The sequence below is a fragment of the Nomascus leucogenys genome, chromosome 18 (genome assembly GCF_006542625.1).
Source record: "Nomascus leucogenys isolate Asia chromosome 18, Asia_NLE_v1, whole genome shotgun sequence".
Classification (NCBI taxonomy): domain Eukaryota; kingdom Metazoa; phylum Chordata; class Mammalia; order Primates; family Hylobatidae; genus Nomascus; species Nomascus leucogenys.
This window is the reverse complement of record NC_044398.1, coordinates 28,275,410-28,347,224: the sequence shown is the minus strand read 5'-3', so window position 1 is coordinate 28,347,224 and position 71,815 is coordinate 28,275,410. Positions and strand designations below refer to the sequence as shown.

At 48.2% G+C, this 71,815-nt stretch overlaps 2 long non-coding RNA genes across 2 annotated transcripts; both read right to left on the bottom strand.

The window, feature by feature from the left end:
• Positions 1 to 34,657: 34,657 nt before the first annotated feature.
• LOC101176378 lies at positions 34,658 to 47,810 on the bottom strand. Its single transcript, XR_179745.2, has 3 exons — positions 47,666 to 47,810; positions 35,382 to 35,477; positions 34,658 to 35,281 (listed from the first exon to the last, which is right to left on the bottom strand). It is a non-coding gene; the product is annotated as an uncharacterized LOC101176378 (long non-coding RNA).
• A 14,719-nt stretch (positions 47,811 to 62,529) lies between these two features.
• On the bottom strand, positions 62,530 to 66,556 carry LOC115830423. The gene is made up of 2 exons (XR_004026719.1): positions 66,111 to 66,556; positions 62,530 to 64,903 (listed from the first exon to the last, which is right to left on the bottom strand). It is a non-coding gene; the product is annotated as an uncharacterized LOC115830423 (long non-coding RNA).
• Positions 66,557 to 71,815: the final 5,259 nt, after the last annotated feature.

The window sequence follows — 71,815 nt, the reverse complement described above, 5'->3', positions numbered from 1 at the left end:
TGTTCACTAAACACTATGCATTAAAATCTCCTTGCTTCCTCTCTCATCAGGCTAGTCTAGCACTCACCACAACCAAGTAGTGGCTGCGGGTGCAGGCACCCAAAGGTACAGAAGGGTTTGGATAAGTCCCCAGAAATGAGGACAACCTGCATCACTTCCTCAGCTGTCACTCTGCTGACTCCATCCTTCTTGTGTCTATAGTAACAACTTTGGGGAGGAAGCAGCTGACAAAATCCAGTTCTCCCTGTTGTAGAGATGGAAACTGGTACAGGGTGTGGCAAAGTGTAGCAATGACAAGGTAACAGTAAAGAGCCAGGGCCCTTGGGTATCCTCTCTTGGCCCTGAAGCCATTATGTCATACTAGGGCCTAATCATAATAGCCTGGGTTCAAGACAGACAGACAGGATTTGAGGCAAAAGGAGGTTTCTCTTGAGGAGAGAAACCAGTTCCTCTGAGAATTTGAATCTGTAAGAAATCTGGACTGCTAGGTGTCTGCAGAACTTCTTTAGCAGAATTCACTTCCCTGCTCCCCTGAAGGGTCAAGCTACCCAGGGTTGCCTTGATCTTGACCCTCTCCGAACAATCCCATCCACTCTTATGAATTCAATTACCATTGAAATACCCTCGGCTCACAGATCTATCTCTTCAGGCCCACATATTCAACTGCCTGTTGAATATTGCGACTTGGATTGCCCACAGAGTCCTCCAAGTCAACATGATTCAAGCTCAGGACTTTCATCTAAATCAGTACCAATCATCAATTCAATTAGCAGCATCATCAAGTCACCCAAGCCAAGTCTTTCCCCATCTCCCAGTTTGATTTCCATAACCAGCTCTCCCTAATCTCTTGGCTTCCAGGCTTGGTTTCTCCAACCAATGAGTCCTATCACTGCCAGAGGGAGCTTCCTAAATGCACACTTGTCATGACACTCACTTGACAGAAATATTCTGCTAGCTCCCTAGCCCCCATAGAATAACACCCCAACTCTTTGGTCTGGTGTTCAAGGCCTTCCCTGTGATGGTCCCTACCAACATCTTCAACACCATCACTTCTCACCTCATTCCCTGGCCACACCAGACTGCCTGGGATGCCCAAAGCTGGCTGGCACCTTCATGCCATTAGCCTGCGACACCCCTCCCATGCCTCTATCACCCCTGCCCCTCAGTCTGGGCTAGGTGCTCCTCCTATGGGCTGTCATAGTACTCTGTTCTTACCATCCGTCTTTATAATAATCTCTAACATGCCTGTTCTACCCCACAGAACTGGGAGCCCCATGAAGGCTGGGACATACCACCAGACTAATCTCTGTGTCCCCAGTCCATTAGGAGTAGACACCAACAAGTGATTGTTAAACATGAGCTGCCCCCAGTGCTGTGAATTTCATGGCAAAGAGTGTGTGTATTCAATCCATAATAACAGCTCAATACTTTTGCACTTACTGTGAACCAAATAGTTTGATTAGCTCATTTAATCCTTACTACAACTTCAAGAGATATTATTATTATTACTCTGATTTATAGATAGCAAATTGAGACCTAGAGATATTAAATAACTTGCCCAGATCATTCAGCCAGCATGTGGTAAAATCAGGATTCAAAAGCAGGTGGTCCATGCCCCTAACCATTAGACATATAGCCTCTCTAGTATATATTCTTCACAGTAAAGTCAGCCCCCCATCACAACAGGGTGAGAGCCAGGGTGGGAAACTCTTCCTCTTTAATCACCCTCTCAACAAGTATACCTTATTCCACAAATATTTTAGGGAAGTGCTTGTCTACTTAAATAAGCTTTCTTGCTGCAAGACTTATCAGAGCCTTTAATATGCCAGTGTGCATATTAAGAGAAAAAAGATAAGTAGCATTTCCCAAACTTATTGGATTACAGCGCATTTTATTTTCTCAGGCATCTGCTAGGAGTAGCAAACCATGGAACACACTTTGGCAAATGTTGACTCCTGGGTCCCATGCCTCAGGAGGCCCAGCAGCCCTTCTTGTGTGAGATAAACTAAATTCTTTCCAGTGAATTTCCTTCCCTGCTGAAGTTAACTCAAGTCAGTTTCCATTACTTACAACAATAGAACCTTGACTGAGTCATGCCCTCACTTCTCAGAAAGGCCAAACCTCTGGAGTGCGCTGGGATTACATTCAGGATAGAAGGTGAGGGAAGTGTCTAGGGAGGCACCAGCCTGTCAGATATGGTCATGGCAGGCTTCATCTGAGACCCACCACAGAGGGGTCATCCCCAGAAAAGCACACTAAAGTGCTCATAGCTCTTTTTTGTTTTTAATTTTCCTTCCTGGTAAGAAATTTGCCATTTTTACATAAGAACTGTGACTTGTGTTTTCAGATTCCTGTGGCTGAGGTCATGTCCTTTGGACAATTCTATCCTATTTCTGGCCATTGCCAACAGTTCCCCTCCCTCTGGGAAGTTGAGGGAGGGGGTCACATGTTCCTCTCCCCCACCGGCCAACTCACCTCAACTCTGACGCATACACACACGAATGCCCTACTTCTGCTTAATTTCCCTCCAAGCATGTTCTTTAGATGAATGAGAGATTTGAGGGCAGGGATTCTGCCCTCCCACAACCAGTGAATATTCTGTGTGGGTCTGATGGAAAGCCAGAAGCTCTGGCCATCAGAGCATCCCCTCTCCAGGTACTCAGATAGCTGAAGTTCTGTTCTGGAGGCTGGCACAGCCTACTTCGAATGCAAGTTGAGCTGGGTTGGATGCTGCCAAGGTGACTTCTCAGAAGTTCATCTAGGAAAATAGAATTGTGCTAGATTTCTCCAACCCTCCTCTTTCAATCTGTCCTGACTGCCTGAGCCATGCTGCTTGGCCACTGAACAGAATACCACAGAATGGGTGATTTATAAGAAAGAAAGAAAGAAAGAAAGAAAGAAAGAAAGAAAGAAAGAAAGAAAGAAAGAAAGAAAGAAAGAAAGAAAGAAAGAAAGAAAGAAAGAGAGAGAGAAAGAAAGAAAGGAAAGAAAGAGAGAGAAAGAAGAAAGAAAGGAAAGAAAGAGAAAAAGAGAAGAAAGAGAGAGAGAGAGAAAGAAAGAAAAGAAAAGAAAGAGAGAGAGAGGAAGGAAGGGAGGGAGGGAGAGAGGAAGGAAGGAAGGGAGGGAGGGAGGGAGGGAGGAAGGGAGGAAGAAAGGAAGGAAGGAAGAAATCCAACAGGATTAGGATCCAGAGCATTGAGATGAGAATAGATTTGGGCAGGAGGGGGCATCCCTTTTCATTGGAAAAGCTCTAGCTGGCCACCTCTTGACTTTGATGGTGAATCATTGATGCTCTAATGAGTTTGAGTTGACACAGATTTGTGATACTAACAGTGGAATTCCAGGAATCATCAGTTAGGACACTTCATGGCACTTCCAGAAACATACTTCTTAGGCAACCAAGCACTTCTAGACACATGTTTTTGTTTTTGTTTTTGTTTTTGTTTTGAGACGGAGTCTTGCTCTGTCGTCCAGGCTGGAGTGCAGTGGCATGATCTCGGCTCACTGCAAGCTCCGCCTCCCAGGTTCATGCCATTCTCTTGCCTCAGCCTCCTGAGTAGCTGGGACTACCGGCACCCGCCACCACGCCCGGCTAATTTTTTGAATTTTTTAGTAGAGGCGGGGTTTCACCGTGTTAGCCAGGATGGTTTGGATCTCCTGACCTCCTGATCTGCCCGCCTCTGCCTCCCAAAGTGCTAGGATTACAGGCGTGAGCCACCGCGCCCAGCCAAAAAGCTTACTTTCTTGATGATCCCTATGGTAGCCAGGCTTCAAAGATGCCCCCTGCTGCCAATGAACCATGCCTCCTGGTATTCAGACCCTTTATAGCCCCCACCAACACTGACTTTGGCCTGGCCATATGTAACTAAGAGAATGCAATAGAAGTAACTCTGCATGACTTCCAAGACTAGGTCATAAGAACCTTGGACTTTGCACTCGGGCTCCTGGGACCCAGGGACCCTCAGTATGCTGTCAAGAAGCTCGAGCCAGCCAGGTGGAGAACTCACATGGAAAATGAGTGATGCTGGCCAGACCCCAGCTGTTCCAGCCATCCCAGCCCAGGTGCCAGACATGAAGAAGCCATCTTACATGCAGAGAAAAATTGAGGCTCTCACACAGCGCCAGCCACCCCCTGTGTCAAAGGCATCCCAATGGAGGCCTGTACATTGTAGAGCAGAGACAAAGTGTCCCTGCTGTGCCCTGTCAGAATTCCAGACACAAAGAATTGCAAGCATAATAAAACAGTGGCAGTTTTATGCTTCTAAGTTTTGAGGTGATTTGTTACACAGCAACGGATAACCAGACAGTCCCCTCTGACTCCTGTACCTTGCAGGGATTCTTCTTTACTAGCTTGCTATCACTAGCCAAACATGCACACTTTGACTCTTTTTTTTTTTTTTGAGACAGAGTGTTGCTCTGTCTCCCAGGCTGGAGTGCAGTGGCCTGATTTCAGTTCACTACAACCTCCACCTCCCGGGTTCAAGCGATTCTCCTGCCTCAGCCTCCTGAGTAGCTGGGACTACAGGCATCCACCACCACTCCTGGCTAATTTTTGTATTTTTTTTTAGTAGAGATGGGGTTTCACCATATTGGCCAGGCTGGTCTTGAACTCCTGACTTTGTGATCTGTCCACCTCGGCCTGCTGGGATTACAGGCGTGAGCCACCGCCCCTAGCCTGCCTCTTTTAAATAGTAATAATTATTAAAAATAATAATTATAAATAATTTAAAATAATAATTATTTAAAATAATTAGGAGGAGGCGAGGAAGGGAAAGAAGATGGGGACAAAGAAGGAGGAGAGGGGAAAGGAGGAAAAGGAGGAGGAAAAAGAAAAGAAGGAAAAAATCAGAAGGAAAAGGAGCAAGAGAAGAGAAGGAGAAAGGGAAGGAGGAAAAGGAGAAGAAAGAGGAGGCAGAGGAGGAGAAGAAGGAAGAGAGGGAGTAGAAGGAGGAAAAGGAGGAGGAGAAGAAGAAGAAAGAGACACCCACAAGCTGCCCTGTCTCGCATCAGCTTCCACCTTCTCATCTTCCTTTCATGACCAAGCTTTCTGAAAGTGTTTACTATATCCAATTCTGCACATTTCATTCTCTCCTAAACATTGCATTTGGGCTTACACAGTCACATACTCAATTGAATTGCACGCACTCTCACCGAGGTCACCATGCACCTGGTGAACACATTGACTGCACGTCTCCAAGTCCTCATCTAAATTCTTAATGTCTTTGCAGCATTCAGGCCAGGATCCTACTGCCTTCTTGGGATATTCTCCTTGGTGGGCTCCTCCAGTGCAGCTCTCTTCTGCTTTCTCTCTGAGACTCCAACTGCACAGGCTTAGTCTCTGTCATGGGCTCCCTATCTTCTGCTCACCCTCTTTGTTATTTTTGTGGGGAAGCCCTATAGAGGTAGTGTATTCTCGATTTCCAGAGGTATAAAAATGTGTATAACAAGAAGTTTCCCTTCTCATCCCTGCCTCCCAATGGTAAGTTTCCTCTCCCCAGAGACAACCAATGTTACCAGTTTCTTATATATTCCTCCACAGACATATTAAGTAGAAGTGTGCATGTATGCACACATATATCTACAAATTCTTCCACACACACACCTTTACTTTTTCACAAGAATGGCAGTATTCTATGCACACTGAAGTATGTCTTGCTTTCTTCACAACAACCTATCTTGAAAATCTTTCCGTATCTGTACATCACAGGAATACTCGTATATGCATGCACCTGATTTATCTTAACATCTCTCTTTTGATGCCTATTCGGGCTGCTTTCAGTGTTTGCCATTACAAACAATGTAACAATTCATCTTACATGCATCATTTTTCATATATGGGAATCTCTCCATAGCATACATTCTTACAAGTGGAATCGTGGGGTCAGAAGCATTTGTAATGTCCGTAGATATTCCAGATATCCCCTCATTGAGATGTACCCCCAAATTTTCACTTTCATCAGCAATGCGTGTCTGTTTTCCCATCCACACAGTGTGTTATCCACTGTTTCGATCTTAAGCAGACTGAGAGATGAAAATGATGTCTCAGTGAACTTTTAATTATATTTCTCTTATTATGAGTAAAGAGGCATATTCTCCTAGGTTTTGATAACTCTTTATATCTTGTCCATCTATCTTTTGTGTTATTGATCTGTTTTATAGTGATTTGTGGACACTTTTTATGTTATGAGGAAATATGCTTTTTGTCAGTGATATAAGTTACAAATCTTCTCAAAGTCTTTTAGCTTTGTGTATGTTGGGGTTTTGCCATGCAGAAGTTTCATTTTAAAAGTTAAAATTGGCCAGGTGCAGTGGTTCACGCCTGTAATCCCAGCACTTTGGGAGGCTGAGGCAGGCAGATCACAAGGTAAGGAGATTGAGACAATCCTGGCTAACATGGTGAAGCCCCCGTCTCTACTAAAAATACAAAAAATTAGCCGGGCATGGTGGCAGGCACCTGTAGTCCCAGCTACTCAGGAGGCTGAGACAGGAGAATAGCATGAACCCGGGAGGCGGAGCTTGCAGTGAGCCGAGATTGCGCCACTGCACTCCAGCCTGGGCGACAGGACAAGACTCCATCTCAAAAAAAAAAAAAAAAAAAAAAAAAAGTTAAAATTATCAGTCTTTTCTTTATGGCTTCTGGGTCATGTGTCATACTTAGAAAGTTCTTCCTATTCTAAGAGTTTTAAAATTCTCACATTTCTGGTACATTTATTACATTATCATTTTGTTACAGTTACATTTTTGTTTCATATGGAGTTTATTCTAGTATAAAGTATGAGATATGGATCCAACACTTTTTTCTAGATGGTTCTCCAGTTGCTTCAACTCCATTTATTGAATAATGCATATGTGTAATTTCTGGAATTTGATTTTGTTTTGCTGTGTTGTCTAGTACCACATTGTTTTATATAATATAGTTTTATAGTATGGTTTAACATCTGATAGGGCAAGGTAGCCCCCACTCCTTACTATTCTTCTTTCAGATATCTGCTAGTTATTCCTCTTGTCAAAAACTGTGAAGGGTCTAAGAGGGTTTTTACTCTGCCTGCAAACCAACAAGTTAGCCTGTCCTGTTTTTGTGCTGGCAGAAGACACGAGACTTCTGAGTCAGAGACAAAGGACTTTATTATTCGTGGCAAGAGCTGTAGCCAGAGTGTCAGCATTTGTGATGGGTACACAAGCCCCAAGTGCCACAGTATGACAGGTGATACCTGCACAAGCAGTGACTTGTGTTACAGGAGAAAAACCTTCAGTTTAGAGAGCCTAAATCTTTTATAATGGGCAGTAAGCTTGCCTGATTTTTGCCCTGGAAGGAGACATTATCTTTGTTATACTGGACAGTAAACAAATTGCCCTTTGCTCCAGAGGAAAACACTATCTCTATCTTCCAAACATGTTCACTAGTCCGTCTTTACAAAGATAGTCTGGAACAGAGGTAGTCATTACTTCTGCTCGTGCAGAAACATGAGAGGCCCACAGAGGCCTCTCAACACTTATTTATTTTTCCATATGAATGTTATAATCAGTTTGTCTAAACAACAACAACAAAGGCTTCATTTTTATTGAAAACCTTATTAAATTCTAAATTATCTGAGGGAGAATGGACAATTTTATGATGTTAGTTTTCCATCCAAGAGCATTATTCAAATGCTTTTTTGTCCCTTGGAAGCATTTTAATGCTTTCTCCAGTTAGATTTTGCACATTTCTTGTTATGTTGATTCCCAGGTTTTTTATCTTTTTTGTTGCTGTTATAAATGTGTTCTATTCCCATTTTATCTTCTAACAGGTTGTCATTAATTCTTGCTCTTTAAATGAATGGTTTCCCTCCAGAGTCCCTCCTCTCCCTTATTCTCTTCTTATTTCTAAGATTTTCCCGGATGATCTCATTCTTTCCCAAAACTTCAATGAGCATCTGTCAGCTGATGCCTCCCATACTGTCATCTCCAGCCCTGGGCTCTCTCAGGAGCTCCTGGTGCCTATGCCCTGGACGTCCCGCAGGCTCTTAACATCCTGCCAGCTTTGAAATTAAACTCCTCAGCCTTCCCGTTAGACCAGCTCCTCCTCCTCCTGAACTCCAGCCTCGGTCTACAGTGCCACCACTCACCCAGGTGCCTCCCAGAAAAAGGGAGAGGCCTTCCTTCACCCTCTTTTCCAATCACTTATCAAGTTCTGTCTATACTTCCTCCTCAGTTTCTCTTTAATCTGTGCCCTGACTCCATCCTCACCGCCAAGGGCTGATCTCCACATCATTGACTGAGAAGTCCCCTAGGTGACTACCCAGTCTTACATCTCCTCTCTGGAATTTCTTCCTAGCTTGCTGCAGGAGTGGCTCACGGTTAGAATTATGCCATTCTCCAAAGGCTTTAGGATCAAACAAGCTAGCATGGAATCCCGGGCTGGCTATCGGCGACCTGGTCTCATTCCCCAACACCTTGAACTTCAAGTCTTCCATTCCTACGCTATCCTGCACCTGCACTTCTGTACATCCCTATGCCTTAGCACCGACCTTCACCTGGACTATCTCAACCCGCCACTGCCCTCTCTACCTGGCTCCCTCCTATACCTCCCTAATGATGCAACTCAGGTGTCAACAACTCCAAAAGACTTCCCAACACTCTCATCTGGGTGAGATGGCTTTCATTCATTCATTCATTCATTCATCCGTTTACTTCAGTAGGCATTTAATTGATTTTCCATTTGTCAAGCTGTTAGCTAGGTACCAGGGATACCAAGATGAACTGAACACAAGTCATTGACCTCTAGGGACTCACTATCTAAGTATTTGTTATTTAAAATATAGTCCTGAACCAGCAGCATTCGCATCACCAGGGAGCTTGTTAAAAATACAGAGACACCAGCCCAGACCAGCTGAATCTGCATTTGGAAAAGATCCCCAAGTGGTTCATGTGCATGATAAAGCTTGAGAAGCATTGGTCTGGGTGGTATGTAAACAGAGAAATGCGACAAATGAGGTAAGTGCAAAATCAAGGCAATATATGCAGGGTGCTCTAAGCAGAACATGAGAGAGAGGTAACAAACTGAATATAAAGGGAGGCTGGAGGGTCTGGATAGGTGAGTTCAGGACAGAAAGCAGAGTTGGAATTGTGGGGAAGGGGATTTCCAGGCAGAGAGTACAGCTTGGGCAAAGGCCTGGAGGGGAGAAATTGTGTATGATAGGTGGGAGCGAAGGGTCCACTGGCTGCTAAATGTGAGGTCTGGCAGACACAGGACGGTGAGAGAAAAAACACACATCCAGCTTTACTTTCTAAAATTTCACCCTAGACCCATGGCTATCCTTTCAGTCGCCCACAGTGATTGCCAGGTCGTGAAGCTTGGATGTGCACGTTAAGAGTGGAGTGACACCATGTGCATTTCAAAGGCAGCAATGAGACTGGATTTAAGTTCGAGGAGCCTGCAGCCTGGGAACCTGGCTAGGGGCCACAAGTGTGCGGACCAGAGGTGACACCAAACCAAACCAGAGCAGAGGCACCCTGGGTGAGAGGAGAGCGCAGACTCCAGAGATATTGGGGAGGTCAAATTGACAGGACTGAATGTGTGGAAGATGCAAAGAGAGGAGTAGGAGTAATTCTCAGCATCCTGTCGTGGGTTGGTGAAAATACAAACCAACCAAGGTGGGAGCAGTGGAAGGAAGAACCAGCTAAAGTTAAAAAGCACTGGTATTGACTGAGCACCAGATCTGTGTTGGGCACCAATTCTTTGCTTTGCATAAATTTCCTCAATTAATCCTCACTGGGCAATCCTCAAAGCAGGTACTATTATGGTTCTCAGTTTGCAGAGGAGGACACTGAAGGCACAGAGGGCAATTACTTGTCCAGGGTCACACAGGGAGGGAGTAGGAGAGCTGGGATCTGAGCTTGGGCTATACCCACTTTGGACAACCCACCTGAGGTCACCCCACTTCACAGACTGGCTTTGGACATGATGAGAGTCAAGGCCATACCAGATTTCCAGTGGAGAAGAATAAGTGAGACAGACGCTCAGGCGAGCCATCAGGCAGGGTGTCAGCCCTCAGAGGTAGCCAGAGCCCTTGAGTGGATGAGATGATGCAGGAGTAAGGGGCGCCAGGACTGGTGGGCAGCGGGTGGCACTAACGTCCACATAGCTCCCCACTGCCTCTTGGGCTGCCACTCGCTAGTTTAGCCAGAGCCTGACATCATGCAGACACCCAGAAACTTCAGGAACTGGCCTCTCCCTCTGTGAACCAGGTGTCCCCACCAGGCCAGAGGCTGAGAGGAACAATATCAGAGAGGGGAGACAGATGTGCCAGAGCCAGGCAGGAGCCAGCTTCTGGGGCACCTTGAAGTAGAGGAACCCTGCTCCCCCTCCCACACTTCAGCTACAGTGATTGCAACCCCATCTGCACTTTCCAACTAGGTGGTAATATCATTACTCCCAAGCCGCCATCTTCTCAACTATAAGATGGAAGCACTAGCGCTCTGCTCTCGGAGCTGTCAGCAGAACCACGTGGTCCTTGCGTGAAGAGCGTACTTTGCAGACTGCAGAGGGATTCCGTATGGCTGGCAGCACCCCCCAACATCATACAATGGAGAGGGTCTCCTTGCTGTGGACATCAGGGCTAAAGCCAGTTAGCCCGGCTCCAAAGTCAGGGCTAGGGCTGAGGCTCCACGTGGGAACTCCTGGCTAGGGAAGAAGGAACCAGCATGAGGAGGGGGCCGTTGGGTGGAGGTAGGGGAACTTTAATCACAGACTGAGGGAGACCCTGCAGCTCGGCCCCAGCTCATTGTGGTAAGCTGGGAGTATACCTCAATTTTCCCGGGCTTCTGATTTTGCAAAAGAAGCCAGAAATCCAGATCTATAGGTGAAATCTCCAGGTTTTTTATGTAGTTTCTCAAACGCAACTAATTTATAAGTAGTGTAAACACTGGGGAAGAGGGGTACCTAGTCTACACTAGATCCTGTCTCAGATCTAAATTAGGCGTTTTTTCCCTCCCTCAACCTTTGGCAAGGACAAGGGCATCACTTGCTGTGCCTATGAGTGTATATATAGACGTGCCCATGGGTGTTCCTACATTTGAGTGTGTAAGCAGCGCAAGGCTGCGCGAGTCCACACGTGATGCCTGTACCTATGTGAACACACGCAAAGACATTTTGGAGGTAAGTCTGTGGGCGAGCACGGCCCCCCCACGTATGCGTCTGTGAACACGCATGAACGAGCACAGGTGTACAATGCATGACAACACGTGTGACCGTGGGTTCGTGCACCTGCGAGTTAATGCACGTGCATATAGTCTCCGGTATGGGCCCGTGTTTGCAGCCGCTAGTGAGGCCGGCCGGGGGCAGGGAGGCATGGCTGTTCCCTGCACTGCCCCTGGCGGGGAGCCGCGGCCTCGCGGGCTGGCTGCCAAGGCAGCGCGCAGGAGTACGCGCATGCGCGCTGGTGGGGCGGGGCGGCCCGGCCGGCTGGAGGTGGGCGGCCTCGGCCCTTCGGAAACCAGGGCATCGATCCTGCCCGCCCCGCGCCCCCGCACTGGCCCACAGAGCGGAGGGAAGGGGAGGGGAGAAGAGCGGGAAGGAGGCGCCGCGGCAGCTGCGCCCCGGGCGCTGCGGGAGGGAGGAGCGCGGCGCGGAGCCGCGGCCATTAGTCACCAGATGTCACCTTCTGCTGCCAAGGCGGCGCCTGGCGCAGACAATGGCCGCGCGGGCCGAGGGGCGGGCCGTGCCGACCCCAAAGCGGCGTCTCTGCTGACACCTACAGCCCCGCTCCACGTTACGCCGCCCCTCTAGGCCCCTTTGCCCAGGGCCGTTCCCGCCGCCGCGCCTGGCCAGCACCCACTTCCCCACGTCCCTTCCCCCAAGTCCGCGTAACGCCTCATCTCTCAGGGCACAGCGCAGGTGTCACCGCCTGCATTTCCTGGCTGTCCTCCCTGCCCCTCCTCCCATTCTCATCGCCCCTTCTTCCAACTCGGATACCCAAGAGGGGCACCCCTGCTTCCCCAGACTGGGCTGTATGAGGTCCGCAGGGACCGTGCTTTCTTCTTGTGCACCTGGCATTATGCCTGACACTCAAGGCTGGTGCCTGGGGTGGCACTGGTGCCTTCCAATTTGCAGGGGAATCATGTTAGATGTTGAAGTTCATTGCTACCCACACATAGCTGCACTTGACCCCATGCTGAGATAAAAGCCCTTCACCCTAGAAATCTAACAAAGATCACTGAGCTTTTCCCTGGGTACAGATATCCCCCCAAAATATAAGTGGGAAAATGAGTCGACCTCCCTGTGTAGCAGTGCCCTAAGTGTGACAGACTTTTTACAGCTCATTTTTAAAATGTCCCCCACCACAGTGCTTTGAGTCCACAGCCACAGCTCGCATGCAGCATTGGGACCACCAAATGTGGAGGATGAAGATGTGCAGGACCGGGAGTTCCTCCTTGGACATCAGGACCCTAAGCTAGGAGTCATCAACTTTTTCTCTAAAAGGCCAGGAAGTAAATATGTTAGGCTTTGCCCAGCCATGTATGTTTCTGCCACATAATCTTTGAGTTTTGTTTTTACAACCCTTTAAAAATGTAAAAATCATTCTCAGCTCAGGGACCATGCAAAGGCAGGCAGAGGGCAGTATTTGGCCCTAGTTTGCCTCACCTGTCCTAGACCCGCAGAACACCAGTAGCCAGAGAGGCAAGATCAAACAGAAGCACACTAGGGTCAAGATCAGTGTCAGAGAAACCTGAGCTGGAATCCTAGGTTACCCTGGGCAGCCGGTGATGCTCAGTAAATCATGCCACCGCGCAAGCTTAGGGGTAAATGGGAACATCATTAGAACCTACCTTGTAGGTTTGCTGGAGGAAGAAGAATTTCGAGCACAGTGCCTGGGTGGGTGCTCACTAACTGTTTTTGTCCCTCTGTCACTCAGTGTGTATGTGTCTGTGCACACACACATACACACACGCCTCTGGCAAGAAGAGGCTGACCCATGATCTCTGGAGACACTGCCACAAGATAAGGAAGTCTTCCAAGCCAGACAGATTGAAGCTGAAATCTTGGCTCTGCCCTTGCCTGGCTGTGTGACCTCCAGCAAAATACTGAACCTTCCTGAGCCTCAGTTTCCCCTTTTAAAGCCAATAGAATATCAGTACCAACTTAGTCGCAGCATGCCCATGGTGACTTATCGAAGTTACCTGTGAAGGCACTGAACACAGTGCTTGACGTGTGAGAAGATGGGCAGATGGGGTGGCTCACTGTGGCTGTCGTGGTGTTAGCCTCCGTGGTGGGAAGGCAGGCTCCTCCAGGAGACGGACTGCTCATTCTGGCACTCCCGAAGGGCTCCAATGTCAAGAATGCAGGGCTCAGCCTGTGCTCCAGAGCGTAGCGTCCTTCTCAATGTGGCCTTGAGGCCTTCCTTTTCAATGCTGGTGGCCTGTCGTTGTTCTCTCTGCCTCCCCAGCCCTCAGTCCTCTCAGAAGAGCACTGCCCGGTTCGTGGAGAGACAGGCACTCCCGAAATCCCCAAGAAACCCAGCCTCCCGTCTGTTTGGTTTTGTTTGTTTGTTTCCTTTTTAAAATAATGTTTATTTTTAAAATTTGTCTCCAAAAGGCATGCGTAGTGTTAGAAACAATCTGGAAACGAATAGGAATTTTTAAAATTACCCTTTATCCTACCATCACTGAAAAACAGTGTGACCATTTCATGCGGCTTTTTCCTATGTATAGCACACATTATGTACGTAGGTCCACATTTTTGTAAAAAAAAAAAAAAAATGGGAACATATGCTGTATTCTGCAATTTTTTTTCCACACAATACAGCTTGAACATCTCATATCCTTGTCTCCTACATTATTGTTTTTGATGCCTGTATAATATTCTATCATAAAGAGAGCCAAACTATTTTATAAATCAACCATCTATCATCAGAAGCAACACAGATATTTTAAATGGCAATGAGTCAAGAGGATTTCCAAGACTCATGAGCACATCTGTGAGGGAGGATATTCAACCCAGAATGCGAAAATGGGAAGGGGTCTGTATGCAGAGAGAATTTTCTTCACTTTCTCCTTGAGGGTCTCAGGTTCTCCACCAGCAAAGGGCCATATTGCTCTCCTGGACGCTCCAGGAATGCCCCTGCAGCTCAGCTGCTCCCTGGGAGAGGCTTGTTAGCCATAAACATGAAGTCAGCATGGCAGGGAGAAGAGAGCCAGGTCTCCTGACTCGGGGACCAGTGGCCACCCTGTAGTGCCATGCCACACAGCCTCAGTGCCTTGCCCCACTGCCATGTGAAATATGGTGCTCAGGTGAACCATCTCCCTCCAACACAGCAAGAGGAGCCCAGTTGTGAATCCTGGGGAAACAGAAAGAAAGTGAAGGGTGAGGCCAGCTGGACTTCCTGGGTCAAGTGGGAACTTGGAGAACTTTTCTGGCTAGCTAGAGGATTGTAAATGCACCAATCAGTGCTCTGTGTCTAGCTAAAGGATTATAAACGCACCAATCAGCACTCTGTAGCTAGGATTGTAAAACGCACCAATCAGCCCTCTGTGTCTAGCTAGAGGATTGTAAATGGAGCAATCAGCACTCCGTAAAATGGACCAATCAGCACTCTGGAAAATGGACCAATCAGCAGGATGTGGGTGGGGACAAATAAGGAAATAAAAGCTGACCACCCCAGCCAGCAGTGGCAACTTGCTCGGGTCCCCTTCCAGGCTGTGGAAGCTTTGTTTTTTCACTCTTAACAATAACTCTTGTTGCTGTTCACTTTTTGGGTCCGTGCCACCTTTAAGAGCTGTAACACTCACCGCGAAGGTCTGCGGCTTCATTCTTGAAGTCAGGGAGACCAAGAACTCACCATAAGGAACCAACTCAGACACCAGAGAGAGACAGAGAAAGGAGGGAGGGAGGGAAAGAGAGAAAGAAAGGAAAGAAAAACTCTGTGCAGTCAACAACCCTACAGCTGCCAGTGCAGCACAAGAGGAAGTGTGACAGGAAGACCAAGGCTGGGAGTAATCTGAGGTCTCTCTGCTGGTCTGAGCTCTCCTACCATGAGGCTTCAAGATAGAATTTCTAGTTGCATAACCTTGGGTAAGCCATTTCTCCTCTCAGAGCCTCCATTTCTGTAAAAGTAACAAAGAGGTGAAATAGCTACCCACAATCCCTGCTCACATTGTAAGGCTGTGTACACAGCAAAGACTTCTTAAAGGTTCCTCACTGACCTGCCTCCACTTCCATGCTGGGCCCTGACAGTCAGATGCCAGGTATCTACTGGGTGCCTACTATGTACTGGGTGCCTAGGGTACAGAAAGGAGGAAAACAAATGGAATGCCTGCCCTCGCAGCACTCAAAATTAATAAGCAAACAAAGCATTTCCAGTAAATAAATGATTGTTAAGTGTGTGATATGGTATGAAGAAGTATTGCATACCCTGAGAGTACCAATCACCTCTTGTGGTGGGAGACTCGATGTGTCACCCAGAGGCTGGAGTGCAATGGCACGATCTAGGCTCACTGCAACCTCTGCCTCCCGGGTTCAAGTGATTCTCCTGCCTCAGCATCCTGAGCAGCTGGGATTACAGGCATGTGCCACCACGCCTGGCTAATTTTTGTATTTTTAGTAGAGATGGGGTTTCACCATGTTGGCCAGGCTGGTCTCAAACTCCTGACCTCAGGTGATCCACCCACCTCAGCCTCCCAAAGTGCTGGGATTACAGGTGCAAGCCATCGCGCCTGGCCAGAAGCAGTCATTTCTATGAGAGAGAAGGATTCGTAGGAATAATATACAGAAGAAAAGTCTAGGAAATGGTGCTGCAGGCAGAAGAAGTGGCCCTAAGGTGGAAAAGGACATGGCCTGAGCCAATGGTGACCACAGACCAGTGGGGATGGAGTGTCAAGAGTGGGGGCAAATGGCTAAAGATGGGGCTGGAGGGGGCAGGGCCTTGCCAGCCATGGAGCTGTCTTGCAAGAGTGTATCAGGCAGGTATGTTTGAGGAACAACAAAGAGGCCACCAATGAGCAAAGGTGAGGTAAAAGGGCACAGGTCAGACACAGTCTGAAGCTAGATTATTCTCAGCTTCATAGGCCACCGTGAGCGTTTGGGCTTTTGAGTAAAATGGGAGCCATCGAGGGTGGGGAGAGTTGAGGGGAGGAATGGCACAGTCTGAGAAGTTTTAAAAAGGACACTCTGGAAGTTCCTCTTCCAGTGGAGTAGAGTGATCTCCTAACAGATATACCCTTCCACAAATAATATTTATAAATTCTGGATATAATACAGAAAACAATTGCTGGAAGGCTCTGAAATAATCAAAATGATCAAATGACCAAAATGACCAAAAGCAGGCAGATTTTGGAAGGATGTTGAAACTTGTAAGAAGGGACCAGTATGTGGTAAGTTTTCCACTTTGATGACTTTACGCAAAGGGCAGGCTGCAGCTGTGGCCTTGTTCAGGGCTGCTAAAAGTCCAGTAGAAAATGCTGTTTATATGGCCTGAAGAACCAGGGGACAGAACCTAGAGCGACCAGAGCCCCTGGAAAGGAAGGGGGATTTTCTGGAAAGGAAAGTGCCAGAAAAGGCTCAAATTCTGTTAGTAAATTCTGATCAAGTATCTGGGTCACTTCTGAATCACAAATGCATACAGAAGATTCAAGACAACTTGCAACTAAGGCTTAAAGAACTGAGCTGTGATTTGAGGTGCAGCCCGCTAAAGGCAAAACAGTTAGTAGTTTGAATCTAACCAAGTGAAATGCCTGCTAATACAAAGACATCAGCAGTCTTTGCAGGAATATGACAAACTCCAGAATCTCTACAACATAGCGTTTCCAATGTCCAGGATAAAACCCAAAATCAACACACAAGAAATTAGGAAAATATAATCCATCCTCAAGGGAAAAGATAGTCGATGGAGATCAACTCTCAGATGACCTAGAATTTGAAGCTATCAAGACAAGTACCACAGTTATTATAACTGTGCTAAACAAGGCAAAAGAAAATACATTCATAATGAATGAAGAGATAGGAAGCCTCTAAAGAGAAATAAAAATATAGAAAGAACCAAGTGGAAATTCCAGTACTAAAAACTACAATACCTAGAATAGTTTAAACAATTACTGTATAGGCCTAAAACAGAATGAAGATGGCCGGGCATGGTTGCTCACGCCTTTAATCCCATCACTTCGGGCGGCCGAGGCAGGCAGATCACTGAGGTCAGGAGTTCGAGACCAGCCTGGCCAACAGGGTGAAACCCGTCTCTACTAAAAATACAAAAAATTACCTGGACATGGTGGCACACAGCTGTAATCTCAGCTACTCGGGAGGCTGAGGCAGGAGGGCTTGACTCCAGGAGGCAGGGAGCTGAGATCATGCCACTGTACTCCAGCCTGGGTGACAGAGCAAGACTCTGTCTCAAAAATAAATAAATAAATAAATAAATAAATAAATAAATAAATAAATAGCTGTGAGCTTAAGTTGATCAACAGAAGCCATTTAACCTAAAAAAAAAAAAAAAAAAAAAAAAAAGGAAGGAAGGGGAAGGGGGGATATAAAAAAATGAACAGTGTCTAAGAGGCCTGTGGGATAACGTCAAAGATCTAATATATGCATAATTGGAGTGCCAGAAGGAAGGAGAGGAATAAGACAGCATAATCTTTTTTCTTAAGAAATAATGGCAAAACGGCATGGTGGCACAAACCCACCTGCTCAAGAGGCTGAGGCTAGAGGATCGCTTCAGCATGGAAGTTCAAGACCAGCAGCCTTCTCAGAAAAAAAAAAAAAGAGAGAGAGAGAAAGAGAAAAAGAAAAAGAAAGACATAGTGGCAAAAAAACACCACCACCCACTTTCCAAATTGGTGCAAAACCAATTTACATACACTCATTCAAACTGCTAAAAATAAAAGATAAAAAGAAAACCTTGAAAGCAGCCAGAGAAAAAAAGACACATTACAAAGATGAGCAAAGATTCACAGACTTCTTACCAGAAACTATGGAGGCCTGAAGCAGAACAGTCATGGGACCTCAGATGGAAAATATTTTTCAAAGATAAAATATAACAATATAACGATAAAAAAGAGTAAAAATTTTTAAATGATACAACAACTATTTCCATAGCATTTACATTGTATTAGGTATTATAAGTAATCTAGAGATGTTTTAAAGTGTATGAGAAAATGTGCAGAAGTTATATGCAAATACTATGCCATTTTACGTAAAAGACTTGAGCATCCACGGATTTTGGCATCCATGGGGAGGTCCTGAACCCAATTCCCCATGAGTACAGAAGGAGCATTGTAACATCATTTAAAGGGCAAAGAAAAAAAAACTGTAACCCAGATTTCTAAATCTAGTGAAAATATTAGTTAATAAGGAAGGCAAAATATATTTTCATTTAAAAGAAAATGTATGGAATCTGTCACCAGAAGACCTGAACTATAAGAATACTAAAAGAAGTTCTTCAGAATGAAGCAAAATAAAATCAAAGAGGCACTGGATCCTCAAGAAAAATAAAAAATAAAAAACATCAGAAATGGTAAAATATTGCTAAATATATAAAATTATAAGTTAATTTTCCTCTTAATTTCCTTAATATGCAGATAACTAAAGCAAAAATGATAACATTGTCTTGTAGGGTTTATAATGTATATAGATGTAATGCATATGAAAACTATAGCATACAATGGGGATGGCAAATATTTGTAAGAGGTTTGTATTTTACATAAAGTGATAAAGTATTAACTCTAAACTGATGGTGAAAAGTTAAGGACATATGTATAATCTCTAGAACTGCAAAAAAAAAAAACCACTTTAAAAAATGCAAAGTAATATAGCTAAAAGGACAAATAGTTTCGTGAAAAGTGGAATTCCAAAACAATCCCCCTGGCTTCTGTGCAAAGGGTGATAGCAGGCAGACTAATAAGGGTGTTACTGAAATAATCCAGGTGGATGATGTTGCTGGCTTGGACTAGAAGGGAGCCGTGGAGACAGTGAGAGGCAATCAGATTCTGGATGGATTCTGAAGGTAGAACGCAGAGGATTCACTCATAGATTGGGTTTGTGGTGTCAGAGAAAGAGTCAAGGATGACCCTAAGCCCTGTGATCCTATAAGCTATAGTGACAGAGCTGCGTTTACTGAGACTACAAAGAAGACTTTTCTCCTCCCTTTCCCTCCCCACTTCTCTGTGGCTTCTGAGACCTGCAGCAGCTCCATGTTTGGGAAGCGAGCTGGGCTGGAGGCTCAGTGAGGAAAGAGAGGGGGACAGAGTCATATGCCACCCAGCCTAGCCCTCAAGTTGGAGCAGGGATGACAGAGCATGTGTGCCTCTCGGCAAGGTTCACGTCAGATCAAAACATCATCCTTATGGCTTCTTCCAGCTTCCAGAGCTCCATCTCCAAGAGTCCCTTCCCAATGAGAAGTAATTGAGAAATAATTGCTAATATTTCACAGAGATGGCAGAAGCCTCAGCCCCAGCCTCTGGAAACAAATTAGAGATGTGGTCGAGGTTTAGAAACGGAGAGCGGCCCTGCTTCTCATTAGCAATTGCAAATAAGATTACAGAAAAAATGTTTCTGCCATGAGGATGGCGTCTGTCTGGAAAAAATTAAACCAGTTGCAGGGTAATTTAGTGACCCCGGACCAGGATTCAGATTCTGGGTTGGGGGTAGGGCTCTAGGACTGACTTGCCCCAAATCAAAGAGCAGATCTGCGGCAACCTGTCTGAGCCTCAGTTTCCATGCCTCTTAGATGGGAAGAGGCTGTAGGACTCAAATCTGGAGCTGGACAATGACTTATGGGTGTAAGCCACTTTGGGCAGCCAGACAGCCTGGGCCCCACGAGCACAGGTAGCTCAGACTCACAGACATGCGAAGACAGCAGGGAGCACTGGCTTAGAGGTCTTTGCCTTCCCTGGCCTGGCCTAAAGCCCCTATATCCTAGCTCCATCCTGAGTAAGAATGGCTGACACTTATCGAATGACAGCACTGTTCGGAATTCTTCACAACAACCCCATGAGGTAGGTACTATTAATATCCCCACTTTTTAGAGAAAGAAAGTAAACTACACAAAGGCAAATTAACTTGGCCAAGGCCAGACAGCAAGCAAGCTGCAGAGCCAGGAGAGTGAACTCAGTCTAATTTTAAAACCTGTGCTCCTAACCGCCAGCCCATCTGGCCCTTTGAGGCTTGTGGGGCTTCCTAGCTCTGCCCCCTGACTTCGAGACTGCAGAAGTTTTGGCAGTTTGTCCACGAAAGGTCCCAGGCTCCGAAGGCCCCATAGACTTTGGTGTGAGTTCTGATTCTACCACTTACATCTACACAACTCTGAGCCCGTGTTTGCTTGTGTGTATTTTTAAAATTAATTATAGATTTGTCACAGACTTGCTCTAAGGAAGAAAGAAGACCTAGGTATAAGAAATCAGGCTGGACACAGTGGCTTGTGCCTATAATCTCAGCACTTTGGGAGGCCGAGGTGGGCAGATCACTTGAGATCAGGAGTTCAAGACCAGCCTGGCCAACATGGCAAAACCCCATCACTACTAAAAATACAAAAATTAGCCAATTGTGATGGCACATGCCTGTAATCCCGGCTACTCGGGAGGCTGAGGCAGGAGAATCACTTGAACCCAGGAGGCAGAGGCTGCAGTGAGTCGAGATTGTGCCACTGAACTGCAGCCTGCATGACAGAGTGAGATTCTGTCTCAAAAAAAGAAAAGGAAGGGAGGGAGGGAGAGAGAGAGAGAAATCAGGCCCTGTCTAAGGGTCAGTTGCTCCCCCTGCAGCGCCATCTCTGGCCAAGAGCTAAAGGACCCTCAGGGATCCTTGAAATACTCTCACCCCTCCAGGCTTGTCAGTCTTCTTCCTGACCCAGCCCCAAGCCCACCCCTGAGTGAAGCCCTCCTCTGTTCTCCCATCTCAAACCCCACCCCAACCCAGGCACCTGCCACTCCAAGTGTCACCTGTGTGGTCCCCTTTCCATCCAGAAATGTAGCACCCTATGGCTACCTGGTCTTCAGGAGTTTTCCCATCCCTCCTTTGCCATTAAAGATGGTGTTTGAGGATGGCCAAATTCTGCAGCCTGGCTTTCAAGGCGCTCCCTACCCTAGCTCTTGCACTCTGGAGAAGCTGACCTTATTTCTATAACCTCCCCAGGGTTCACTGCCCCTACACACACTAGATTCTTTGTCCAAATCCCTCTCCCCAGCCCCCACCCAGAAGCCAGGAGAAGGGAATGGATTCTGAAGTACTAGAAGAATATTCTGGCCACAGCTGCCCTGGAGACAGTCCATGAAAGGGAATCCTGAGACCAAGGCAGAGGGATCGGGTTACTGGAGAGCTAATCTGATTAGAGCCAGTCAAAGGGGGAGGGGGTGGGCAGTGGGGGCAGGAGCCTTGAGACTGGAAAAATAGAGTAATAGACCAGGATGTTGAAGCTGGATATGGGGACAGAGCAAGGAGAGGACAGAACACATAGGGAACAGAAGGACCTGGTTTCCAGTCCCAGGTCCAGCGCTTACCTGTGCCTACCAGCTGGGTGGCCCTGCATAGGCCACCTAAGCTCTCTGAGGTCCAGGATCTTATTTTAAAGTCAAGTCAATCTACTCAGTGCCCCAGGGTTGCAGGGGATTCTATAAGAAAGCACAGGGGACCATGGGCTGGGTGCTGAGCTTGGCCCTGCCAGGGCTTTCTAAAGGGAGCTTCCCCTCATCCCCTCTCCGTGCACAGAGCAGGACGAAGTGGCCCCCATTGCACCCTGGGGGCTGGCAAGGACCCTACAGCAGCCAGCAGCTGGTCTATCAACCTGAGAGAGCCTCTGCCCCCAGGGAGGCTCCTAATTTAATCAGCTTCACAAATCAGCTCGATGGGCTTAATTGATCTTTTTCACTCCTAATATTGTCGCTGTCACTTTCTGAGTTGTGCCTCCCCCAGCCACCTCCTGTGTCAGCCAGCTGGAGAGGGAAAAGGAGCCCAGAGGCCACAGTGGGAGGGAGCTGTGGACAGGAGGGTGAGGAGGGCAGGGAGAGTGAGGGAGGACCCAGACTGACACCTCAAGCCAGACTTTGGGGACTGCGAAATGCCATGGTGGCAATGGTGGGAGTGGAGAGCAGAAGGGCTTCTAGAGATTAACCTGGCTGGGGCATTAAGCAGGTCACTCTAGGGCTCTCTGGGGCTCCACTTCCTCGTCTATAAAGATCACAGCAGTACTCTGCCTCTCCAGATCCATTCGATCTCCATGCGTTTGTTGAACACCTACTATATTCCAGACATGGTGCTAGCTAGACACAGGGAACGATGGTTAGCAAAAATAAACCTGTCCCAGATCCCATGGGGCACTCTAGACAGGCTGTCCTCCCCTGGGTGACATCCCCATGGAGCAGAGACTAGTGGGGGGGTCTGCCATCAGTGGAATAAGTACTTGAGCACATGTCAAAGTGCAACAGTGAGAAATGCTATAAAGGGGAAGTCCCTGGTGCTGTGTGGGTGGATACTGGGTGAGGGTGGGGGCGGGGAGGGCCAGGGAGGGCTCATGGAGGAAGCGGTACCTGAGTTGAGATTGAAAGAATGAGGTCAGGCTGGGCGCAGTGGCTCACGCCTGTGATCCCAGCACTTTGAGGCCTAAGCAGGTGGATCACCTGAGGTCAGGAGTTTGAGACCAGCCTGGCCAACATGATGAAACCCTGTCTCTAATAAAAATATTTTTAAAAAATTAGCTGGGCATGGTGGCAGGTGCCTGTAATCCAGCTACTGGGGAGGCTGAGGCGGGAGAATCACTTGAACCCGGCAGGCAGAGGTTGCAGTTAGCTGAGATCGTGCCATTGCACTCCAGCCTGGGCAACAAGAGTGGAACTCTTTCTCAAAAAAAAAAAAAAAAGAAAGAAAGAAAGAAAGAATGAGGTCGAGTTATCTAAATGAAGAGGCAGGAACAACATTCCAGGCAAAAGCCCCGTTTCTTTGACTAAAAGCTGAAAGGGTCTTAAAGCTGACCATGTGGCTGTGAGCTAAGAGGAAGGGGGTGTGGGCCACATGAGCTTAGATCAGGAGCCCCTATATGACTGAATTCCCATGTTTTTTTATGATGCCCTATGGTAAGAAACACATTTTGCTTGCTGACCCAGAACATAGAACACACACATGTGCATACATGTGTAATTACCTGCGTACATCCACTTCAAAAAGACTGATGAAACAGTTATTCTTGCCACATTAAATGTGACCTCTCTGAGAGTTTCTATTCTATTTCTATTCTAGCTCATTCTATGTCTTTGCTTTAAGGTCACAAACCATGACATTGATTTCTCAGCCCCTTGATAGCTCATGGCTGCTGGTTAAGAGGCTGTGTGCTTGGTAGGGTCTGGTGGGCTGCATTCAGGAACTATGTCCTTACCCCACAAGCAATGGGAACCACCAGTTCTCTGAGACACTCTAATGAGACTTGCCTGCTGAGGTCACCGTGGCTGCTGCCAGGGGGAGTCATTCAGAGGGGCAGAAGGGGAGTCAGGGGACCAGGGAGAAGGCTGCTGCAGTAGCCAGCCCAGAGATGGGGGCAGCTTATAGCTAACTGGTTTGCAAAGCCATTCAGGTAACAGGTATGAAAAACTGTGCCAACTAGAACAATGTTTTATGAAAAGCTGCCCAATGGCACTGCAAGATTGCCGTATCTAGATTCCGGCAACCCAGGTACCAAGACTAGCCGCGTCATTGCCCACTTGTAATCTTGGAAAAATCACTTTGCCCAAGTGGATCTCACTTTCCTAACTGTAAAATGGAATGTAAGAGTCCCTATCCCTTAGAGGCATTGCCAGATTACATATAATGCAACGTGCTTGGCCAAATGCCTGGCCTGTAGCACGCACTAGATAAATCTTAGTTATTAATATGGATGGACATGTTAGAACTCATTCAGTCATCAATGGATTCAGTGCCCATTCAGTGCCAGGTGTGGAAGACACGATGGGGAATAAAGTCACACAGCCCCTGTTCTGCATTCCTGATCCAGGGGGCATTTCTAGAACCATAATAGATTTAGTTTGGTCAAAACTGATTTTTAATCTGACAACTGCCAAGCTCACCTGGCTATGCTCTCCCATTTACAAGGTGCTCTCTCATTACAACTGGCCCAGACCAGTTAAGGTTCCTTTTAAACAGGTTGCACCTTCATACAAACACTTACCTAGTGCCTGTTGCCTGAGCTCGATTTATGCTTGCAGAGTAATGTAACCATTCTGGTGTATCTGGTTTGTCTGTGCCATATCTCCTAAACATGCAGCGCTCCCTCTCCTCCTCCCCCTCAGAAGCTTCTGAGGGGCAGAGTTGTGGGGAGGCCAGAGAGACAGCAGGCTGTGCAGCCAAGAGCCAGCACAACAGAGCAGGCTGTCTGCTCCCTGCAAGCCAAGCTGGAGCTGGCAGATGGGGATCAGGGCTGGGACCTTCTTGACAATGATCATCACCCACCGCTGAGGCTCAGTAAAATGGCCAGGAGCAGGTGGGTGCAAGGTCTGTACTACCCACCCTTGAGTTGGGCTCTGGTCACCTCATCCAGGTGCAGAGGGAAGGTTTAGCCTTCACCCCAGCAACCTCTCTGCAGCCACAGACTCACCAGCCCCAATTTCTGAGTCACGTGCCGACTGACCATCAGGGGACTGACTCTCTCAAGGTCTGCCAGGCTTCATCCAGCAAACTATTTTCTCCTTTTCCTGGCTGATCTTCCTGGGAATAAGAGGGTTTGTGTGGCTGGCTCTGTCTCTCTCCTTGTCTTGCTATCTTCATGCCTCCATGTGCATGGGTTAACATCTGTCCTGCATCTCTGCCTTCTGAGGTCTCTAGTTGCATCTCTCTGGCTTCTCACCTGTCTCTCTAAGTCTGGACCACTCTCTCAGGCCTCATTTGCCTTGGGTATTTCTCACCAACTTGCATCTCTGTAGATGCTGGTGAGCTCTTCTCTCACTTGCCCCTGTGGCTCCCTATGTCTTGGGCCAGTCTTCACGTTCCTTTTTCTGTTTGTTGTCTCTGTGTTTATCTCTTTCTGCGGTTTCATGTGGCTGAGTCTGTCTCTCTCTGTACCCCACCTGGCATGGGGAAGTGAGGAGGTGTCTCTCTCTGAGTCTCAAGGCACCTGCCTCTGGTGACAGGCTGTCCTTGGAATGAGCCAATTAGACTGCAAAAGTCATCTCTCCACCTTTCCATCCCACCCACCAGCTCGCACCAGCACACACAGAGACACGCCTGCTTCCCTAAGCTTTGCACAGACAACATGCCCAGGAGCCCTTGACTCTGCTGAACAAGTCGCCCCTCCCACCCCTAGCAGTTGAAGTTCTCATCTGCTCCATAGAAAGCAGCCCTCAAATGCCGCCCCTGCATCCCACAGCTGTGTGACCTTGGGCACATCCCTTAATCTCTCCTTCCCCTGTTCCCCCAAAAAGGGTCTCAATACAGCATTATTCTGCTTTCTCAGCTGACTCCTCCAGGAGAGGATAATGAGGACTCGATACCCATTGGGAAGGCCTTCCCGTTAAAGGAGGAAAACGCCGAGTTTGCCAGCACAACAGCACCCACCTCCTCCCAAGAGGAGCCTCAGCATTGGGGCAGTAACGGCGCTTGGGATCAGAGGTGGGACCAGCCATTTCACCTGGAGAAGAGCAGGGCTGTCCTTCCAGCTCCTTGCTAGACAAGAAGGGAAGAGATCTGCTCCTTAAGAGGCTGTTGCTTAATGAAAAATAAAACTAAATGCAGCCATAGATAGCACACTGATGGTGGGAAAATCTTACTTGACCCCCCCCCCCCCCCCCCTGCCGATTCTGTGCCTTTCTGAGGGCAAGAGGAAAATGGAAGTAGCCTTATCTGATGGTTCCTGTCTAAGGAGGCAGGAAAATGCCAGCTGGTAATAGGTCCCTATTTTCTTCCAGACATCCACACAGATGCTCCCAGTGTCCAGGAGAGGCCATGCGTGGAGCCTGCAGGAGAGGGGGGCAGTGTGCACCATCTCTGGGAGCAGTTTTTCTAGATGAAGGGCCTGGGCTATGGGATCTGCAGAGTTGCAGCAGATGTATGCGGACTCCATCCTCTGGACCAGGGGCTGTGCTGAGGCCAATTGTGATAGGGAAGGCTTTTAGAGCACAGCTGCACACCAGGCACTTGACATATGATGTATCATTAGTGACCTCAGCCTCTGATGAAGCAGGTGTCAGTATTACCCCCCATTTTTCAGATGGGGAAGGTGAGGCACAGAGAGGTCAGGAACTGGCCCAGAGTCACTCAGTCCCCTAGCTAGACATGAACCCAGGCAGTCTAATTCCAGAGTGTGCACTTTTAACTACTGTGTGATGTATGTGGACTAGAAAGCAGGACACAGAGCAAGCAGGGAAATTCACTCCGTGTGGTGTGAGCACTTAGCACGACTTCTTAGGGACCAGAGAGGCTCCCACTATCATATTTTGTTTTTATTAGTAATGGTTTTTTAAAATGTCAACAATCGCTTGAGCCAACTTCTCATAATCAATCCTTTATATTTAAAAAAAGGTCAAAACAAAGTTACAACATCGTGGATGATTTTAAATGTTTACATTTCACAAATTAATGCTTTTAGCCTTATCAATACAATGCAATAAAAATTATACTCTTTCCAAGATAGCTACATTATTTTCAAAAATAATGTGATTTCAGAGTGAACTCAAGTAACGTGGGCTGGCGATGGGGCAAAAAATGTAAGCGTGGGTAATCATCTCTCTTTGAATGTTGTTGCTCTGAGGCTACAAGTCTAACTCTCCTCTTTAGAGAATAACATCAAAAGTCCAATCTGGGAGGAATCAGCCCGATGTTGCTGGCTTTGAAGATGAAGGAAGGTGGCCATGAGCCAAAGAAAGGACTTCTGTTCTACAGATTTGTAAGATAGTAAGTGTGTTGTTTTAAGAAAAAGAAAGAAAGAAAGAAAGTTTAACCTGGAGACCCTTCATGAACCTAGCGTTTCTTCTCTCCCACTCCCTTGGAAAATACTAAGTATTTACAAAGAACAGAAGTAGTGTAGGAAGGAGGTGTGATCAGTCTGTCGTGGGGAGGGGTTGGGAATCAATCAAGGATGGTGTCACAGAGGTGTTGACACTGAACAGGGGTTCTGCAGAATGAATAGGAGTTCATCAGGCAGATAAAGGGGGAAAGAGCATCTCAGACAGAGGGGAAAGCCTGTGTAAAGGCTCAAAGTTAATGAGCAGTCTGTGTAAGGCCACCAGCCATGGTTCAGGATTACCTGATTAAAGCACGGAGAGAAACTGTGGGTGATGGGAAGATAAAGCTCGAGACCAAATCTTGCAGGGACTTCATGGTAAGGCCTACTCTGCAGAAAAGAGAAAGAAATAGAAGAGGCTGGAGTTCACTTCCTTAGAGGAAGTTTCAAATATCCTGGAAATGTTTAGGCTGGAGGCCAAAGAATTAGGGGAAGACCAGAGTGTGATTATACCTACAGGACAACTTTCCCATTTTTGTGAAGAATTTTTCATTCCACCCAGATGCACGGGGCTAAGAATATGCATGAAAGTTAACAAGTGGTAATGATAATCAAAGGTGTCTAAGAATGGAATGGGCCACAGAGGTAATGAGTTCCCTATCATTGGAGGTATTTAAGTAGAAAGCAAACGGCTGCATGGCAGAGATGTTGACAGAAGACTCAAACATCAGGTGAAGGCTGGACTAGTTAATTTCTGAGTTTCCTTCCAGCCCTGAAAATCTCAGATACTATTTTGCCTTGTATTAGAATAGATTCAAGACATTGCCTTTGGGGGGAAAATAGTAATCAAAATGTAAATACCATGGGAATAATAGATTTGGCCTAATTATCAGCGATTACTCAGAGTTTGTCATTATTTCCGTACAATATATCCCAAAGTTCCGGAAAACAAATCAAAGAAAGTACCACGGTTGATGCCATTAATAGAAGCAAAACACTTCAAGACGAGAGTTTAATTTACTGGGTGAGTTCTTGAGGCACGTTTTTGTTGATGAATATTTATAAAAGTGGGTTAGGCTGGACCTGGTAATGATTGCGAAATATTTTAATGCTGTCCCCCTCATTAATTTACTTTTAATGAATGACTTAGTAAAGCGTAACCATTTGTACGTAATGATTTCATTAATGGCTATGGCATATGCAACCGTTTTTCACACGTTTGAATGTCACTTGAATAAAATGATACCTTAAATTATACAGTATAATAAAGTATGTTTGTTGAAACGTGACAAGTTTCTGCCTCTTTGTACTCGGGCTCCAAGAATTGGTTGCGTTTGGAATAGCAACAGTTTAATGGGACTCAAGTGATGGATTACTTTTTCCATTTCTGAGTTTTCTCTTAAAACCGGTTCCTGTGAACCCTGTGCATGAAAACTTAGAGCCAGAGAACCGCAGTGAGCCCCTCCTAGGCCCCCACCTCACTCTCATCTTCTCAGTCTTTGGGATTCACTTAAACCCACTCCTAGGAGTACCAGGTCAGCCAGATTGTCCTAGATAGGAAGAGTGCCTGTGGGCAGAACCAGGCCAGGGGAGGGGCCATTATGGGGATGGGACTCAGACAGGGGAGGAGTTTGGGAGGGGCATGGCCTGGCCAGGAGGCTGGGCCTGGAGGCCATTGCCTGGTGAAAGCAGCACACCAAAAGATGCTTCCCTTGGCTCACTCTTTCTGTTCATCTCACTGTCTGGCTCTCACCTGTGTCCTCTAAGGACTTTCTAGCCTTGGTCATATGGGGTGCCATCCCAACATAGGTCAGCTTTGTAGAACCAGCTTGGGAAAACAGAGAGGCCTCCACCTATTTCAAATGGGTCCCCTGTCTGTTTCTCGCAGAGTGCTTATCCAGTATGCACCTGCTGGATTTGTTTGTTTGTTTGTTACTTATTTAGTGCGGGGACCACACTGCTCATGTTTGCTATTGATTCCCCACCCCTGGAATGCTAGCAAGTGATCCAAAAACATTTGTTGTCAGAGAGAGAGACAGACAATGAGGAGGTAAGGGAGGAAGGGAGGAATGGGAAGAGAAGGGAGGAGTGGAGAGGGAGGAAGGAGGAAGATGGACTGAATTAGATTTGAAGCATAAAGCAAGGCAAGCCACTGGCCAGGAAAAGAAAAGCTTAGGACCAATGCCCTTGGCTCCGTACAGCAGCCATGTCCCTTCCTGCCACCCACCACCCCACTCCCACCAGGCTGTGCCCCCTGCCCGCTTCACCTCTCCCCACCCCTGGTTCTTATTCCCTCATATCACCATGAAAGTGATTGGGAAATGAATCAGGTGTTTGAACAACAATGAAGAACATATTCCTCTGCAGGTGTATGATGGTATGTGGTTTTCAAAGTGCTTTCCTATCTTTGATCTCTTCAAATTCCTGCCCCTTCTGTCTACCTCATAGGGTTGTTTCATTATTCCCACTTTTTTCCAGAGGAAACAAACTCTGTGGAATTAAATGCTGCCTCAAGGTCATGGAGCCAGGAAATGGCTGAGCTAAGACTTCAACTCAGGTCCTGGATTATGCGGCTGAACAGCTTTTAATGTTTCTCAGCCACTTAATAGGTTACCTCTCCCAGGAGTGTTTGCATTTTAAAAGAGAACTGAGAGAGAGAAATGTATAATCCAAATAAATGAATGGTGTCTAGTGCAAAAGCAGGTGCACAGGTGATACTTTGGCACAAGGGCCAGAGGGACACGGCGGTCCTAGAAGACTCTTAACACACAGGCTTTCAGGGCCAACAGATCTGGGTCCAGATCGCTTCCGTTTCACTTACGAACCCATTGGTCTGGAGCCAGCTGTTTCTATTTCCTGAATCTATTTCCTAATCTGTGAAATGGGGATGATAATTCCACCTCAGAAGGTTGACGCAAGGCTGACAGGTGTAGAAACTGGCACACAATGGGTGACAGCAAACAGCATCGTTACACAGAGCACCAAGAGAGCAGGGCCTATCCACAGCTGGCCTCAGCATGAATGAGGGTGCTGAGCAGGAGCCGGGTCCTCACCCAGCCCAGCTCTGCAGGGGAAGGAGAAAGGAAGACAGGAGATGGCGAGCCCAAGACTGCTTCTCTGAGCCCATCTCAGTGCCCAGCTCTGGGCTGGAACCACCTATCTTTGTGCTAATTCCTCAGTTATTAGGATCAAGCCCAGATAGGAAGGGCCAGGGTACCTGCAACTACACTGCAGCCCTCATCTCAGAGTCTTCCCCCACCTCCTCAGAAAGATTTATGGAAAGATTAGGGGGCCTTTTTTTCAATATCTATTAATATTCATGGCAGTCTTCACAGCCATCTGCTTTTAACGATTTTGTTTGCAAAGACCTGAGATTAAAATATGGCCTGCTAGTGCTCTGAAGCATCTGAACTGAAGGCGATAAAACAAAGGCCTTTTCAGGAGCTCCTGAGCCCGCCTGTCACTCTACCTGCAGCGGGGGAGACTAATGACTAGTGGGAGGGAGGCTGAGATTGGATCCGGGGCCAGTGCTCCCCTCAGGCAGGCAGGGTTAATTGGGGGGGAATGAACAGCCCCAGCTCCCTCCTCACCACCACGCAGAGGGGCTCTGGGGACAAGGGGGCTTAGCTAGGGCAGGAGGGAGATGCTGCCAGCATCACAGGGGACACTCAGAGCTTTGAGGGCCCTGAAACCCTGGGATCAGCATTCTGGAGAGAAGGTTGTCAGCACTGGATGTGCCCAGGGGCCCAGAGAGGGCAGAGGGAGCCCCTTACTGTGATGCTGAAACCCAAATCCCACCAGTGTGGGTTTTCAATGAGATCTAAGAAGAAAGGGAAATACATAATCCAAATGAGTGAGTTGTGCTCAGTTCAAAAGCATGTGGGCAGGGCACGGTGGCTCACAAACTGTAATCCCAGCACTTTGAGAGGCTGAGGTGGGAGGATCACTTGAGGTCAGGAGTTCAAGACCACCCTGGCCAATATGTCGAAACCCCATCTCTACTAAAAACACAAAAATTTGTTGGGCATGGTCATGCACACCTGTAATCCCAGCTACTCATGAGGCTGAGGCAGAAGAATTTCTTAAACCCGGGAGGCAGAGGCTGCAGTGAGCCGAGATCACACCACTGCACTCCAGCCTGGGTGATAGAGCAAGACCGCATCTCAAAACACACACACACACACACACAAGCATGTGCACAGTTGACACTTTGACACAGGGGCCAGAGGGACAAGGTAGCCCCAGAAGATTCTTAACACAGAGGCTTCCAGGGCCAAAGAGGGCACCAGTACAATGCAAGCTAAAGCCTAGTGTCTTTGTCCAAACTTCCAAAGGCAGTCACCTCAATATACCTCTGCCTTGCATGGAATCCCCCCTTAGTCACCGATATCTAGGGGTGCTCTTGGCCAAGCTGGTGACCCTCACTTGGCCTCATCCAGATGATGAGTTTTCAGTGAACTTCTAGGATGTGGCTTGGGGACAAGGGCAGGACAACCAGTGGAGTGGGCTGCGGCCAGCCTGTGTGGCTGGGCTGATTGTGCCTTACACAACTGCAGGGGGCACCCCTCCTAGCCTCCGCAGCTGTCCTGAGTGGGCCTGCCGGCCTCCCACCTGCAGCAGCCCCAAGTCTTTCTGCTTTTGACTGAGGGCTCCTGCTGCTTTGGAATGTTTGCAAAACAGCGGAATTCCATTCACTCCTCCCAGTGCACAGACTCCTCTCCTCTCTGGCTCTATTAGAGGTTGCACACTTTCAAAAGATCCCAGCAGGGCAAATGCCTGCTTCCTGGAGCAGGCAGGTGGTCAAAGATGATGGGATTCCACTTGCCTGCCCTGGTGTCCTTCTTGTGCCAACAGGGTCACCTCTTAGTCCAAGCCTCAAACTTCCTGCCCCAGTCTCCTGCCTTCCAGGATAGAGAGTCACTAGTCTTCTCTACCTCCCTGCTTCCATGGGTCAAGACCTGACCACAAATAGCAGGAAATCCCTCTTGCTGATTGCCATGGGAAAGGGAGAATTTGAGGACAGGATCTCCCCAGAAAGCCACTTTACACTAAAGGAAGAGACTCTGTTTGTGACCTCACAAGGTTGGGATATTCTTGCTTTATTCTGTCTCCCTCCCTACTTATGGCGTCCACTTATGACTCTAGAGTCAGACAGCCTTTTCAAAATGCGGCGGACCCCACCTGCCGTGGGTCCCCATGGCCTACAAACATCCATGCAATCTTCTGCCAAGCTTCCAAAGCTGAAGGGAGGAAGAGTGGCAGCTATTCAAGCCCCCACAATCCTGCAAAGGGGTTTGTCATGCTTTGCCCATAGCAGTACTCCACCTCTTGTCAAATCCGATTAGACCCAAGTGGAACCCGTCAGATCCTCTCCCCATAGAACCCTGGTTCCTCAGTCTAGGTTGTGGCAAGCTGAGAAGGGGTGGCCGTTTTCCTCACAAGCCAGCCAGCCTCAAGGAGAAAAAAAGAGCAAAAAAGGCACAATAAGAAAACCAGAGGTTGACGGGTCCCCCAGGCTGGCCAATCGTGCAACCAGCAGCTCCTGAAAGCCAACAGTTCCTCCCGTCTTGGTGCCCATAGGATACTTTGTGGAGCCTTCCTGTACCTCCTTGCCTCTGCTGGAGCCACTTTGTGTTACTATCTAAAACAAGACCAAGGCCTCCAAACACCCACACCTTCCTGGCCTTGCCCCTCCAGGTCTCACTCTCTGAGCTCCAGGCAGTCAAAATAGGTCCCAAACACATCCTGAGCTTCTTCCTGGGCCCAGGCTATGCCCCATGCCTGGGATGTTCACCTTCCCTTTCCCCCAGAGGCCTGGCTCAGTCTATAAACACTGCCCCTTCCAATCAAATGGGGTGCCACCTCTCCCTCACTCAGTGCCCAGGGTACCTTGGCATCACCTTCCAGACACTGTCTGTCCTCCAGGGACTTCCACTGTAACAGGAGGGCTGGGGCCAGGAGGAAGCAGGACACAAATATCCTCTCCTACTCAGGTTTGAATCCCCTGCAGCGCCTGGCTCTGTGCCTGGCACTCAGTAGACTGTTATCCCAAAACTGCTTTTTGCTTTGAAATGAGCTCCCTGCTCTGTGGGGGGCATTTCTAGCACACACTGATGTCATTGTTTAGCCCTCATGAAGACCCTAGAACAATATCATTAGATGGGCTCTTGGAGAACGAGTTCAATTCTCCCATTTTACAGCTGGGGAGACTGAGACCCGAACCAGATGCCAGGTCTCCTGCCCCACAGGACCAAAGCTGTCGCCAGCCCATGCTCCTCTACCTCGGAGGCACTCCCTTCATATCACAGAGGAGCACACAAGGCCTCCAGAGATTTATTTTGACAGTTTCCGCCGTTAATCACATCTCTGCCAACCCACTACCAGGTAACTGAGGAGTCAAGAGCCACTGCAGAGAAATGGAGTTTCACTTTAAAAGTCCACCTACAAGTGCCATTTGGGAAACAAGAGGAAAGGAAAGCCTGTGTGTACCAGTGTGGAACTGTGAGCCTGTGGGTGTTTATGAACACCTGTGAGTGTGTGTGTCAGCGAGTGAGTGTGGGGGTGCCCCATAACCTCTCAGAACACCCTGGTCTCCTGTTTCCAGGCCCACTCCAGGCCATGCCCACCTGCCCCCTGATTCTCCATGGCTCCCCCCCATCTGTTGGGGGCCCTCAACAGACTGCAGCCCTTCAGCAGCCCCCAGCTCCTCGAGGGAAACTCCACCCTCTCGATGAAACCCAAGGTCTGTCACCACTAAGGTACATCCCGCCTACCTTTTCAGAGCCTTTACCCATCCAATTCTCCTCCTGATACCTCACACTGTCCTCCAGTCACACCAGATGTTCACCACGGATGGAACATGAATGTGCCACCATACCTGTAAGTCTTTGCACGAGTTGTTTTTTCTGCCTGGGATATGCACTCCTTTTCCTCTAACTTTCAAGGCTGCAAACTCAAATATCGCCTCTTCCATGAAGCCTTCTGGTAATGCCAGGCCACTCCTCCGCAGGCAGAGTCAGCCACTCTGCACACCTCTAAATGACAGCATTTGGGGAACACTTTATCTGTGTTACTTCATTTACGTCATCTTGTACCTCCTCCTGTCCAGGACACCCTATTATTATCTCCATTTTACAGGTGAAGACATTCCAGCACAGAGAAGTTGAATGACTTTCCCGAGGTCACACAGCTACAACAAGGTAGCACCAGGATTCAAATCCAGGCAGCCCGGCCCACAGCCTGTGCTCTTGCTCCCTCCATCACATGGTTCTTAGGTGCCCACATAGCACATGACACCTGCGCAGTGTGACACAAGAGAAAACAGAAAACGAGCTACTGTCTGCCTGTGTGTCTTCCTCACTGACCCGCTACCCTGAGAGGACCCTCTTTCAAGCCTGTGTCCCTAGCACCAACTGGGGGCATGCAAAGGGTTCTGAACCATCCAGTGAAAGAAGGAGTACTCTACTCATGTGAGTGTGTGCGTGTGTGTGTGCATGTGTGTGTGAGTGTGTGTAGCAGAGGACTTTGTGAGAGGGTTATGAAGGTGAGTGCCCATAACCACATGTATGGTGTGTGAAGGAGTCTGGGAGCAGATCCGAGTGCGTGAGTGCGTGTGGGCATGTGTGAGTGTGTGAGTGTGTGTGTGCATGCACCCTCGGGCATGCTCAAGCTTCCCAGTGGGAGGATAGAGGCCCCATCTCAGCCGCATGAATACTTAAAGCCCTTAAACCGCGCCGCTTCATCACTGATATTTTTACAAAGTTGTCACAGAGAAATATCATTTTTCTCCCTCCTTTATTTCATTTTCTTTGGGATATAGTAATTAACAAAAGCCGTTAGATGCCAGCAAAACTGTTTCTTTTGAAGTTTCTACATGGTTGTCACCCGGGAGATAAAGGCAGATTATTCAATCTTGACATTATAATTGTAGATGCCAGATGAAAGCCTGGATTAGACACTTCACAGCCCACTTGGAGGGGAGGCTGAGATCACCAGGCAGCAATCCTCCCTCAGCTGGGAGGGCAGGGGAGCTGGGCGGGGGGCAGAGGGCACCCCACACTGGGGAGGGGGTGGCTCGCTGCATGGCTTGGCATCTTTCATTTGAGTTGGATGGTCCCCAAATCACACAGTGTTAGACGGAAGGAACATATTCCATACGGAGGTGGAACAATCTAGAAGTCAGGAGTAGAACCCTTGAGCCTGGTCTATTAGCTTCCATGCCCCAAGGCTGCCTCCCCCACCAGCCCACACCCCCTCCTTGATTGGCAGGGGCTTCTTAGCTCCCTGACTGGAGGCCAAGTTCCTCAAATGCAGAGAGGGTCCAGATCCTCCAAGGCTGTGGACCCTGGGTTCCAGTGCTAATGACTCCCTCACTGTGGCTGGCTGGGCTGTGGAGAAGGCTGAAGAGGTCAGGGGAGGGAGAAAGTCATTTGCCTACAGGGAGCCCACTCAATCCCCCTTCATAAAAGAAGTCACCAGACCAGGCACAATGGCTCACACCTGTAATCCCACTTCCCCTTTGGGAGGCTGAGGCAGGCAGATGACTTGAACATGGGAGTTTGAGACCAGCCAGGGCAACATAGTGAGACCTTATCTCTATAAAAATACAAAAAAAAATTAGCCAGGCATTGTGGTGTGCCTGTGGTCCCAGCTACTTGGGAGGCTGAGGTGGGAAGATCAATTGAGCCCAGGAGGTCAAGGCTGCAAGGAGCTGTGATCGTGTCACTACACTCCAGCCTGGGGTGACAAAGCAAGGCCTAGTCTCAAAAAAAAAAGAACCACCAACCAGGGCAGGGCCAGAAGAAGTCCCAGCAATGGAGAACGAGAGGTCACTTTTTAGTGGAGGCAGAAGGGCCAGATGCAGATGCCCTGCAGAGTATATAAGACTGGAAGCTTCTACAGTGACTGATACCATCTGATTTCCCAGGTCTACCCTGAACTACATCATAACCTAGAATCTTCATACCCTATCCAGCCACCCACAGACAAGATTTTTGCTCTCCATTGTGTTCATTAATAATAATGTCTGTTAATAAAATTATGAAATGTATCAGTCAGGATCCAACCAGGAACCCATAAACCATGGGAGGTATTTAAAACAGAGGGAATTTAACATGAGGACTGGAGACGCAGGTGAGGAGAAAAAGCAAGGCAACCCAGAGATCAGCACCAGCTCTAGACCCTAGGGAGGTGAGGAGGGAGGAAGGTGGTCTTGGTGACGAAGCCCAGGAGCCAGGATGACCCGGCTACCCTGGAAGCTCAGTAGGTCATAGAGAGACATGGCCAGCCCCTGAGAGCAGAACAGGAAATGTGGAAGAAGGATGCTCTGAGGACAAATTGAGCAAGGGCTGGCCCACTCATCAACATTTTGAAATCCCAAGCTGGATTTCCAGTTTCTCTGCAAAGAGCAATGCCAGGCCTGCTTTCTCTTATGGCCACAAGCATCCAAAAGGGATAGAGGTGGTCTCCTTCAGATAGGGCATGCTCCTCTATGGTTTTTTCCAGGTCCCGCTGGGACTGCCTTATTCACTGATGGTACCTATGAGTATTTGAATTTGCAACCCCTGGTTTCAATCAATGTACCCATTGTGTAGAGAGAGAAGCTGAGGCCCAACCAAAGGGAAGTGATTTACCCAAGGTTACAGGATGGGTCAGGAGCAGAGGCAAGACCAGAACTTAGAGCCCCTGGATTATTTTAAGTGCAGAATTAATTAGCAAAGATGGAAAGCATCTGTGGAGTGACTGCATCTGTCAGCGGAGAATGACTCACCTCCCTTGCTGTGGCCGGGCTGTGGAGCAGGCCAGAGAGTGGTACTTGCTAGACAAGCAATGCCATTGCTCCTGTGTGCCCTGGCCATCAGCCTTACCATGAAGGCCAGCAGGAGAAATGCCAGCAGTGATCACGAGGAACGACTCAGGCAGGACAGCCTGTTCTGAGGCTGGTGCAACCACTTAGGTGCTATGTGACCACAGCAGAATCCTTCTCTGTGCTCCATAACGCAAGGTGGTTGGGCCTGACGCCCTCTTGGAGGCTTCTCCACTCCACCAGGCTGGAATTCTATTTCCTGGGGAGAGGTGGGAGGAAACCATCCCCCCATAGAAGCCAGCTGAGTGCATGAGGGTCCTTAGAAAGGAAGGTCGAGGGGGAGACACTGGGAAACATCAATCTGCCAGCACAACTTCTCAGAAAGGGTTTTAATTAATTGTTTTTATACGACATAAGAGCAACTCATTACCGAACAGCTTTGATTTGTGACACCTGCATTATAGATGATTTTTAAATTAACATTTCCCCAATAAAAGGTGTCAGTAGAGAGCCGAAGGCACCCAGAGAAGTATAAAAGGATAATAGTATGAAAATACAAATAAACACCAGCCCAGCCTAACAAAGGGGGCTGCTTAATCAATTTTACAATTAATTAAGGCTGCCTGGGATGGCTGGGGCCCTGGAGGCAGTTCAAGGTACTGGGTTGAGGGGCTCAGGCATCAAATGCTAGGACAAGGGAAAGTGTTTGGGGCTTACGAGAGACATGCAGTGAGAATGTAAGATGCTCTGCTAGGCTTCCCTGGAAGGGGAGAGAAACAGGAGGCAAATCTATCCTGGTGAGTATCCTTTCTCCCTTTGTTGTCCTGGATTTGTCATGTGTGCATTCAGTATTTAGAGAGCTCCTACAAGCTATGGCAGGCAGAGCAGAGGCACCCAGGTGAGAGGGAGGAGCGGCACACTAGAGACACTGAGAGCTCCGTGTGTCTGACGCAGAGTGAAAGGCAAAGGAGGAGAGAAAACTGGCAGGGTAGGCAGGGGCTAGACTATCATGGCCTCTGAAAAGGGTCATATGGCATTTGGAGTTGTTTTCAGATGTCGTTTGCAGAGTGTAGGTAAGGGAACCACATGAGAAGATTTCCATTTTAGACAGAGGCTCCTGGCTGCCATGTGAATCATACAACAGAAGAGCAGAGGGAGGAAAGACAAGTGACCCAAGCAAGACCTGCTCATGGATCCAGTTCAGACAGCGGTGGCTGAGAGACAGGAACAGACCCAGGAGAGACACAAGAGCTAGAGCCCACACACATGTGTTGCTGCTGCGTGCCTGTTAGGAGAAGGGAAGGGGAATTGAGAATAACTCAAGCCAAGGACAGTGCTGGAGAAGCAGCTGTGAACAATGCACAGATAAGGTCCCTGCCCTCAGGGGTTTTACATGGTCAGGAGAAACAGAAAAAAGACGCACAAAGGAATGAGCAAGGACTGGTAGCTCAGGACTGTAATCCCAGCACTTTGGGAGGCCAAGGCAGGAGGATTGTTTGAGCCCAAGAGCTCAAGACCAGCCTGGGCAACAGAGTGAGACCCTGTCTCAAAAAAAAAAAAAATTAGCTGGGTGTGGTAGTGCACACGTATAGTCCCAGCTACTCAGGAGGCTGAGCTGAGAGGATCACTTGAGCCCAGGAGTTCAAGGATCCAGTGAGCTGTGATTGTGTCATGGCACTCTAGCCTGGGTGACACAGCAAGATCCTGTCTCTAAAATAAGAAGAGAGAGAGAGAGAGAGAAAGGAAAGAAGGAAAGAGGAAAGGAAGGAAGGAAGGAAGGAAGGAAGGGAGGGAGGGAGGGAGGGAGGGAGGGAGGGAGGGAGGGAGGGAGGCAGACAGGCAGACAGGCAGGCAGGCAGGCAGGCAGGCAAGCAGGCAGGCAGGCAGGAAGGACAAGAAGACAAGAAAGTCAAATCAGTTGCTGTGGCTGGGACAGCTGAGAGCAGCACAGTTTGGGACAGAGTAATCAGATGGTGATCAGGGAAGGTGACATTTGACCTGAAGGCTGAGGAGCCAGCCAGACCAACATCTAGGGAAGGGGTGGTCCAGGAATTCATGCAACAAGTGCAAAGCCCCTGTGGCTGGGATGAGTAGGAGAAGGCATCAAAACAACCCTTATCCTCCCCCATAGTTTTATCTTTCTTTTCCTCTGGTTGACCAAGAAGGGTTATATAATTGGTGCATAATTGGTATATAATTTGAGGACTGTACATAGAGGCTGTGGAGCATTGAGCAAAGTTTCCAGTGCTCCATGCCAGGCCCTGTCCACTCCTCTCTGAAAGACTTGAGCCCTCCAGAGGAGCCTGTCTCCACCTCTATACCTCCGACTTCCCATCTTGATCACTACCTGCCCCAGACCTCTCTCCTGAACTCCAGATCCACATGGGGGTCTCGCGGGCAATCATCTTCCTCCCAAAGTCCATTTATCCCTCTGTGTTTCCAATCTTAATTAAAGACGCCACCGTCCAACCAGACACTCAAAAGGGAGACCTAAGAACAGTCTTGATGTTCCCTCTCCCCATATCCAAGTCCTGTGGGCTCTTCCTCCTTAGAGCTCTCGAACTGATTTCAACCCATTGCATGCCATCCTAATGGTTCTAGCTTTCCACATGTCTTACCTGGGTGACCTCAGCAGTTTCCACTCTCCTCCTATCCGTGTACCCTGGACACAGCAGCCGGAGGAGTCCTAAAGTGAAAACCTGTCCTGCTGTACAGCTGCCAGAAAAGCTCTGGGGGCTTCCCTTGCTCTCCAGCTAAAGTTCAAACACTATTGTCATGCTTTTTGGGGCCCCTAGAGTCTAGCCCCTCCCTACTCCCTCGGAGCACCACATTGCCCACCCGCATGCTTTGGTATCCAGACACAAGCATCTCCCTTCAGCTCTCCCACCTGTTTTCTTTTCTCTCTGCCTGGAACATTTTGGGTGCTCTGCCCTATACCCTGGCCCTCACCATTGTTTGGCCACCTTCAACTCCACAGCCCAGGCTGAAGGCTCATAAAATCAAATGCTTTTGTAATTGTTTCATTGTGTAGCTCCTCCCAGGCTGTAAGCGCCACCAGACCCGGAACTATTTCTGTCTTGTTTGCCCCATATTCCCAGCACCTATGGACAGACCACAAACACTGAATGGAAAAGGAATTAATGAATGGATGAATTAAATGATGTCACATACCACAACATGCCTCACACATACTAAGAGTTTAGATGGTTAATGAGGTGAACAAAGACAAGCATCTTTAATTTTGCATCATACATTTCATTGGCTGGCTCTCTCACATGTTCCCTAAGAACATCACTCTCCCAGGGTGATCATTGATCCATCATTTGTACGGTGACAGGAAGAGGGGACAGAGCTCCACTTGAGATAGCGTTTCCTGCTTCCACAAAGCCAGTGGGCAATGTGAGGCCAATAGAACATCTGCACAGTCTGTGGACCAGCTGGTTGCTGTGCTCTCCACATCATCCCAGGGTCCAAGAGGACATGGCTATCAACAGGGGCTCCTGGCTGGGAGATCTGGGTGCTTGTCTCCTTTGCATGACAGGCATGTGAGATTGGTGGCCTCTCCCAGGCTAGCCCCAGAACGGGGCACCTCCAGCCGACACTTATGGGATGGGAGGAGCAACTGAACAGCAGGGCTCGTGTCCAACACCCAAGTCAAACAAGTGAGTGTGTTTAAATGGGCTGTTTAAGCAAGGGTGCCTTAAGGCAAATGTTGGGACCTGAGGCTCAGGGGGGGTTAAAGCCAGTAAGTGGGGCCAGTGTTGCTGACAGAGCTATGATGTGTGTGTGCATGTCAGACCCATTCACAGAGCTCCAGGTGGGATTAGGGTGAGAGTTAGGGTTAGGATCAGTTAACAGAGTGGCTACAGGGAGTTTACCTCTAGCAAATTCCCCAGGCAGACCAGAAAGTAGACAACAAAGGCTGGGGTAGAGGTCAAGTTTAAATATATGGGTCCTTAAGAAACAGGAGAGATGGCCTGTGCCTGAAGAAATCTAGGAGGACATCCTAGAGGAGGTCAGCTTGCACTGTGTCCAGAAAGCCTGGGAAGGTTGAAGAGCAGGAAGTTCCTAATCAAGCCACTGCTTTCATCTTCTTCAAAACCTCCCTGTAGAAGGAAGCACCAGTGAAGGGCAGCGTTATCCTCCAAAGTCAGAGACTCAACCATCAGTGGTGCAGCGACTGAAAGTCACAGTGGAAACAGCCCATGGAATCCAAACATCCTCTTGACACACGAGAAGACTGAGACCCACAGAGACAAACCAAAGTCATCCTTTGCCGTTGAGCAATGCTCCGAAACGGGCTTCTCCCCACAAACCTGCACAATAGGTTTTACTCTCCTCCATTTGACAAATGAGGGGACTGAGTCCCAGAGGGGTCACAGGGCTTGTGGAGGTCACACAGGACCTGTCAGAACCAGGACTGTCAGAACCCAGGCTGGCCTGACTCCATGTCTAACACCCTTAAGTGAATTTTTCAGTCTTTGGTTCTGATTATTCTGAGACAGAAAGAATAATTGGCAGTTGATGCTAAAAATATGTGTAGCTGTTTTGATTGACAGTATAAACTCAGTGATGTACAAACAGGGAATGATTCTATTTTTCTCAATAACTGATATCAGCTTTGCTTGGCAAGCTCCCACCCCCACATTGGGAGTTGATGAGGAGGAGGGAGGGATGGAGGAAAACACTCTCCAAATAATGGTATCTTCATTCCTTCTGACAGATTTTTTGGTCACATTTTATATTTGTAGCTGTCACTTTCTAATTATTAAAAATTGTCATTGTCTGGTTGAAAGCCACCTCCTGCATGGTGTCCTTGAGCCCTAGTGGCAGGGATGGGGGTGCTGCCACCTATCTCCCAGCACAGCCACTGGTTCCTTCTGGATGGCAAGCCTCTAGCCCTGGGAGGCCAGCTTGTAGCTCCTTATCTGGCATTGCAGAAGACCTTCCAGGGCTGAGCTGACACTTTCTCTACAACCTGCTGACAACAGGAGCCCCCCACCATGGCTTCTCCCTCCTTGCTCCTGAAAAGTTTGGGAAGAGGGGCATGGCTGTTCCTCCTCACCAAGTGAATTCTGCTCTTCTCTTTGTACAGAGAAGGGGGCAGGGGGCACCCTGCTTTTGCTAAAACACCTCTCTCTAAGCAAGCCCTGCAGTAGACGTAGTGGTAGAGATCACTCACTCTCTGCCAAAATCCAATCTCCCCTAACAAAGTGTGGCCAAGCCCAAAATCACTGTCCAGACCAGGAGTCAGGAGTCCACCAACTATGACCCACCAGCCAGTTCCAAACCACTAGTTAGTTTTGAATGGCCATGAGCTAGGAAAGGCTTTTACATTTTTTAATGGTTGGAAAAAAAGAATAATATTGATGACACATGAAAGTGACATTAAATTCAAATTTAGGTGTCCATCAATAAAGTCTTATTGGAACACAGCCATGCCCATTCATTTGCATATTTTCTATGGTCTTTGTCAAGCTACAAGGGCAGAGTTGAGTACTTGCAATGGAGATTATATGGCCCCACAAAGCTGAAACTATTTCCTATCCAGCTCTTTACAGACAGCATTTGCCAACCCTGATAAAGACTACACTTCCCAGGCTCCCTTGCAGCTAGGTGAGACCATGTGCTAAGTTCTCATTAGTGGAAGGGGAGTGGAGATGACTTGGGACATCAGGTGCCCCTCCATACTCTCTTCCAGCTGTGGCAGAACCAGGCATGGCACCTCCCTACTCCAACACTGAGATTACACCAAGGGTCTCAAGGATGTGGGGGCAGTGGTTTGGAGGACCCCAATCCCTGGATGGCTGTGAGGCTCAGTGCTGCCCTGCCAACCCAGGCCATTCACTTTAGAACTGTGCAGTGAGAAAGAAAGAAACTTCAGTCCTCCATAAGCCACTTACCTTATCCTTACCCTGACTAGTACAGATGTTTATGTCCAGCTGGGCACTGTGTCCAGAGTACTTTACCCATCTATGCCAGTTATATTTAAGAATATTGTGGGCTGGGTGCAGTGGCTCACGTCTGTAATCCCAGCACTTTGGGAAGCTGAGGCAGACAGATTGCTTGAGGTCAGGAGTTAGAGACCAGCCTGGACAACATGGCAAAACCCCATCTGTACTAAAAATACAAAATTCAGCCAGGCATGGTGGCACACGCCCATAGTCCAAGCTACTCAAAAGGCTGAGGCACAAGAATCGCTTGAACCTGGGAGGCAGAGGTTGCAGTGAGCTGAGATCATGCCACTGCACTCCAGCCTCAGTGACATAGCGAGACTATGTCTCAAAAAAAAAAAAAATTAAAACAAATTTTTAAAAAAGGATATTGCTCTTGTGCAGAAGCCTTGCTTGATAGATGGGGTTGAGCCCCACCTCACATTGGTGCTACTCTATAGAGCTGATAAGATAACTGTTCATATTAGAGTTATCCTGTTTCCAAGGAAGAGAGAGGCTGCTAGTTCAACCAGAGAGACTCAAAGAGAGAAATTACAGACAGTCCCCAACTTATGAGGGTTCCACCTGGGATTTTTTGACTTTACAATGGTGCAAAAGCAATACAAATTCAGTCTTCTCCTGAACTTACAACGGGGCTACATCCCAACAAACCCATCAAAAGTTGAAAATATCTTAAATAAAAAATGCATTTTTTTTTTGTTTGTTTGTTTTTTTTTTTTTTTTTTGAGACGGAGTCTCGCTGTCGCCCAGGCTGGAGTGCAGTGGCGCCACCTCGGCTCACTGCAAGCTCCGCCTCCCGGGTTCACGCCATTCTCCTGCCTCAGCCTCTCCGAGTAGCTGGGACTACAGGCGCCCGCCACCACGCCCGGCTAATTTTTGTATTTTTTAGTAGAGACGGGGTTTCACCGTGGTCTCGATCTTCTGACCTCGTGATCCGCCCGCCTCGGCCTCCCAAAGTGCTGGGATTACAAGCGTGAGCCACCGCGCCCGGCTTTTTTTTGAGATGGAGTCTCACTTTGTCACCCAGGCTGGAGTGCAGAGGCATTTCTCGGCTCACTGCAACTTCCACCTCCTGGGTTCAAGCAATCCTCCCACCTTAGCCTCTTGAGTAGGTGGGACTATAGGCATACACCATCACACCCAGCTAATTTTTATATTTTTCGTAGAGCCAGGGCTTCACCACGTTAAACTCCTGGGCTCAAGTGATCTGCCCGACTCGGCCTCCCAAAGTGCTGGGATTACAGGCATGAGCTACCGTGCACAGCCCAAAAGTGCATTTTTGACTGACAGTATTTTCAGCTTACCATGGGTTTATTAGGATATGGCCCCATAGTAAATCAAGGGTCATCTGTAGTTCAATATAAAGCACATCCTCACCAGAATATCTAAACAGGAGGCCAGGAGCAGCCTGACTCCATGGGAGCCAGCACCCTGAGACTGTCGGGGAAAGCTGCCCTTCCAGGACTGAGGTCTCTTTCATGGCATTCATTCACCTTTCTGTCTCCTTCCTCAGCCAGCTGGCTTCCTCCAGTCACTCATAGCTGGTTATCATGATGAGTCTCTAGCCCTAAGTCAAGCTCATCAACTCTCCCCACCTCCAGGCTCAGCTTCTTCCATACCTTTCCCCAGATCGAACTCAGATTGGCTCAGCCTGCACTTTTGAGCCAGATCACTCAAATTATATAGTGTGGACAGTCTTTGCTTCAAGTGCCCACCCTGGATAAATCAGCAGATGTCCAGGGGACACAGACCTGTGGCACCAACACAGCTGCCACCCACATAGCACACACTGGGGAACAGGGGTTTCCCTTAGCCAGGAAATCGACCTCTCTAAGAGGTCAGAGAGTTCCGTGGCTAAGGGTTTGGACTGTGAGCTGGAATGCTGGGTTCATCTCTACCTCTGACATGCTGTGTAGCCACGGGCAACTTACTGTATTCGCTTCTGCTTTTTTGAAATAGGACTCATAACAAAAACACCTGTATCGCAGGATTGTCAGGAGGATGAAATGAATGAATACATGTGAAGCCCTTTTAGAACAGCACTTCCTGACACGTAGTAAGCTTTCAGGGAAGGTTAGTGATGTGAATTACTGTCATAATCTGTAAAACAAGAAGGAAATAATAAGTCAAGGCTCTGTTCCTTTGCTGTAATATCTCTCAGTGTGCACTCAGTGAATGGTCCAGGTCAGCCTGAGGAAAGCACGATGGTTTGCCCACAGACCACCTCCCTAAGGAGCACAGGGGCACAGGCACTGCCATCTGCTGAGGACCCACTCTTTCCATGCCATCCCCATGCTTGGTCCCCTTTACTACTGTGCATTCAGCCTCACCACGAGCTGGTGAGGATAAAGCTGAGGGAGTCAGTGAGTTGCCCAAATTCAAAGACTTAGGATTAATTCCACTCACTGTTTCCATCAGAATGGATGACCCAAGGGGTCCACTGCAGACTGTTTTCTTGTCAAGTCCAGTCCATTTGGAGATGCTAAGGACAGAAAAAGGGGTTCCAGGAGCAAGGTATAGCAGGACTCCAGTGGGAGTGGGAAGGGTGGAGTGATATGGATGGGATGGGAGGAGGCCCAGAAACGGGAAAGGAAGGGCAACACCCTCTTGGGAAAAGAGGGTAAGATTGGGGCAGGCAGAGGATGTGGCCATGAGCTTGGTCTATCCTCCCACATTTGGGCTCTCCAAATGTATGCGGCAGAGTCCCCATTTAGCAAACAGAGCCCTGGCCAGCAACAAGGCCAGCAGCCCTTGGTGCTCATCCCAGCTCTGCCTCCCTGTCCCTGTGTGACCTTGAGAATGAGGTCCTGCCCCTATCCCAGTCCCAGCCACAGTAGCCACATATAGTAGACCAGATGACCTGAAGGGCCTCTTAACTCTGGGTCCCACTGTGGTGATGTCCTAGTTTCTGTTGTGTTCTTAGGGCAGATCCAGAGCACGGGCTACCCCGTGACTCCCATCCAAACTCGGGCCCATGGCGTTTCACTCCCCAGTTTATAGTATGCTTTAGAGTCACGGAAAAAAATAAATAAAACTATTATCCTCAAAACCCCAGTAGGTCCCTTAATGACTACTCCACTAATTAGTAGCAGCTGTTAATGAAGTGTGCAGGTACAAGCCTAGCCTCGTCAATTAATCCATACATGCTCCTGGGCTGCAGTAATATTTAAAGGGGAAATCGATACTTGACAGCTGGGCCTGGGGAGGTCTCTGTCCGGGTGGGCAGGGAAGGTGTAGCATTTCAAGGAATTTGTAACTAAAATAGCTTATGCCTAGAGCATAGTGCAGGGGCCAGAAATGAATACAACCCATAAGGGGCGCAGGAATGCAGGCATGCCTGTGGGGAGCTGAGGGAAGCAGCGGCTAGGTGAGCAGGGTGAACAGGCACCTGCTCCCCCCATGGGTGGGCAGAGAGCCACATGCCAGGCCAATAGGGGCACACCCTTCAATTCTTTTCCAGTTCATCATTGACATGGTTTGGCTGTGTCCCCACCCAAATCTCATCTTGAATTGTAGCTCCCATAATTCCCACATGTTGTGGGTGGGACCTGGTGGGAGATAATTGAATCATGAGGGCAGTTTCCCCCATACTGTTCTCGTGTTAGTGAATAAGTCTTATGAGATCTGAGGGTTTTATAAGGGGAAACCTCTTTCATTTGGCTGTCTTTTCTCTCCCGTCTGCCACCATGTAAGATGAGACTTTTGCCTTCCACCATGATTATGAAGCCTCCCCAGCCACGTGGATCTGCAAGTTCATTAAACCTCTTTTTCTTTATAAATTACCCAGTCTTGGGTATGTCTTTATCAGCAGCATGAAAACGGACTAATACAATCATATCACAAAATTCACTTATTCCTGGGGGGTAAGGGGGTTGGAGGGGGGTTGCTATACCTTCCCTGGGCAGACACCATGATCAAAGCCACAAAATGAGGCATTATTCTACCTAAGGTTGCCAAGCAAGTAAAAGTAACAACCACTTTCCTGGCCTACACCAGGCTAAACGCCTTACAGACATCATCTCATTTAATCTTTATGCTAGGCCAATGAGATGAGAACTATGATTCCCCACTTTTGGAGCTGAAAATGCTGCAGCTTTGAGAAAGCTGGTTATTGGCAAGGGTGGTATTCAAACCCTCATAATCTAAGCTTATGTGCTTAACATACACAGAATCCTAAGTAGTGATAAGCCTTGAGCCCTACAGAACAAAATCCAAACCCCTTGACATGGCTTACAGCATCTTGAAATCTGGCCCCTGACATTACATTCCAGTTGCTGCTATAACAAAGTACCACAAACTTAGTGGCTGAACACACACAAACCTATTATCTTACAGTTCTGGAGATCGGAAGTCTGAATGAGTTTCACTGAACTAAAAACGAGGTATTGGCGGGGCTGCGCTCCTTCTGGAGCCTCTAGGGGAGAATCTGTTCTGTTGCCTTTTTCAGCATCTTGAGGCCACCCGCATTCCTTGGCTCATGGCCCTTCCTCCGTCTTCAAGCCAGCAATCACATCCCTCCAACCTGTGCTTCCATTGTCCCATCTCTCTCTGACTCTCTTCTGCCTTCCTCTTGAGAGAGCTGAGAAGCCCACTGGGGGCTTTGGAAGCAACTTAGAAACGAGCAATAACAAGAAGCAACCTTTCTGAACCTTCCCCACTCCACTCACACAGACACATGCGGTCAAGGTCAACAGCCCCTCCTCTGAGCTGCAATGACCTCATGCCAAAGAAATGGCTGAGGTCCGTGAGCCTCTGTCTGATCCATGGTGCATCCTCAGCACTGAGCCCAGAGCCCTGCACAGAACAGTTACTCAAAGAAAGGTCCCCTGGGCCAGGGCTCCTTCCTCCATACCAGAGGTGAGGGCACCACCCCAGCCCAGGGCTCCCAGAAGAGGTCATGGTGGCAGTTAGGCAGATAAATAAAATGCATTGGCTCAACAGCTGACCTCAGCTGCTGAAAGCCAGGGCTGCTGTGTTGATGTGCACTTCGCTGCCAATCATGTGCTTGGCCACACCGGTCTTACCTGTTTGGAGAAAACAGTGAGGGGCAGACAGATCACCCCCTATCGAGGAAGAGACCCTGGGCTAGGGGTGTGGGGTGCTTGCCCTGAAGGGTCTGGCAGGAATCTGTTCACGATGCTGCTTGAAGGAAACACTGAGATTGCTCTTAGCTCAAGCAGTTGAGGCTGGCTTGTTACCATGCAAGAGACACAGGGCGACACCATAATTAGAATCCTGGATTAATAACCTTCCCTGATTGGATATTTCCACAGCTCCTCTTCCCCAGCTGTTTATCTTGAGATCACTGCTGAAGGGGAAGGGAGGAGACTAGGAAACTATACCAGGGAGGAAGGGAATGCAAGCAGAAAGGAAAAGGGGAAGAGGAAAGAGCCCAGAAGTAGGCTTTACCAAGCAAACCTGGGTCAGGCCCAGAACAGGACACCTAATACCATGCTGTGATCTCACCTCCCACCCACCCAGGGCTGCAAATCGTCCCATCCCGCCCTGGGACTAGGTCTCCTCCAGGGACCCCATCCTGGTTAATGTCCCCACTCGCCCCCTCCCTGCCAGCAGGCTAGATAATACCCTGGAGTGACCCTGGACTCTTATCTCCCCAGAGGCCCTCTCCTCACACACCGGTCGATCGGTCACCAGGCCATGGCCATTCCAGCCATCCCCTGTCCATGTCCTTAGCGCCGCAGCCTTGATGGGGCTCCTGCTACCCCCTCTTCTGGCTTCTTCCAACAGCCTGCTAGTGAGTAGCCCTGCCTCTGGCCTCACCTCCTAATCTATTCTTTTTTTTTTTTTTTTTTTTTTTTGAGACTATTGTTGCTCCTGTTACCCAAGCTAGAGTACAATGGTGTGATCTCGGCTCACTGCAACCTCCACCTCCTAGGTTCAAGCAATTATCCTGCCTCAGCTTCCCAAGTAGCTGGGATTACAGGTGCCCACCACCACCATGCCCGGCTAGTTTTTGTATTTTTAGTAGAGACGGGGTTTCACCATGTTGGCCAGGCTGGTCTTGAACTCCTGACCTCAGGTGACCGACCAGCCTCAGTCTCCCAAAGTGCTAGGATTACAGGCATGAGCCACTGAGCCCAGCCTCCAGCTGCCAGGATTGTTTTTCTAAAATAGAAATGATCACACTAGCACTTACCTAAACCCTACAGGGGCCTCCTGCCATGTCCAGGGAAATTAAGGCCTTCACAGCCTGGACCTCACCTCCCTCACCAGCTCCTTCTCCTCTCACCTCCTCCCTCCTCCTACCCACCTCCCTCACATCACTGTCCAGAAACTTCATCAGTTCACTCATGGACACGCACACACACATGCTCATGTGCACACAGGCCAACATGCACACATGCTGTCACACACACAATGCACAGGCACACATGCACACACATATGCACACACACTGCCTTTTCACCTTTCCACTTGCTGTTTTCTCTGCCTGAAATTCTTGTCTTCCCTCACCTTGTGAAGAAGCTCATAGTCTGAAGAAGCATTAGAAATTTGCTCTAAATCTCGAGTCTCTGCAACTGCATTCAGGAGTCAGCCTCTGTGACCTCCCCACCCTGACCCTGCACCCTCCTGCTGCCCCATCCTGCTCCTCTACCTGTCTCGACCTGGTTTGTGCCTTACCTTCCTAACTAGCTGTGAACTTCTGGCAGCAAAGACCTCCAAGACCACCTCAGGGCATAGCATGGGGCTGGACACCAAGCAGGGGCTCCCATAGCCTCAGAGAGTGAGGGGGAAGGCTATCTACAGAAAGGTCCCACACACTTGGTAGGGGAGGAAATCAGATGTCTATTCATAAGCATTGATATTCTGCTGCATTTTCCATCAGGATCCTCCCTCCTTTTAATATCCCTGGTCCCACATGGACCTGAGTAACAGAGGACAGCAATCAGTTCTGGTGTTTACTGAAGTTCAGGAAATGTTACTGACATATGATATGGTTTGGATGTTCATCCCTTCCAAATCCCATGTTGAAATGTGATTCCTCAGTGTTAGAGATGGGCCTAGTGGGAATTGTTTGGACCATAGGGTTGGATCCCTCATGAATGGTTTGGTGCTGTTCTTGAGATAATGAGTGTTCTCAATCTGTTAGTCCAAGAAAGAGATGGTGTGTTTAAAGGAGCCTGGCACCTCCTCCTCTCCCTTGCTCCCTCTTGCCATGTGATACACTGGGTCCCTTCCACTTTCCACCATGATTGGAAGCTTCCTAAGGCCTCACCAGGAGCAGATGCTGGTGCCATGTGGTATAGACTGATAGACTGAAGAACCGTGAGCAAAAATAAACCCCTTTCCTTTATAAATTACCCAGCCTCAGATAGCAATGCAAACAGACTAACACATCTTAACACCTACCAACACCATGGGAAAAGAGTATACTACTTCTCGATCTTATTTCAAAAGACTTCATTTGAACCAAGGCTCTCTGAAAAACCCACTCTCCCTTTGCGAGAGTTCCAGTTCAGCCCTGCCATCACCGTGCCATGACAGTTAACACCCCACAACAAGCCACGATTATCAGGAGGCACAGGAGGGGGTAGCCTGCCAGGGTGGCCCTTAGCATAACTCCAGGGTCATTTTTATCATCTTCTTGGGAGCTTTGAGCATCCTACAATCTTTACCACCCACTCTTGGGCATTGCAAGGTCTTGAATGAATGTGAATTCGGGCTTGGATGAATTACTTGACATCTTGCCACATGAATCTGCCCCATGACAGGTGATCAAGGAGCCATCCATCCAACTGCCATTCGCTCATTGATTCTTCAGATATGCAACAAAAGCCTACTGGTTGCTGCAGTCCTCTAAGAGCTTTGGGCAGAGTAGCAAACCCAGCAGTGAGGTCCCCACCCTCACAGAGCTGAGATTCTAATGTGGGGAACAGAAAGCAGTAAACACATGGTGCAGAGATGAAGAGAAGCACTATGGAGAACAATAGACAGAGGGGAGGGGTGGGAAGGCTGGTGCGTGGGTGGTTTACAATGTCACAAGAGGACAACTATTCCAACACCAAGGCAGTGCAGCTCCCCCCCTCCATAAGAGCTAACGAAAAGTAAAATGCTAGAGAACTGAATAACAGTTTCTAGTCCTGGAGAAGAATGGGGAAGAAAATGTCACCCCAACATGCTGCACCATAAGTGGAGAGCTGAGGCTAGCACCCCCAGATGCCATCTGTGCTCCCCAATGCTCAAAACATTGTGACCCAAACACCCCTCCCTCCATGTGCCTGCACAGAAATACCATCTTGTATGGAGTGTTCACCTGCACACACCCCACCACACAGGTTTGCTTTCTTTTCTGAGCTTCTGTGCACCCATGCATTGACCCAAACTGTTCTCTGCCCTGAAACGATCTTTCTTCCTTCTCCTTCAAGTGCCAAGCCACTCTAGGCTCAACTCAGCACCATCCATAAAACTCTTTCTGCTCAGGCCTCTTACTCCTCTGAGTTCCCGGGCCGTGGGGCCCTGGTTACTTCCACTCTGCAGCAATGGCATTTCTGGACACATACTAGCTGCCCTGCCACGGGCCTGTTCATGCTTAAAGACAGTGGCATTTTCTGAATGGCCTCAGTGTCCTCTGTGATGTCTCAAATGTTGCTGTGCACACAGAGAGAGGGAAGGGGGCAGGATTGGGGGGAGTCCCACTCTTTGTCAGGAACGCTGCCTCATTCACCCTCACAGGATGAGGCATGTAGGGTGCATGGCCACATCGCTGGGGTGAGGAGCCATTTGCGCAGGCCCACACCAGTTAGTGATTAAGCTGGGTGCACATGGACATCCCCTGACTATAGACTTCTTTCCACTCTCTCGTGCCACTTGGTCATCAGAGGTGCTCGACAGATATTTGATGAGCAAGAGTGACTCAACAAGGAAACAGACACACTGTCTCATCCCCAGTCCCAGATGCCTTCCACGGGCCTCCCACTAGGCACATGGCCAGGCTAGGCTTTGAGCTCAGCCCACTGCCTTGCCTCCAGGGAGGAGAGCTCCTCTGGTGCCTTCTGCGGTGTCATATTTTGAGGGAAGGCCTTTATCCAGCCACTGATTTGACTTCTTAACTCTGTCTTCTAGAGAGTTTTCTAGACCCTTCCTCCAACACAGAAAATGGGAACCCAGTTTACAAGTTCTAAGGCTGTACTCAGTGATAGCCTAGAATCAGCAAGTATCAGGTCTAACGGACCAGCCCTCTGCTCTCTTTGCGAGGAAGGGATTTGACCCCAAAAGCACAGTTAGCAAATGGCAGGTTGGGCCTAGGCCCCCCAGCTCCAAGCCTACTGTCCTTCCAGCCATGCCTGTGCAGCGCTCCTCCTCCCTTCATTTTAAATGCTGCTGGGCATGTACTTAACTAGCTGTGGTGGGCTACACTGGAACTTCTTCTTGACCCCATCCTATGGCTGAGATAAAACGTGGCCATTGTCTGCAGTTTCCAGAGACCATGTGGACCATGGGACTGTTCATTTGCCAGTTAATGTGAGGAAGCTTTCGTCATGCAGCCCAGGACACAGACTGTGGATGCTCCCTGAGCATAATCAGACCAGGGCTGTCATTTCACAAGAAATGGGGTCACAATTATGTTAATAGGAGGCACACGGATTTCTCACCTATCTGAAGGGGAGCTTGAGAAGGAATTAATTCTCACAGTGGTGAGGCGGATTTGATTGCTGATGGTTGAGGAGAAATCAGCCCCAGCCTAGAGTGTGAGCCTCTGTACTTCCTGCTCCCCAGCACTCTCCAGCTTCACCCTTCAGAGTGGAATCAAGCCTCCCTCTGCAGAGCCAGCAGAAAATGGGCAGAGGAAAGCTACTGACAGTCAGCAGATGACAACAGAATTTGCAAGACGCAGGAGTAGGAGAGAAACCTCATTACTCTGCAGGGAGGAGTAACTCAGGAGACCCTCCAAAGATGCAGGGAGCCTCCATGCGGCCACAGGACCCAGGCACAGCCCTGTCACCCCTCTGCAGGTCAAGGGGGCAAGATGCCCAAGCAAGGCACAAGGCCCAATTCTGCCCTTTCCCTTCTCCTCCTTCCTCCAGACCCTTCAATATAGAATCGATTAAAAGGCCATCACAGTTGCAAGTTGTGCTTGATTTGGGGAGGAAGGCAAAAGTTGGCTTTGAGAAACGGGGACTTTTCACCTTCATGGCTCCCAAGTGGGCACTACAGCCTCCTGCCTAGGAACTACTGAGTAGTGGCAAGTAGCTTCCTACAGACAACTGCAAGGAATACCCCACCCACCCACAGCCCAAACAATCCCCAACAAGGGGTTCTTAGGGACAGGCCACATGAAACAGGACAGAAACCAGCCAGTCACAAGGGTTACAGCACTAGTTTGTTGCAGGATTCCCAGACCTAGGTGAAATCTCTGTCCCATGCAGAGCCCAAGACGATGTTAGAGGAAAGAAACCTTGTGAAGCCTACCTACACCATGGCCACCCCCCGAGGAAGGGCGCCTGCTCTGCCCCAACCCTGCTAGGCTGTGAGGGAAGCTGAGGATGGGGCAGGGAAGGAGATCCATCTCCCATGCTAACTGTCAAATCATAGACCTGCTTCAAGAGGCCTGATCTCCAGTGCCCACTGCCAAGCTCACCTAGGCCCATCTACTCCACTCATTAAAACAATGACCCCTCAACAAGGAGTCCTGCCTGAAGACTGCCCATCTCAATTTCATTCAAGCCAGAAACCCCAGACTCAAGATTTCCCTCTTGCTCCCCATCCCACCCCCTTTCATCTTGCCCACTCACTTACTGACTCAGATTATCTGCTACTGGGGACCTACCATCCGCTAGGCACTGTTCTAAGTGCTGGGGATACAACTGTAAGCCACGGCCCCTGCCCTCCTGAAGTTTACATTCCCACGAGGGGTCCAGGCATGTAACCCGGCATGGCCACGCAGCTGGAAAGTGCTCTGATGGGGGAAAGGCAGAGCGAGCATTGCAAAGCATGGGAGAGAGTTGGAGGGCTGGAGAGAAAGGAAGAGAGTGCTCCAGGTGGTGGGGATGCCTCTGCCAAATCCTGCGGGTCAGAAGAGCTGAAAGTTCAGCACACCCAATGGTCAGCATTTGAGGTGAGGAGTTGCAGGGAGACAGGTAGCGGTCAGATCATAGCCAGCCTCCTAAACCACTTTAAGGAATTTGGAATTCTCCCAAGAGCAACGTAGTCTTCAAAGGCACTAACATAATCAGATGTATAATGGAGAAGGATTTTTCTGGCTACAGAGAATAGGGGAGATCAGAGAGAGCTGCACAGAGGAGGCCAGTTCCAAAACTGTTGTCACAGGTGAAGGCAGAGGTGAGGAGAGGGTGGTGAAAATGGAAAGGGGGCCTTAAGAAGAAGCTAGAACTTGTAACACACGGTAATGAGTAGCCACAGGAATGGGAGTGGAACCAAAGATAATTCTAGTAACTATTGAGCACTTACGGTGTGCCAGCCACTGCCATAAGCTCTTAGCAGTGTCATCTCATTTAATCCTACAACAGCTTTGTGAAGCAGATATGGCTATTATCCCCACCTTACATATGTGGAAACTGAGGCTCATAGAGGTTTTCCTCTCTGACTTACTTTAGGACAAAGAGCTAGCAACTGGCAGGACCGAGATGATTCAAGGTTTCATGAGAACCAGGTGGGTGTGCATGTCATTGCCCTGAAAGGAAGAAAGGACCCAATGGGCTTGTCTGAGGACTGGAGGACATTAGGGCAGCAATGAGCAGGGGAATATGTGAGTCTGAAGCTGAAGGGTGAAAGAGGTAGCTTTGGGAGACTCTGTGTCTAGAGAAAGGAAGCTGCTGAGGAGGAGGAGGTGCTCCATATTACACATGTAGAGTAAGAAGAGAAGACACCAAGGTCAGAGCTCTGGGAAGCACCAGCATGTTGGAGGTGGGCAGAGCAGGATGGGGAAAGAGAGGGTCAGCTGTATGCCTGCAGTTCATTCTCTACCTGTAGGAGAGACACCCCAGGCAAGACAGAAAGATGACCCCATCAAATCCCCTCATAATCCTTCCAGGGACAGAGCCTCTGGCAAACACTCTAATGATGTTGGCCAGCAGAAGCTCTCTTATCTGTGGAATGCTTTTAGCGAGACGTGCCCTATCTTCCTAAAACTGCTCATGGTAAACAAACCTGGAACCTATGGATTTATGTCAGATGGCTCCCTGGAAAATGTTGTGCAAGCTATGAAACTAGCAGAGAAAAAAATGAAGATGTTTCAGGACCCAAATAGTTCCCCTTTCAAGAAGGATGGCTCGCATGTAGCACGTAGAGACCCCTAGTGATAAATCTGGGCCAGGGCACAGCCTAATGTGGCAAAAAAGTCCTGGGAGCTGTATTGTGGTTCAGACTTCACACTTTACCTGGGCCTCACAATTATTTGTATCCTTGCAGTTATTAGTAAGGCTTAGTACTGGTTGAGATCTCCGATTCTTATGAATCCAACTGGACAAGCTGACCCTTTTTATTTTAGCTCAATAACAGAAACGTGGTAAACTGTGCTACAATCATTTGAATTTTCTGCCTAGCCCTGGTGCTGAGCCAGGCTAGTGGATTAGCTATTTGATTATCTTGGAGGATAAATACCTACAGACAGACGAGGAGACAGGCTAAGATGTGGATTTTGTCCAAACAGAAGCAACGGGACACTACTAAAGGCCTGAATGGAGAGGAGTGACAAGGTCGGACTGAAACTGTTCCTAAGTCACCATGTGAAAAATAGTGGGAGAAGGCACACTTAGAGGCAGATAACCCAGGGAGAGGCTCATTCAGGAGAAAATCTGGGGGGCCCTGGACAGGGCAGGAACAGTGAAAGTGAAGAGCAACTGGGAACTTAAGACCTACATAGGGGTTAGAATGTACAGGACTTGAAGATTGGTTGGGTCTTTGGCGGGGGCAGTGGAAAAGAAGGAGTCAAGGTTTTCTCCCTTGCATAACTCGTTGGGCAATGGTGCCAGTCACAGGGAAGAGGAACATGGGACAGCAAGCATGGAGATGATAAGAAGTTCTGCTTTGAATGTTTCTACTGCCTGGCACATCCTCATGAAGGTATCTTGTAGGTAGTTGGATATGTGGTTCTGAAGCTCAGGAGCAATGGCTGGGCTGGAGATAGAAAGTGGACTTGTCCTGGTTCATTCATGCTGCAACAATAAAGTACTTGGGACTGGGTAATTTATAAGGACAGAGATGTATTCCTTACATCTCTGGAGGCTGGGAAGTCCAATATCATAGCGTCAGATCTGGTGTCTGGTAAAAGCCGATCAACTCTGCTTCCAAGAGGGTGCCTTGCTGCTGCATCCTCACATAACAGAAGGACAAAAGGCAAAAGAGGCCCAGATGCTTCCCTCGAGTCCTTTTAAAAGGACACTAATCCCATTCATGTGGGTGGAGCCCTCATGACTTATCACCTACTAAAGGCCCCACCTCTTAACCCTATCACATTGGGTCTTAGGTTTCAACATACAAATTTTAGGGGAACACATACATTCAAACCTTAACATTCTACCCCTGACCCCTCAAAATTCATGTTCTTCTCACATGCAAAATACATCCATTCCATCCCCATAGCCCTAAAATTCTTAACTCGTTCCAGCATCAACTCAAAAGTCTAAAGTCCTAAGTCTCATCTAAATATCATCTAAATCAGATAAGAGTGAGACTCAAAGGTGTGATTCATCCTGAGGCAAACTGCCCTCTACCTGTAAGCCTGTGAAATTGAACAAGTTATGTGCTTCCAAAATACAATGGTGGGACAGGCATAGGATAGATGTTCCCATTCCAAAAGGGAGCAACAGGAAAAAAGAAAGGAGTAACAGGTCCCAAGTAAGTCCAAAACCCAGCAAGGCAAACAGTATTACATCTTGAAGCTTGAGAAGAATATTTTTTGACTCCATGTCCTGCCTTGTGGACACAGTGAGTCAGGGGTTGGGCCTCTGAGGCTCGCCACCAAGGTTGACAGCCTGTGTCCTCTGAAGTGGCAGCCCAAGCTGTACCAGGGCCCTCTTGAGCCACACTTGAGCCCCAGCTGGGGTGGCTAAAGAGCACTGCACCAGGCGTATGAAGCAAAAATTGGAGGTGGCTCTGGGCAGCAAGCCCAAGGTCCCACAGGCACACTGAGCCCCTCCCTTGAAACAGTTCTACCACCCTCAAGGCCCTGGAACTCTGGGCCTGTGATGGATGTGGGAGCCCTGAAGATCTCCAAAATACCTTTAGGGCCATTCTTCCAGTGTCCTGATGGAAAGCATCTGGCTTCTTTATGTCCCCACTAATCTTATCAAACAGTCGCTTAGCCACATTATAGATGTTCTCTCCTGAACACATTTTCTCAGGTGTTACAGGCTGAGAATTCTCCAACTCTTTGAGTTCTGCTTCCCTTTTGATTATAAATTCTATATTTAATTTGCTTCTCTCTTCCCACATTTTACTCTAAGCAGTCAAGAGAAGTCATGATGCACCTGTATGAGGTGTTGGGCCCGAGATCTGACCTGCATTCTAGCAACCACCCTGGATGATTTTTAGACACCTCAGAAATCACTGAGGTAAGGAACAGGCAGAGAGAGAATATTCCCAGACTAAAAGGAAAGAGGAGGGATAATAAAATCAGAATAATTCAGTGTCATGAAAACCAAGGAAAGATGTTTTGCAGGAGGGAACTGTTGAGGGTGTCAAATGTTTCTGCAGGTTTAAGTAAAGTAAGGACTGAAGTATCCCTCGGTGTGGGAATGTGGAGGGCACTGGTGACATGTTCAGATCAATTTGGGAGGAGTATAAGCAGAAACCCTGTTGAAACGGATGGAGGACTGTGTGGGAGGAGTGTAGCTCATTCTCTCAATAAGTTTGACTGTGAGTTGGGAAGAGAGTGATAAGGCAGAAGCTATTGGGTAAGCTGCAAAGGGAAGGGAAGAAAGAACTCCATTGTAATTGTGGACAAGATGCAGACATACCTAAATCCTGTTGGGAATGGCTTTGAAGATAGAGCAATGAGTGGGACCCTTTAGACCCTTAAGGAGCATGTGATTCCATTAGGCTTGGTCAGTCAGAAGCCAGTGAAACCAGGACAAGGTGGCAGACAATGTTTTTACATTTAGAGTTTTTGTAGCAAGAGGTTGGTGTCCCCATCTAACATCTTCTATTTTCTCTGCAAAGCAGGAAGAGAAGTTAACTGCAGAGTCAACGAGGTGAAGGTGATAGCAGAGATTTAGAGAGCAAAACAAGCAACAGAAGTGAGGATATGTGAATGATGTCCCCAATTCCAACAGTAAGTATACTTTGGCTCAGGATGTATCATAGATTAGAGATGATTTTGTCCAAGTCAACAGAGCCTAGCCAGAGTGATATTCTGCTTTCTACAATTACCATACTTGTACCCTTCTAAGTTGCGTAAAGTCACAGACCCTGTAGTAAATAGAACTTCCTTTCTCCACTTGTCTCCTCAGAGGGGCCAAATGAATGAAACCCCCTCTTGATCCAGAAGTCTTGGGAGAAGGATCAGAGGAGGATTCATCCCCAACCTTGGTGCACAGGATTTTGGGGTGCTGCTTCTGTGCTCAGCCTTAGTCATTTAGAAATCCTTAGGGAGCCAACTCACAGCCTTTCCAGTAGCAAAAAGCCAAGTAACTGGAATGGTGGTCATTCCAGTCAAATCCTGGCCCCCAGAAGGTCATGACAATTACACCCACCCTAAGTCACCCCATCCTGGAAGCAGAGCCCCAGTGGTACAAGATCCAACTACAGAGCCAGAAGCGGAAGATTCAGAGGAAGAACAACTGCCAGCAGTTCTGTTCTCTTTTTGTTCACAGCTTCCAAATAAAGAGGCCCTTTTTCCTTCTCTAATGTCGTTGTTGAGGGTTTAATTTCATGAAAGCCTACAGGGGGTCTCAGGAGAATTAAAGCAGGCTCCGTGTAAATTACTCAAGTGAACACGAAAGCCAATCAGCAACACCAAGCAAAAAGGCTCAAAGGAGGCAGACAAGGGGGCCCACAGGCAGCCAGGGGAGGTGCGGTAGCTGTGCACAGGCCCTGAGTCTCAGTCTGGCTGTGCACCAGACCTCCTTGAGGAGCTGTTCAGTAGAAGGACCTGGTCCCACTTGACCTCATCAATCAAAATCTCGGGGGGTAGGGCCCTTAGATTACACTGATACACTACTGACCTTGAGAACCTGGGGTCAGGGCCTGACCAAGCCCTGCAAACCAGAAACGTAGTGTCATTGATGGCCAGACTTGACGGGCTCCAAGATGCTGACTCATAGCTCACAAGGATGATGAACAAAGCCTAAATGCCAGCTTACTCATTGCAAACGGTCTCGCTGCCTGACCAGCACATTCTCTCCCCATTGGCTAGCAAACACAGGAAGTCAGTGCTTTCGGACATTGCTGGAGGAGCCAGTGGCATCAGGCTTTAGTGTGTTCTTGCTCACAACTGACAGAAGCCCAAAATGCAGTCCAGATATTCCACAGGAAAGCGTGCCTCTGGGCCGCCCCATTTTCTGTGCTCCTATTGGCTGCCAAGCCTCCCTTCTGATGGACGTGGACTTCATGTACATTCAGGAGGTGATGTCTAAGCTTTCTGGGCCACTGCCTCTTGCAGGGGACTTTGTGTCTTTCTTCTGCTCCTTTTGAATATAATGGCTCAAAGGGCCATTATATTCCCCTGACATCCAAATCCTTGGAGACATTTCACATTTCAAGTGTAGTGCTCCATCCCCATTTCACAGGTAAGGAACAGAGGCCACCCTGGGTAGGTGTCAGTTCCAGAGCCAAATGGCTTCCTCCTAAGAAAGGCTGAGGTCTGAGCTAAGCAGGTGGTGGTGGAGATGGAAAAGCAGTAAGAGGCTGGATTACATCAAAGAGATGGAGGACGACAGCTTCTAGCTTGGAAACTGGGTCGGTGGGGTGATACTGACAAGACCGGGATGGCAGGAGACTGTGCAGGCGGTTGGTGAGTGGTGAGGAAGGCTGTGCTGCCCCTCAATCAGCTGGACAATCAGCACATTCACTGAGGACCATGCTGAGAGCTGCTAGCGGGGTGTGGAAGGGGACAAATGATGTGTGCCTGTTCTGACAAAGCTTTCAGAGCACAACGGGCTTATGACTAACCCTGTCAGTTTATGACTGTTGTGTACCTGTTCCTGGTGAGAACTCATCTGGGCTGTGCTGATAGGACAAGAAAAAGCTCACAGCTGACTATGGCAGTCTCCCTGTGGCTCAGGCATCCCTGTGGAGAGGCTCACCTTGCCAGCACCAAGTCAACTATCAATCAAGACTCTGAGTTGCAGCTTAAGCTGGCTTAATCCAGAAAGAGGATGTAAGATTTCATATAGTAGACAAGTCTACATGTAGGTCTTCCGGCTTCAGGTCCGGCTGGATCCAGAAGCTCAAACCCCATCCTCTGGACCTGTTTTCTCTCTCTCACTCTTTGATCCTCTCTCTCGTGCACTTCTTGGCTTTGTTTTCCCTCTGTACTACACTCACTCTCAGCACACTCTCCCCACTTGGACTCCAGAAACTCCAGTTTGACAACAAGTCCAAAAAGAGAGTTCTTCCCTCTGTACAACCCCATACAAGACCCAGCATGGACTTTGCCCATAGACCCATCGCTGAACCAATTACTGTGGCCAAGGGGAATCTGATGCACTGATTTGCCAGGCCTGAGTCCATGTCCACCCTGGAGTTAATCCACCCAATCCACCTGGACTCAGAGTGGGGATGGAGTAAATTCCTGAGAAAAAAGGTGTTCTGCTGCCAGAAAAGGGAGGTGAATGTTGGGCAGGCAATGGATGCCTACTATTGTAACAAGCAAAGAGCCCTGTCTAGGTCCAAGGGGAGAGCGATGATGGTCAGAAACCCTCTGGGCCCAGGACCACCCCCTAGGAACCCACCTCCCTCTTTACAGTAAGACTGCTCTGCTAGCATCTACAGCCTTCACCCCTCAGTAGAAAAGACCCCAAAGGTTTTATGAGTGGAATTATGTTAAGGAAGAAAACATGGAAAACTGAAAGAGATGGGAGAGGGCTTCTCCCAGCAGTCTTAGTCCCATTCAAAATTACAGCAAGAAGGAACTAGGTTTGCCAGAATAAGGTCAGTATCAGAAAGAGGCACAGGTGGGGGTCATTCAGGGCAAAGGAGAAAGGGAGTTTTTGATAAAGCAGGTCTGTAGGAGAGGAAGAAGAACGATGACAAGGGGAAAGGGATGCCATGGAGGAAAGTCATGAAATAGGGCTGGGTTATAGGTGCAGCCTTTTCAGAATAATGAAAACAGAAAACTTTCTGAGACCTCACTGCCTCACAGCAGGGAACCGCATGGCTCAGATTTCATACCCGGACTTTCCGTCAATTCCCCTCTGGCTTGTGAATAGCAGACCACAGGATAGAGAATGAGATGAGGGCTAGGAAAAGCTAGGTTAGTTCTGGGACAGCTCCATTTCCCATCTAGGGCCAGCGTGGGCCCCTCCAGGAAGCCTGCTCTACACACACGCTGTTCCCCAACCCTGGAGAGCCTTCCTCTCCTCTCAGTTCCTAAGCCCTCCCCAGTTTCTCTACTACGTCCACATTTCACGGAAGATGGTCTTACCTGCTCCACTGGGTCTTAGAAGACCAGTTCACAACACTGTGTAGTTCAGAACTAACTAGGAGTAACTGTTAAAAATACAGATCCTTGGGCCCATCCTTGGAAATTCCGATTTGACAAGGCTGGGGTGGGCCCCAGGCATCCGTATTCTCAACAGGCTCCTTGGGATCTGCTGAAGTAGAGCCATGTCAGAGAACCACTGTCTTACCTGGATTGCTAAAGCTGGGAGGGAACTTCTCCTCTAAGAAATGACAGCTGTCAACTAGAACCTGGGCCAGCACATTGTGTCCTGCAGGCCCAACCCAGCCTGCTACTTGTTTTTTATCAATAAAGCTTTATTGGAACACAGCCACACCCACTCATTACATGTCTTCTACCACTACTTCCACAGTATCATGGCAGAAGTCATGTGGGCCAGAGAGACTAAAATATTTACTCTCCGACACTTTCCAGAGAAAGTTTGCCTGCTCCTGAATTAGAAGGTAATCTCTGAGGCCCAGAAATGTATCTCTCTCAGTCAGAGATTTGGAACCCTAAGAACCTGCTCTTTCCTCTTTTTGTCCAGTGGTCTCACTGCCTCCCCATGGTTTGGGATGTGTGGAGGGCATTTGTTGTTTCCTCTACTCAGAATCCACCGTTCTTCTGAAAATAGCCTCTTAACCTTGGGGCAACTCCTGGCCCTCATTGGATAAGATCTCAATATAACTGTCAATCAAAACACCCTGCCCTCTCCTTGGGCATGGGACCCCAGCTGAGCCAATTTTATGTTCACTTACTGGAATTTAAATCTTGTGCTGAGAAAAGAGCCGTTGACAGCCATTAGGTCTCCTTCCTTTCACCACGGAGCCAGAAGGGAGCCCGCTCCCAGGTCCCTGCAGCTGCCCTGGTTATCTGTCCCTCAGACAGCCAATTTCTCAGCCTTTTCTGTGATTCTATGGGTAGCCCCATCTCCTCCTAAAATATTCCTTTTCATGCAAATTAGACAGAATTTAAACCAAATGTTTACACCCCAGAAAAGCCCAATGGATGCCAAATGCAGGGATTGGATTAAGCCATGAGGCATGCATCTGCCCATTTCACAGATGGACACCTTGCCTCCAGGGAGGAAAAGCAACAGTCGGGACAAGAATCTAGACCTCTGTCCTGTTCCCACAATTCCTCCTAACCCAATGTCACCCTTGATCATTCAAAATCAATAGCATCACATAGCATCAATCCCAAAATACAGGCATCATTTTAGAAATTAATAAATACATAAGGAGGAGCCTTCCTCACACAGAGAGCAGTCATGACAACTCTATAGAAAGAACGATTCCCAATGAGAGCTGTGTGTGTATGTCATGTAATATCAAGAATTAAAAAGCGTCAAAAGATCAAGTGGGAGGAACATTAAATATGAATGGGATGAAAGACACATTTCTGTGCACGGAATAATGACTTTAATGAGTTTCCTCACCCAAGTCACGGCATCATAAAGTACGAAAGCCGGGAAAGGGATTGAGGAGGGGAGCGGGGAGTGCAGGGGAGGCTTTGTGTGTGAAAGCGAGATGAGCAGGTAGGTAGGGGAGGAAAAGACAAGAGCTGAAAGAACTGTCAGGGTGAGTTCCGGGCCCTGATGCAAGTCGCCAGATTCCCAGGAGGTGCCTATGGGCACAGAGCAGCAGGACCTCCAGCCCCGGGGCAGCTGACAGTCCCCGGAGCCCCACAGAGTCCCACTGTGACCCAACCCTCACCCCAGCCCACCTGGACACAGGTAGTGTGGGTGCCAACCAGTTGGCAAAGCACCTCTGCTGACCTTGGCCACCCAGGGTAACCAGATGGGAGCCATGCTTGGAGGTGGTGGTTTCCCCAGCGGGCCAGGAGCAATTACACATATGCTATGATCAGAATGCCTGTGTCCTCCCAAAATTCATGTCAGAATCCTGACCCCCAAGGTGATGGTATGGGGAAGTGGGGCCTTTGGGAGAAGATTAGGTCATGGGGGTGCAGCCCTCATGAATGGAATTGGTGACCCTATTTAAAGAGGCCCCAGAGAGAACCCTGACCCCTTGCTGTGAGGCGACAGTGAGAAGGGGATGTCTATGAACAAGGAAGTGGGTCCCCACTGAACACTGAACCTGCGAGAGCCTTGATCTCGGACTTCCAGGCTCCAGAACTATGAAAAATAAATTTCTGTTGTTCATAAACTACCCAGGCTATGGTATTTTGCTGTAGCAGCCTGTACAGACCGAGATAACACAGAAGGACATGACATAAGTTTTAAAGGCAGACAAACCCTAGCCACCAATCCCGGGGCTGTCACCTCCCAGCTGTGAGGCTCAGAGCAGGCAATTTAACATTCCTTCACCTTGAGCTTCCTCGCCTGTGAGGTGGGATGCTGTATTTTCCTCACAGTGCTGTTGGAGGATTAAGTGAGAGGACACACAGAAGCCTGGCCATGAAAAAGATGTCCAGTAACCATCAGTCCTCTTGCCCTCACCCTCCCGCAGGCCATGCACTCAGTGGCCATCCAGGAAATAGTTGTTTCCAATGTTATTCAGAGTCGACTATCTTGTGCCATGTTCACAGTAGCTCAGGAGACCAGGAAAGCTCGATTGCCTGTTCACACCAGAGACAGAAAGCCACAATGGCAGGCTGGCGGTGAGGAAAGATGTCTACCTTTGTCCAGCCTCCCACTGACTCAGAAGAAGCTGAAGTCAGTGCATGGCAGGCCCATGCAGAGCCAGCCCAGAGCCCAGGGTGCAACGACTTGGAACAGGTGCATTTCCATGACAACCTTCTGCTTCCACAATGATTGTCATCTTCCTCCTGCATAAGGAAACCCCCCAAAATGCCCAAGCAACATCCAATGACTTCTCAGCCTCCAGCACTCTGAAGCGAGGCCTGCAGCACTGCAGGCATGGCTGAGTTCCATGGAGCTGATCAGGCGGTCCACGAGAGGCAGAGACGAAAGTTCCTGCCTCGTCTGCATCATCAGACTGACATGCCATGAAAATCGTAACAGTAAGAATGATAGAAAGGCTTAAATGGCACTAACTGTGAACCAAGAACTCTGCATATAAAAACTTACTTAATCCTTACAATAACTATGCTAGATAGATTTTATTATGCCCATTTTATAGAAAAAGAAACCGAGGCACAGAAAGGTTAAGTAACATATCCAAGGTCATATGGCTAGTAAGTGCCAGAGATGGATTCCAACTGGGATCACCTGGTTCTAAAGTTCATGCTTCTAACTCTGAAGAACTTCATGGAAATAAGCCTATCAGAAGAGGAAGCCGGTCAGAAGAAGGCTGGGATGTAGCGGGTGGTAAGTACCGCTTAGAAAGAAAGCAGAGCGTGAAGCCCAAGGAGCCTTTTGTTTGCCATCACAGATGCCACTCAGGAGATGCAGTGCAGGGACTGGAGCTTCAGCAGATGACACAGTCCTAGAGCCTTTGCCACATCTCAGGTTGTTTTTATTGTCCCCTATTTCTCTGCAATGACCAACAGCAAAGCAGTTAACAAGGAAGTCCTGTGGCTTACCAAGGTAGGAAGTCATGGGGCCACCATAACCCGTCTTGCAGCCCAGCTTGGTGGGGTGTTGGGGAGGGATGCCACAGATGTCCATACCCCACCTAGGAGCCAGGGCAGGTTCGGCTGGGGCACCAGGTAGACTTCAGAACTGGGACAGGAGATCCACGTCAGATCTAGATTCAAGCTGTAATAATAATTTATTTGTATCATTGTAATTATTTGTTTAACGTCTCCCAATTGGCTCTATGTGAGAAAGTGAGTGAAACTATGTCTGTCTTGTTCAGTTCACATCCCCAGCTGCTGGCTTAGAGCCTGGTGTATAGTAGGTACTCAATAAATATTTATTACATCAATGAGCAAAGAGAATAAGTATAAGCCAAGGTTTCTCAACCACAGCACTATTGGCATCTGGGGCTGGATAATTCTGTTTTTAGAGGCCTGGGCTGTGCACTGTAAGTTGTTTCAGCAGAGTCCCTGGCCTCTGCACATTAGATGCCAGTAGGACTCCCTCCTCGAAATAAAAACCAAAAATGTCCCCTGGGGGGGCAAATTTGCCCCCAGCTGGGAATGACTAATATAAACCAGTATTCTTGGCTAGTGCCACTAATTGAAAGAGAGAAGCCAAATTTAATCTGCATATGCAGTGGGCAAGAGGGAATCTGAGCCCTAAAAGCCAGGAGGGGCTGAGAGGAAGAAGGTGTGAAAGTCAGGGCCACCCACTGAGCTCCCGGATGACTACCAAGTGCACCCTCCAGTTTGTCTCTTGGATTGTAAGGCATGAGGGCGATTTGTGCTGACTTTAACATACAGAACAGGGTAGGTGGGAATGAAGGGGGTGATGGCAGCGTCCAGGAGAGAGAGGTGGACCCAAGACCAGACACCAAGGCAGGACAAAAACAGCCCAGGCGTGGGCCTGAGAACAGATTGGGCAGCAGAAATCCCCACGCAGTTCCCGAACAAGGAATCTTTTGACAGGTGGCCTTGCAACAGCGACCCTCTCTTGTCTCTGCTTTGAAGCCTGCCCTGTGCAATGTGGCCTCACACCCAGGAGGCCCTCAGATCAAGGTGGTCTTGGCAGATCCTCTAGGAGGGATTAGACCGTGACATTACAGCTACATGACGGCCTCGTTCTTATTACACACACACTCGCCCTGTCTAAGCTTGCGAATTCCGATTTGTTTATTTCTGAAAAACTGTCTCCACCAAGACACCAAGCTGGGCTGTGAGAGATAGCACTGACTCAGCCATTTCCCCATCCTCAGCATAAAAGGATCTAAAAAGAATAATTTAAGCTTCTCTGGAGTGAGATCATTTAATGAATCTTCTCGATGCTAAGAGGTTTTATATGCCTTTTTAAAAACCCGTCCCCAAGCACGGAGCTATGATATTACCTTGGAGAGCAGAGAGATGAAGTGATACACGTACGCACAGCACACAGGAGGAAGGAGGTGGTTTCCTTGGCAACAACATCCATGTTCTGGCTTCCCTCGGCTAAATTGGAATATATTGAAATATCTGCTTTGGGCACCTCTTTTGCGAAGGGAAATGAGTGGTTTTCTATTCATGCACTCTCAGAACCGCGAGCCGGCAGCTGGGGAGCGATGTTCTGTGAGTTCGATGCATCTGAATAGGGCAAGGCCGTTAGCAAGCTGGCAGAAGTCCCCAGCCTTCCTTTGCAAAACCAAACCATCGTGTCCTCAGCCAAGGGAAAATGAAAGCAGCAAACACATGAGGTTCGACTGGCTGGACAGATAGGCTAGGACTCTGTCTCATGCAGTCTTTCTATGGCCACTGCTCTGTAGCTTTCCAAACATACCCAGCTCGATAGATCAGACTCCAAAAGTCTACTCACGATGCGCTTAAAATGGAGAGTGGCTGTAAGAAAAATATAGACCTATCGAAAAAAGGTCCTCAAATCTGATCTGCTCAAAATCCTTGACAATAGGGAGGCAGCTATGCCCCTAAAGCACAGTGCCTGGCACCCAGGAGTATGTTAACATCATGTTTGTGGAATCGGACTTGGACTCAGGCAGACCTCAGTTTTGGCCCTGGCTTCACTATTAACATTCCGCATGACATTGCACATGTTCCATAAACCCTCTGGCCTCAGTTTCCTCCTCTCTAAAGCAGAGACAAGCATCCCTTCCTATAGAATTGTGAAGATTAAATGGGGTGACCGGTAAAATGCCTAGCGTGAAGGCGGCATTCCGTTATGGTTACTTTTCCCCACCAAGAAACAAGAAGCATTCTGTTTCTTTCAGATAGGTGAAATTTACAGAAAAGAACAGTGTCTTAGGGAGAGCAGGAACAACCTCACCCAAGGAGCCAAACTCCTTTCCATTTTTATTTTCAGGGTGCTTTTGGAGAGCTGAGACAGCCTAGGTTGGGAAGTGTCTGGATCAGGAGGTCAGAAGGGTCAGCTCAGTCATAACCACAGAACCAGCCACAAGCTTCAGGGGAAATGGGACAAGGAGACAGCGAGGGTCTGAGGTCTCTGCAGGCCAGTAGCAGGTAGCACCACAGAGACCAATGGGAGCATCAGCCATCAGCTGGGGCCAAGGAGGGGATGCTGAAAGGGCAGGGAGGTGAGGTCTGCTGGGGAGGAGGACCAGCCCCACACATGAGGGACACAGTCTTTATAACCGGCTCTCTATTTAAAGACCCTCACAGAAGATTGTACACTATGTTTTGTTGCAATAGCTCATACCTGTCACTCCTAAGAAGGTCTTTCATAAGACTCAGTTAAAATAGTTGCTTCAATGTAAACACATCAGGACCAAGGATTTCCCGTTAGAAGCACAGACTTTAATTCCTAGACTGTCATTCTTTCTAAAAAGTCTTATGAATACAAAATGGCATTTCAGTTCTATGTCTAATATTTATTTGTGTGCCTTTGGGGAAAAAAAATATTTTCTAAGCCTTCTACTTGTGCTCTACACAATGACTGCCCTTTCCTAAAGTCACAGGACAGCAGTGAGAGTAAAATTAAAAGGCGGGCAGCATAGTGAGTGGGAACACACCATCTGTGTCTTTATATCATATGATTTTATGTCTTCTGACCATCTGTGAAAGAGAGGTTTGCTACTTAGCTGAAGAATGTACAAGCTCAGGCCCTTTCCCCCTGGGAAGGTAAAAAAAAAAAAAGAATAAAAATCACAATAATAATTCAAAAGATCCTCTAGAAAAATAAACTTCTACTGCTCACTAATAAATTTCTGAAAAAAGAACATCACTAAAGGGATATTTGTCCTGCAAATTTTAAAATGCATTCTAAATCTACAATAATTAAAACAGTGTGGTACTAGCAAAAAAAAATTAGCAGATGGAACAATGAGGCAGACTCAATACATAATGTATTTAAACTTTAATATACTTTTAAGAGAGAATTTCGTGTCATTATGGGAAAATATGGACTATTCAGTGAATTATGGCTTGAGGATAACTGACCAACCTACTAGGGAGCAAATTTAAATTCTATCTCTACCTCACACCACGTGATTTTTTTTTTTTTTTTTTTTTTTTTTTGAGACAGAGTCTTGCTCTGTCATCCAAGCTGGAGTGCAGTGGCGCAATCTCGGCTCACTGCACACTCTGGGTTCACACCATTCTCCTGCCTCAGCCTCTCGAGTAGCTGGGACTACAGGCGCCCACCACCACGCCCAGCTAACTTTTTTTTTGTATTTTTACATGTTAGCCAGGATGATCTTGATCTTCTGACCTTGTGATCCACCCGCTTTGGCCTCCCAAAGTGCTGGGATTACAGGCGTGATCCACCGGGCCAGGTCCTTTTGTGTTTTTTTTGTTTTTTTTTTTTTTGAGACAGAGTTTTGCTCTGTCACCCAGGCTGGAGTGCAGTGGTGTGATCTGGGCTCACTGCAAGCTCCGCCTCCCAGGTTCACACCATTCTCCTGCCTCAGCCTCCCTAGTAGCTAGAACTACAGGCAACCGCCACCATGCCTGGCTAATTTTTTTTTTGTATTTTTAGTAGAGACGGGGTTTCACTGTGTTAGCCAGTATGGTCTCGATCTCCTGACTTCATGATCCACCCACTCTGGCCTCCCAAAGTGCTGGAATTACAGGCGTGAGCCACCACGCCCAGCCCACACCACACTTTAAAATAAATTCCAGGCCAGGCACAGTGGCTCACACCTGTAATTCCAACACTTTGGGAGGCCAAGGCAAGAGGATTACCTGTGGCCAGAAGTTCAAGACCAGCCTGGGCAACAGAGCAAGACCCTGTCTGTACAAAAAATTTAAAATTTACCCAGGCATGGTGGTACAGGACTGTAGACCCAGTTACTGGGGAGGCTGAAGTGGGAGTATCACCTGAGTCCAGAAGTTTGAGGCTGCAGTAAGCTGCAATTGTGCCATAGCACTCCAGCCTGGGCAACAGAGCAAGACCTCATCTCAAAAATATAAAATAAAATACAATTCCAGATAGGTTAAATATTTTAAAAATAGAGTATTAAAAGGAAATATGAAGTAAGATTCACATTATCTTCAAGTTGTATGCCAAACATCTTTTATGCCCCATGTCACACCCTGTCAGCTCCTCTTTTTGTTTCAACACCCCCGCCATGCCACATCTCCCTCTCTCTCTGCTCCCAGCTTCTCTGGCCCAGCTCCCTGGGATACCTGCTGTCAGTGACCAACTCTGCCATTCTGCTGTGTGCACAAAACTGGGAGTGCAAGGAGTCCACATCCCCCAGGGAAGCCTTTGATTCTTGTGTAATAAAAATCTTCTTCCCTCTGCTGGGGAGCCAATTCTGAGGCATGTTTTCCAAAGTTCCTGACAGGACCCCAGCAGGACTGAGCCCTATTTCCCCTGTGTTGGCCTCCCCTCCTGTCCTGTCTCCCTCTTTCCAGCCTCCCACTACTCTTCCCTGGGAGCCAATCACAAAATCAACTCTACAGATAGGCCTGTGTCACAGGTTCTGCTCTTTGGGGGACCCAAGCTAAGATGGGTAGGAAAGACCTAAGTTCAGAGCTAAATTGAGAAAACATGAAGAGAAAGGTCAATAGGTTTATTTTCTTTAAAATGTAAAACTTCTGTACATCAAAATATTTCACATATACTCTTCCCTTTCCTTCCAAAACAATTTAGGCTAGAAGCCACTAGATGGGATTAAGCAAGGTTGGCATCTATGCAAAATGAGACAGCAGCCATTGGGGCACTGGAGCACATCATGGGGTGGAGGCGATCATGGGGTGTCAAAGGCTAAGCAGGTCAAAGGGACCATACATGAGGGTGAGTGGTGGCCCAGTGTGAGTGGCCGAGCCCAAGTGGTACGAAGGGGGCATCTGAGGAGTAGGAGTAGCTTGGGGTGTCACAGCCTGAGTAGGTTGAAGAAGTATCCATGAAAGGAGGTGGCCCAGCACAGGGTATTGGAGCCAGAACAGGATAAGAAAGCAGTTCTAATACACTGGTGGGGAGGGTGTCCCTAGGGCAATGGCAATGATAAGGGATTGGTTACACACAAGGTGTTGATCAAATGACTAAATATATTACAGAAGATGAGATAGGTGCCAGATTTTTCACTGTCACAGAAGACAGTTATAACAACGGCCTGGTGTGGTGGCTCACGCCTGTAATCTCAGCACTTTGGGAGGCCAAGACAGGTGAATCACCTAAGCTCAGGAGTTCAAGACTAGCCTGGCCAACGTGGTGAAAACTCATCTCTACTAAAAATACAAAAATTAGCCAGGTGTGGTGGTGGGTGCCTGTAGTCCCAGCTACTTGGGAGGCTGAGACAGGAGAATTTCTTGAACCCGGGAGGTAGATGTTGCAGTAAGCCAAGATTGCACCACTGCACTCCAGCCTGGGTGACACAGCAAGACTCTGTCTCAAAAAAAAAAAAAAAAAAAAAAAAGACAGTTACAACAATGGAAAGGGAGAAAGGCAGAATATACCCTATGGCATGTGATCAGAATTGGAGGCATTAACATGAACTTTGACGTCCCACAGTGCCTCCTGCCCCCACCCTGGCTCCTGTCCCATCTTACACAGATGCCAACCTTGTGTATATATAGATATATGTTAACCACTAACAATTATTTTACAAATTTACTCCACTATGGCAACAATTTAAAATTAAGCAAATATGATTTAATGTATATGTATTAGTCTGTTTTTACACTGCTGATAAAGATATACCTGAGACTGGGAAGAAAGGAGGTTTAGTTCAACTTACAGCTCTGCATGTCTGGGGAGGTCTCATAATCATGGCAGAGGGCAAAAGGCACTTCTTACATGGTGGCAGCAAGAGAGAAATGAGGAAGACAGAAAAACGGAAACCCCTGATAAACCCATCAGATCTCATGAGACTTGTTTACTGTCATGAGAATAGCATGGGAAAGACTGGCCTCCATGATTCAATTACCTCCCCCTGGGTCCTTCCCAGAACACATGGGAATTCTGGGAGATACAATTCAAGTTGAGATTTGAATGCAGACACAGACAAACCACATCATTCCACCCCTGACCCCTCCAAACCTCATGTCCTCACATTTCAAAACCAATCATGCCTTCCCAATAGACCCCCAAAGTTTTAACCCATTTCAGCATCAACCCAAAAGTCCACAGTCCAAAGTCTCATCCAAGACAAGGCAAGTCCCTTCCACCTATGAGTCTGTAAAATCAAAAGCAAGCTAGTTACTTCCTAGATGCAATGGGGGTACAGGTGTTGGATAAATACAGCAGTTCCAAATGGGAGAAATTGGCCAAAATAAAGGGATTACAGGACCCACACAAGTCTGAAATCCAGCAGGGCAGTCAAATTTTAAAGCTCCAAAATTATCTCCTTTGACTCCAGGTCTCATATCCATGTCATGCTGATGCAAGAGGTGGGTTCCCATGGTGTTGTGCAGCTCCGTCCCTATGGTTTTGCAGGGTACAGCCTCCTTCGCACTGCTTTCTCAGGCTGGCATTGAGTGTCTGCAGCTTTTCCAGGTGCACAGTGCAAGCCGTTTGCGGATCTACCATTCTGGGGTCTGGAGGACAGTGGCCCTCTTCTCACAGCTCCACTAGGCAGTTCTCCAGCAGGGACTCTGCATGGGGGCTCTGACCCCACATGTCCCTTTCGCACTGCCCTAGCAG